At 56.8% G+C, this 69,745-nt stretch overlaps 1 protein-coding gene and 1 long non-coding RNA gene across 11 annotated transcripts; one reads left to right on the top strand and one right to left on the bottom strand.

Moving 5' to 3' along the window:
* Positions 1-12,568: 12,568 nt before the first annotated feature.
* Positions 12,569-67,877, bottom strand: BIN1 (bridging integrator 1). Of its 10 annotated transcripts, XM_042954117.1 has the most exons (19): positions 67,635-67,877; positions 40,556-40,636; positions 34,463-34,517; positions 34,135-34,229; positions 33,663-33,758; positions 32,466-32,573; positions 31,512-31,604; positions 27,097-27,182; positions 26,825-26,900; positions 25,408-25,490; positions 22,146-22,290; positions 20,679-20,807; positions 17,732-17,839; positions 17,206-17,229; positions 16,135-16,242; positions 15,123-15,212; positions 14,759-14,869; positions 14,355-14,456; positions 12,569-12,805 (listed from the first exon to the last, which is right to left on the bottom strand). In XM_042954117.1, exons 1-19 carry the CDS (start codon positions 67,716-67,718, stop codon positions 12,698-12,700), a joined length of 1,782 nt encoding a protein of 593 aa, XP_042810051.1. In that variant the 5' UTR covers positions 67,719-67,877; the 3' UTR covers positions 12,569-12,697. The 10 variants fall into 10 exon arrangements, with proteins under 10 accessions (XP_042810051.1, XP_042810052.1, XP_042810042.1 ...); XM_042954118.1 differs by lacking the exon at positions 31,512-31,604; XM_042954108.1 differs by lacking the exons at positions 16,135-16,242; positions 17,206-17,229; positions 17,732-17,839.
* Positions 67,878-67,968: 91 nt separating this feature from the next.
* LOC122227951 lies at positions 67,969-69,403 on the top strand. The gene is made up of 2 exons (XR_006206294.1): positions 67,969-68,150; positions 69,190-69,403. It is a non-coding gene; the product is annotated as an uncharacterized LOC122227951 (long non-coding RNA).
* Positions 69,404-69,745: the final 342 nt, after the last annotated feature.

The following is a 69,745-nucleotide window of genomic DNA, read 5'->3' as shown; positions in this document are numbered from 1 at the left end:
CCCTTTATCAGATATGTCATTTGTAAATATCTCCTCCCATTCCATAGGTTGCCTTTTAGTTTTGTTGATTGTTTCCTTCACTGTGCAGAAGCTTTCTATTTTGATGCAATCCCAATAGTTAATTTTTGGTTTTATTTCTCTTGTCTCAGGAACATACCTAGAAAAGAAGTTGCTGTGGCTGATGTTAAAGAGGTTACTGCCTATGTCCTCCTCTAGGACTTTTACGGTTTCAGGTCTGACATTTAGGTCTTTCATCCATTTTGAGTTTACTTTTGTGGATGGTGTAAGAAAATGGTCCAGTTTTATTCTTTTGCATGTTGCTGTCCAGTTTTCCCAACACGTTTTTTGAAAAGACTGTCTTTTTCCCATTGGATATTCTTTACTGCTTTTTCAAAGATTAATTGGCCATATAAATGTGGGTTTGTTTCTGGGTTTTCTTTTCTGTTTTATGGATCTATGTGTCTATTCTTGTGCCAGTTCCATACTGTTTTGATGACTACAGCTTTGTAACATAACTTGAAGTCCAGAATTTTGATGCCTCTGGCTTTGCTTTGCTTTTTCTTTTTGCCTACCGCTTTGCCTTGGCAGGGCACCTGGGTGGCTCAGTCAGTTAAGGATCGGACTCTTGATCTCAGCTCAGATGTTGATCTCAGGTTGTGACTTCAAGTCCCTCATTGGATTCTGTGCTGAGTGTGGAGTCTTCCTAAAAAATATATATGTATATTGCTTTGTCTTTGGTGGTTGCATACAAATTTTAGGATTGTTTTATCTAGCTCTGTGAAAAATGCTGTTTGTGTTTTGATACGGATTGCGTTGAATGTGTAGATTGCTTTGGGTAGTGTTGACATTTTAACAATCTTTGTTCTTCTAGTCCATGAGAATGGAATGTCTTTCCATTTGTTTGTGTCATCTTCAGTTTCTTTCATCAGTGTTTTATTGTTTTCAGAGTATAAGTCTTTTACTCTTTGATTAGGTTTATTCCTAGGTATCTTATTATTTTTGGTGAATTTGTAAATGGTATTGTTTTCTTAATTTCTCTTTCTGTTACTTCATTATTACTGTATAGAACAGATTTCTCTACATTGATTTTGTATCCTGCAACTTTACTGAATTTATCAGTTCGGGCAGTTTTTCAGTGGATTCTTTCAGGTTTCCTACAGACAGTAACGTGTAATCTGCAATAGTGAAAGTTTCACTTCTACCTTACCAATTTGGATGCCTTTTTTTTCTTTTTGTTGTCTGAATACTGTGGCTAAGCCTTCCAGTACTATGTGAAATATAAGTGGTAAGAATGAACATCCTCGTCTTGTTCCTGACCTTCAGGGAAAAGCTCTCAGTTTTTCCCCATTGAGAATGCTGTTTTCAGTGTGTTTGTCATATATGGGTTTCATTATGTGGAGGTATGTTCTCTCTTGACCTACCCTGTTGAGGGCTTTTATCATGAATGGATGTTGTACTTGGTCAAATGATTTTTCTGCATCTACTGAGAGAATCATACGGTTCTTATCCTTTATTTTATTAATGTAATGTATCACATTGATTGATTTGTAAATATTGAACGACCCTGGCACCCCACAGTTTTCTATTAATACTAAACAGATGAGCAAGGATTCTTTCTGGGTGCCCATGGTACTCTTTTAATCAAGCACCCAAATATTCCCTGACAACTCTTTTGGTTCCTCCTTCTTAAGACCAAATCCTAAATACAGAAACAGTAAAACAAAACTTTCAGATATCTTCAGTGAAAACGTTCTTTGAAACGTCCCAGAAATCCCCTGGAAACTCACAAAGATTTGTTCCTTCATCTTATGAGATGAGGACAAGAGATGCTAAGTAATTATGTTTGTTTAATGGGTTCCATATTCCCGTATCAGAGCTGCATTGGAAGGGTTATCACATCAGAAGAGACCCTCAGCCTTCCCTAGGTTAAGTTTGTCTCCGTAAATGTCATCAGCATGAATATTCCAGATGTCGCCTGCTTTACAGGAAGGCCCTGAAGCCTTGCCAGTGCCCTTGCTGTCCATCATGTCTTTTATTCTCAGGGAAACACTCATCAGAACTCTTGTGAAATAGTTACTTCCAATATAGTATTTTACTCTCTTCTGTCTTTGTGTTACTGGCTACTGTACAAAATTAACCACAGTTTTTCCACCAGTTGCTCTTAGTTTCTCTGCTGTTTGTCTGGGAGCTCTGCTATCCTCCGCAGGCTGTGTCCAGCACAGAAGGCAGCCTGAGGTCGTCATGAAGGGACTGTACCAGTGGCTCCGACTGCCGACACCTGATGAGTCACCTCTGGGACAGGCTGCTCAGCTGACCTTGCCTGCACAAACTTCAGCCCACACGAACAGATGGATCAGGAGTTCTAGGACTTGGTTCAGAGCAGAAGCTTTCAGCAGGGTGCCTGGGTGGCTCAGCTGGTTAAGCGTCCAACTTCAGCTCAGGTCATGATCTTGCCTCAAGTCGTGATCTCACAGTTGGTGAGTTCGAGCCCCCACACTGGGCTCTCTGCTGTCGGCTCAGAGCCCCAGCTTTGGGTCCTCTATCCCCACCCTCTCTCGGCCCCTCCCACTCTCTCTCTCTCTCAAAAGTAAAAAATAAACATTTGAAAAAAAAAGAAGCTTTCTGAAAGCCAACAGCAAACAAGAATTATTTTTTATTGAATGAGGCTATTTTACTGTGATTATTTTTTGGAGCATTGTTGATGTTGCTTTAGTTATCTTCATTTACAGATCTGTCAGGAAGCCCTTTCTCTTCCTTCTTAGCCTACAATTTAATAGACTTTGCTTTTGTATATTGAAAAGAAACATTTTTTTCCCCTAGAAATGGCCAAAGTCCCTGGGTGCCTTTTCTCCCATGTACCTCCCTCCTCAGAAGCTGCTATTCATCTGAATTGAATATATATTCTCCCCATGTATTTTTAAACACTTTGTTATGTATAGATATCCATCAGTGATATATAGTGCAGTTTTCAAGCTTTTAATCTTCATAAAATCGGGAGCAGATTGTACCTCTCCATCTGCAGCTTTCTCTTTTGGGGAAAAGGTGATGAACACTGATTTTTGACATGTGTCCATGTTGATATATACACTCCTGCTCATTCATTTCCCCCTCGCATGACTATAGTTTATCCATTTCCTGTTGGTGGACATTTAGGCCCCTGCCATTGTTGGTCAGTGCCAGTGGTGCTCACTAGACATTTTGTACAGGTCTCATGACCTGCTTACTGAGTAGAAGCACCTCCCATGGAAAACGGACACTGTGTTTAGCTGTTAAAACAGCTCACAGCTGAGCATGAAAAGAAACATTTTCCTCTGATTCCCACTGACAGCCCCCTTCCCCCCAGAATTCAGAAGCTCTTACTTCATTCTTTCAACTTTTCATGGAAGTGTAGTTAATGTCATACGTTCAATGAGAAACTGTCCTCCTTTTTACCAAAGTATAATTGGATTGTGCATTTGGGATGCCATACCTGGGGATAACTCTCATTTATCCAGGTACAATGAGCCATTTTACGTACAGAATCAATGCCACAAGGCCCTCCTGGGAGAGCGTGGCAGGGCCAGCCTCACAGGTGGGAAATAAGGTGGTTTCCTGCAGGCCAGGAGCATTCCCCAGTCTCAGGAACTTTGAACAGAGAGGAAATCATCCAATTATGTGATGTCAATGGTTCCTTGAGCTCCATTTCCTGGGAAATAATAGAAGCTTCTAGATATCAAGGCTGAGAATGAAACTTCTAGACACACAGGAATTCCAGGGCCTTTGCCGTCGCACAATGTTGTACAGCTCCCTGGATTTGAAAGCCCAGTCAAGGAGGCCTGTAACTTAATGAACATTTTTACTGCACCTGTGTAAATAATCAGGCCAAGCCTGATGAGACCCATTGTTTTAGGATCAAGAATAATTTTCTGAGATTATTATGACCCTGGGGGAGAAGGAGGAAGACTTTTTTAAAAATATGAAACACTTTAAATAGGCAAAAGAATTACTGTGTGTCTCTTCACTGGAAATCTGGGCATGACCTAGTGGGCCTTGGGGTTGTCTGACTCTATGGGGCGCACAGCGTTGAGTGTCTGGGGCTGGGCTGTTTTGCAGCTCTGTAGAGATAGAGTTTGTTAATGCAGGCTGACTGAGATGCACATAATGCAGTTGTGCGGGAGAAACTATAAATCTCTGTAAATCCAGTTCTCATGTAAACTGCCTGTAGCAGGTCACTGGCTCCTCATTAGTTAAATAAAATGTGTTGTGTTTCTATTTGCTTAAGACATGTATATATAAATGCATGGTTTTACTTTTTAAAATTATTCTGTAATGCTTCTTTATTCTAAGTTTATTTATTTTGAGAAAGAGAGAGAGAACATGAGCTGGGGAGGGGCAGAGAGACAGAAAGAATTCCAAGCAGGCTCCATGCCACCAGCACAGAGTCCAATGCGGGGCTAGAACTCATGAACTGCGAGATCATGTCCTGAGTCGAAATCAAGAGTCAGACGCTCAACCGACTGAGCCACCCAGGCACCCCTGCAAAGCTTCTTAATTCCCACTACCTCTATGTGAACTAAGTGTTGTCACCACTATTTGATAGGAAACAGAGACCCAAGGTGGGGTCACACCATCAAGCCTATATGCCTCCAGTGCCAGAACCCAGTTCTCAAGCACCCTCACGCCTGCTTGCAGGGGCCTGGATATAACCCACACATCAGCCTTTTTAGTGCCTTGAGCCCTTGTTCCCTCTGGAATCACCCTTCCCTGTGTTCCTGAGTCAAACAGCTCACTGTCCTTTCCCTTTGTATTTTGAAAATTTCAGTTCCTGCCCCACCATCTCCTAGGGCTTCCTCCTCAAGGCAGAGGGCTGGGGGGATGTGGCTTTTTTCCCAAGCACTGCTCTGTCCCCACTCTGCTCCCAGCACGACCTCCGTCCCCGGCAGCTCCCCTCTCTGCCCTGGGTCAGCTTCTGCATGCAACTGGGTCCTGTTCCTTGGTTTCCTCAAAGCAACATTGACACACTAAAGGTGTAGGATCAAAAGGTGGGGTTTTCAACCCAGCACAGAATTAGAAGCAAGTTAAATTGAATGTTAAGAAGTCTCCACTGTCTCACGAACACCAGGTGTTTGCCACCGAAGATATTTCTTGCCCTTGGTCCTTCCTCAGGCCTGGCTCACTGCCACTTCCTCAGGCTCCTGTCTTCTTCCAGACTCTTCCTTTCCCTCCACCCTTCCCCTTGCGGGGTCCTCACCTCCCTCATCTCCCACAGGCACAAGTAAAATCCCTTTATCATGAAGAACAACTCACCTTTTGGCTTCTGCTACTCAGGCCATGTGTGAGAGTGTAGAGGAATCATGTTTCAGAACTAAATACGATCTTAAGCTTCCCCCCCCCCCAACAAATGACCTTTTGACTCTGTTAGAGGAATTTTTTTGTTTCTTGCTAGCCCAATCCATTTCAGCTTCAAACTCTAGGCAACTTTTCTAATAGAAATTGTTTTCTTCCTATGACACAAAAAAACGAATTCCCCGTCAGAAGGTGATAATCTGTCAGCATGGAATGCATCCAAACAGTGTTGCCGCTAGCCTGAAGATGCTTCCCAGAGAGGAAATTCTAGAATGTGCTGAGCAACTGCAGTCTTTTGTTCAAAAAAGGACACATACACACAGCATACTATTTTGGAAGATCATATTCATTTGCATGAATTGATGGCTCAAGAAATTACCGACACTCATCTTGCCTGTGGTCTCTCGGAAAATTTTTTGAGCAAAAAAGAGAAAGATTCACGGCTCACAGGACAGTGGGGCAGGGGGACGGGTGTCAAAGTGGGGAAACCAACATTTCAAAAGAGAATATCTGAGCAAGTGTGAGTCTGTAGTGGTGTGCCTCAGGGCTCTGCAGGGGGTGGCTCTGTGGAGTTCAGCGATTTTGTTACACCTGATCTTGTCATCAACCTCCTTACTGACATACGGAGAACCTGGGTTCAAGGCCTCTAACCAAACTGCTGGAGGTCCCACAGAGGGCTCTGAGCAGAGTCAGGACGGGTTTCCTTGTCCATCCTGGGTGCCGGGCTTTACCCACATTAGGACACAGGCTGAGCCAGAAGTCGGCTGTGGCAGACTCAGAGCCCACAGAGGGCTGATAAGACTATCATTGGGTCAAATGAACCAGGTGAAAGGCAGCCAGGAGAAGCACCACTCTGCCCTCAAGTATTTAAAAACCCCACTCCAGGGCACCTGGGTGGCTCAGGCAGTTAAACATCAGACTTCAGCCCAAGTCATGATCTCATGGTTCCATGGTTCATGAGTTTGAGTCCCACGTCAGCCTGTCAGCACAGAGCCTGCTTCAGATCCTCTGTCCCCCTCTCTCTGGGCCCCTTCCTTGCTTGTTCTCTCTCTAAATAAATAAATAAATAAATAAACTTAAAAAAAAAACTAACGATTAAAAATTTTTTAAATAAAAACTACACTCCAAAACAGGCAAAAATGAAATAGGTCACTGGATTGGGGTGATGGGATTGGCACTCACCTGTTCTCATTTTTAGTAGATGATGCCCTGTGGCTTCTGCAATACTCTGGTGGCCATGGGGCAGGGTCCAAGCAGAGAGCATGGTGGAGCACCACACTCTGAGCACCTGGAGCCAAGGGCCACAGAGGGCTCCTGCAGGTAGGGGGAGGGAGCAGCAGCTAAGCTCAGCCCACTACATGCAGCATGACAAATGCCGGGACAGACAGACTCATGAGGGTGATCCCGGAGGAAATGGCTGACCTCCGGGGCTGGACACCCAGGTCTAAAGGGGAGTGGGTTTCAGAAGGAGAGGAGAAGGCCTGTCTCCGAGGGCACTGGGCCACAGCATGGCAGCCAAAAGTGGGACGGTGGGAAGAGGCCATGTGGCTCAGCCATGTCAAGGCAGGGAATAGTGGAAGACAGAGTGGAGAGATGGTCAGGGGCCAGATCCTGAAGGGTCTGGGTGAGGGACCTGGACTTGTGTGGGAAAACACAGAGCCATGTGGTCAGGAGTGAGTCTCTGAAAAATTGTCCTGGCAGCCATGGTGTGCTCCTGGGATGGGCCAGAGGGAGAGGCTGAGGTGGCAGTGAGACCACCAGAACAGTGTCACATTAGTGCAGGAAGAGGTGACAAGCCTCGACCAGGAGGAAGGGGAGATGGACAGAGAGAAACTGGTTTCAAAACTCTTTAAGAGACCAGTCAGAGGACCCGGTGACAGACACAGGAGCATGGCACTGTCAGGAACACTTCAAGTAACAAAAACCCCCCACAAATGTGAGGGGCTTGTTTGTTTCACACTCAAAGTCGGAAGATGGAAGGTGGGTTGGAATGAGCACAGCCCTGGGATGCCATCCCTCCACCTGGAAATCCTCAGCGAGTGGTTCTTTGTCCTCAGGCATGTGGCCTCTGGGTCACAAGATGGCTGCTGTACCTCCAGCCTTCGTTCTAGGCAGGGAAGGAAGCAAGGACCTTTGTCTTGAGGAAGTTTTGGCTTTTTATTTGGGAAGGGATGTCCTTCTTTATCTTATTGGCCAGGACTGTATCATAAGGCCCCCACCTATAGCTGCAAGGAAGGCCCAGTGACCTTAGTGGAGTTCTTCAGTAACCTGAAAACAAATCTGTTTGGTTAGAGAAGAGAAACAGTTGAGTATTGGCTGAGTACCCAGCAGTGTCTGCCCCAGGGGGATGTGGGATGCAGGAGATGTCTAGGGAGTACCCCAGGTTTGACAAGCCTGGCTTAGAGGCACATACACAGGTGCCCATGCACATCCAGAGAAGATGGGCAATAGATGCACCTACCCAAAGCTTGAGTGAGCACACTCATCTGAAGCCATAGATTTGGAGTCGCTGGCTCCTAATGAGGATGACCATAGAGAAGTTCCAGGCCATTTGTGACTCCACCCTATAGAAACTACCCACCCTCCAGAACTGCCAAAGTAAGAATGGCAGTGTTGCACGAGGCTTCCAGAGGAAAGAATCCCTATTTCCTTAGTTCTGGGTGGTTCTGTGTATGAGCCCTGGCCTACCCTCAGCTTCTCATCTCCCTGGGAAGGGAGCTGTGCCTCCTTCCTGGTGGCCATCTGCAGTTCACACAGAGCAAGCTACCTCGGAGACGTGAGATGAACACTGGGGGTTGACAGGCTGTGGGGCCAGGGATGGTCCGCCCTGGGACTCCAACAAAGCCTTTCCTTTAGCAAGACTCGATGTCCCTCTTTGCGGTGACCTTGGCTGACTGGGAGAGAGGATCGTCTCCCCATCTCCTGCCTCAGCCGGGGTCCTCATCTGTAATCAGGGGCTGTCAGGAAGGCATTCCTTGCTTGTTAATTATCCTTTTTAATTACGCTGAGAAGCACCTTTCCTCAGCGATTTGCTCTTCCGCAGCCAGAGCGGGGCCTGGGATGCCACTGGTGGCAGCCTGCCGTGTCCACCAGGCCCACGGCAGCCCCTCCTGGGAGCCCCGGCCAGGTAGGTTGTCTTGACTGCCTTCCCCTGTCCAGCCTCACAGACCGTAAGTGGCTGCTGAAGAAGGAGCTTCTCTTTAAAATTTTTTAAAATGTTTTTATTTATTTTTGAGACAGAGACAGAGCATGAGCGAGGGAGGGGCAGAGAGAGAGGGAGACACAGAATCCAAAGCAGGCTCCAGGCTCCGAGCTGTCAGCACAGAGCCCAAAGAGGGGCTCAAACCCACGAACTTTGAGATCATGACCTGAGCTGAAGTCAGAAGCCCAACCGACTGAGTCACCCAGGCACCCCAGGAGCTTTTCTTACAGGAGAGCATTTCTCAGCTCCTCAGCAGTCCCGCCTGGAAACCTCTTCCTCCCTCCTGACATTGGTGATCAGTCCCCCACCCCAGCCCCACCCCTGCCGGGGCCCTCTACCTGCCTCCTCTACACACGTTCCCCCCCCCCCCAACCCCCGCCTATACCCTAGTGCTCTCATCTCTTCCCTGGTCCCAGTCTCCACCTCAGTGCCCCTCAGTCTTGACCTCTCTCCTGAGCTCCGGGCCCCCCAGTGAGAGCCTGAACCCCCACACGCCTCTGCAACCACCCCCCTCCTCTTGCCCAGACTTGCCTCCTCTTCTACTTGCTTCTCCCTACCTGAGAAGAGCCTCCCTCGCATCAGCTCCTGGGGACACCCATCACCTTGACAGGCTCAGGGGAGACTCCTCCTCCCATGTGCCTCCAGGGCGCTAGCTGCTTTTTGTCTCCAGAGCCTTGAACTCACAACCATGACAGCCCCTGCTGTGGTCCTACCTGTTCTTGCCTGCTTCCCCCCCCCACCCCACCCCCACTCCCCAACTGCTGCGAACTGTGAGTGCATCAGGGTGGGAATAACACCTGAATCTTCTCTGTAATCTCAGTGACTGTGTGGGAACTGGCTGAGTGAATGAATGAATGAATGAGCAAGTGAATGAATGTTCAGGAGACTGGATCTGTACACTTCTCTCCTGTATAGATACAACCACATATGCTGAAGAATGTTGCACACTGTCTACACCATCTCCCATGGTGGGACAAGTTCTGGGCTGGGGGTGAGATGACTTCCTCCTGGATCATGGAAGAACATCCCCACATGGATTATGTTCCCTGGTCACACCTGACCCTTTTGAGGTCAGCCCTAGTTAGGCTGCATGGAGTGAGTAAAGTAAGGGTCTCCCAAGTCTCTCTCTCTCTCTCTCTCACACACACACACACACACACACTCACACTTACAAACACACACATGTAGCCTCTATCCATTCACATTCCCTGATCTCGTGGCCTTTTCTGGAAGACACCATGCAGTGCACATTCACTGGTTTGGGCTCTTACAACCCATCCCCCTTCTCCTTGGAAGCCACGCCCCAAATTTGCATTCAGGTGTCCACCCTCCTCCACTCAGCCCAGTCCCACCTCCCACCTGTAATTTTGAGGCCAATTAGAGGCCTGCCCCCAGCCACAGAAACTGGTTCAGCACTGGGGACCCAGGCCAATGAGACAAAGGAGATTTGCTGAGGGGCTCCCGGGAAGGAAGACTCATGCCTCTCTACGGAAGTCTCTTCTGCACACTGCAGTGCACAGACATCACACCCGGAACTCTTGGGGAACCTGTCCAAAGATAAGCCAGCGCCCAGGGAACAGGGGACCCCAAAGCTTCGTGGAGGGCTGAGCTGTAGCCTGGGTACCCACCTACTTTGGATGCTAAGAACGCCCGGCCGAGGCTTTGTGAGCAAATGAACCCAATGTTCTGTCACAGTGTCCCAGTTCAGACCTGGTGTTTGGGACTGAGTGACACTAGGAGAGCGAATACTTAAATTCCCAGAGGCAGAACCAAGGGTGTCAGGGGGAGTGGACCAAGAAAAGCAATGCCAGTGTGGTTACCAAACCCAACCAAGAATGAGAAGCAAGAGACCAGCCAGAGCTGGCCAGTATCTGAGTCACTGGGAAGGGCTTGGGAGCTGGCAGAAGGGAGACGAATACAGAAGGGTTTCCCTGAGATGGGCCAGGGCCTTCTGAGACAGCCTGGTGACTGTGTGTGCACAGTCTGTGGCCTTGGGCATAGAAAGGGAGGGACCATTAGCACCGACAAGGTGTGCGCTGCTCGGCTCTGAATTTCCAATTTCTCTCAGGTGGACATAAACCTGGTAGCGTCCCAGCTCCCACTTAGCCCCACTCAGTCTTCAGGCCAACTGCCCACCCACTTGGACAGGCGCACTGCACCCAGGCTCCCGGCCTCTGGGAGCTCTCTCTGCAGGTTCAGTTTCCTCCCACTGCCCGCAGGGAGCTCCCTGCAGACCCCACCCCTGTGATACAGAGGAGGGCTTTTCCTGACAAATTTAGCCCAGGTGCAGGGGGCAGGACCCCCTTGAGGGTCAGGGGGTGTTGCTTAAAGCTACCATTTGAGACATCCATGAATCTCATGTTGTGAAAAACCTAAGACAAACGCTTTCTCCTGCATAATGTTTCCGTGTTTCATCATGAAATAAAAATGAAGATTCTCGTGGCACACCCCCAGGCCCCAGGGACCACACCCCAGGTTCTCAAGCACAGTGGAGCTGACCAAGTCTGGTCTTCAGGCCCGGCTCCACTAGCAATTGCTGTCAATGTGGAAGGGACGAACAAATGAAAAGGTAAAGCTTTTGAAGCGGGGGTAACTGACAGGAAATGAGCTCTGTGCCTCCCTGTGCTCATAGAAACTATGGTTGGCAGGGCCCACACTGCGAACCACAGACAGGGCAGGGCCACAGCAGCGACGATGCCACCAACTGAAGCACAGCTCAAGGGTGTTACCCAAAAATAAATCTAAGACTCTGACGTTCGTCTCCTTCACTGGCTTTTTACCACCATACAGATTTCTGCAGAGACAAGTCCCTTGCACCTGGAGGTCCAGCTGGTCCCTAGGCCCATGAGCACAGCTCCGGTGGCTGCTGGGAGGGACCCAGGCCACCACAGGCATGTGTCACAGGCTTCTCAGCAGCCCAAGTCTACTGAGGAGCTGAAGAACTGGGCTGCATGCAATGGGGACCTTCCTATTGGAAAGGGAAGCAGGTGGCACGAAGGAGCAGTTGGGTGGGCTGACTTGTCTTTACTGCCACCAGGCTCAGACCTTCCCATGCACCCGGCGCCAAATGTTCGGGTTCAGAACCTAGTCCCGCTGCTGATCAGCAAGCAACTGAACCTCCCTGGGCCTCAGTTTCCTCATCTGGGAAATGGAGTCTCTGGCACCTGACCTCCAAGTTCTCACATGTATTAAATTAATAAATAAGGCGGCAGGCAACTGAGTCTTCAAGCCCCTGATCTCCTGTATCCCAACCAACCACCACTAAAAACGCTAGGGGGCAGGGGCTGAAGGGCTCCGCAGGGTCCAGACCCAGAAGAGCTCTAAAGGAAGTGTTGTCGGGCACACCATAGCTGCTGGGGGCACAGCCAGAATGCAGCCTCCGGCCCAGCAGCACCTGCCCTGGCAGCAGGTTAAGGGGGGGTGGACTGTCCCAGTAGAAAAAGCCACCGATAATCACGGTTCCACTGCACTGCAGACAGAAACGGAGGGAGAACAAATACAACAAACACACATTTTCTGAGGGTTTTTGTTCAGTTTGTTTCATTTCGTTTTGAACACTAAGGTTTATTTTCAAACAGCACACAGACGGTCTGCGGGGCAGGGCCAGGCCAGCCTGATGTCTGGGCCCCCAGGTCTCTGGAGAGACCCGACCCCACCCACAGCAGCTGCCAGGAGAAAGAGGACACTTGCCCAGACTGCTTGGCCCGAAGCTTCAGGCAAGCGAGGCGGCTCAGCGGCCCCCAGGCCCCGGCCCTGCGGCCAGGCACACATGCGGGCGCGGTGGGAGGTGGGGGCGGCCAGGTACTCAACTAGGGGACACGGCAGCTTCAAGAACACTGGTGATGCCACTGGAATCGCCGAAACCAGACTCTTTGGAACACAACCTAATCCCTGGGAGAACACCTCTTGGCTTAGGTCTCTCTCTCGATTTCCCTTCGCTTTTCAAAAGTTCAAAAACAAAATCAGGAAAAAAAAAAAAGAGAGAGAGAAAGAAAGAAAGAGAAAAAGAAAGAAAGAAAGAAAGAAAGAAAGAAAGAAAGAAAGAAAGAGAAAGAAAGAAAGAAAGAAAGAAAGAAAGAAAGAAAGAAAGAAAGAAAGAAAGAAAGACACACACATTTTTCGGGAAAAGGTGTTCTCCACATGCCCAGACAGCTGCAGCAGCTGCTGCCCTCACTGAACCCGCTCGGTGAAGTTCTCGGGGAAGACGCCCCGACATTTCTCCAGCTCTAGGTGCTGGTTCCAGTCACTCTCCTTCACGCCCATGAGCCAGCCTTCATCCTGAGAGCAAAACAGGGCACCCAGGTCACGCAGGGATGGGGACGGAGGGCACTCAAACCCTACAGGACATGGGGCTCACTTAAGATCTGCTGGGAGGATGTCCCCTCCTCTGCCTGATCGTTTCCTCTAGCCTGTCACACCCAAACTGAAAGAATGCCTCCTCCAGGCAGCATTCCTTGCTATCCCAGACCCAAACCTGCCCAAGCCAGGAGACATCCGCCCTTCAGCATGTGGATTTAACTGTCATTGGGTGAGTTCTCCTCTCTCTTCAAAGGCAACCTAACTGCTGTGCTGGTCTGAATGTGTCTAAAATCTCTCAATCCCAGGCCAAGGAGTTTCTCACTGTCTGGTGCTCACAGAGCACATTGGCTGTCCTTCCAGACTTCTACAAACAATACCAGAAGTTTCTGGTGAGCACTGACCAGTTAAACGCACCTCAAGTGACCCAAGGCCACCCCATCAAGCCCTCAGACTCAAACCTGGCCTTTGTTTTCATATTGACCCCTCACAGGGACCATCTACCCAAGTTCTGGCAGTGTTCCCAGCCCCAGACCCCGATCCCTAGGTCCGCAGGGGCCATACACCTCTGGCCGTGGCAGATGCCATCACTGACCTTGCTCTGCCTGGGACCTCCCTAGGCCTTTGTTACGTCATTACCTGCCTGTCACAGAGCCTATGTATGTCCTTTTTGAGCCTCGTCCACCCACCCACATGACCCCCACTGTGGGTTGGGGGCCAGGACTCCACTTAAAATCCTGCCTAGCCCAGGGCTGGCCCCCAGAAGACCAGTGGAGACCCAAGGGTTGAAGGAAGCTGTTAGATTTAGTACTGGGCCCAGGAAACCCTCGGCACTCAAACCTCCCGGCCCGAACCAGCAGCCTGTCAGAATTTAGAGGGCAGTCCCCGCTCTGCACCAGCCCCAGTCTCGGCTGGAGCTCACTGTGACATTAACTAACCAGGAGAAGCCACAGCAGGGGGAGGGTCTGGGAGTTATCTGGCCTGGGAAACAGCTGGGGACACAGTTGAGGGTGTTCAAGGGGGCCTGCTGGAACCCACACACTGTGCCTGTGGGCAGAGGGCAAGGCCAGCCTGGAGGAGGCGGCCCAATGTGACGCTGCAGAGTGGGCACCTCGCCAGCTCACTGCCGGGCAGGAGGGCTCACAGAGGGGTGGCCAGGGATCCTGTCCCAGGAGAGAGGAGGCCGTGGAGGACAGAGGCAGGGGAAGGAGGAGGGGAGAAAGAAAGCCACTTGGATGCAAAAAACTGAGAGAAAGGCAGAGCCCAGGAAGAAGGAGAGCTGACCAAGGAAACAGAGAAAGGAGATCGGGGTAGGGGATGTGATGGCCCAGGAAAGGGGCCAAAGGGAAGGGAGAGAGTGGGGGAGGTGAAGGGAGGGGAAAACGAGTCAGGGGAGAAGGGCACAGAGACAGAGAGAAGGAGCTAACAGGAGGAAGGAAGAGCAGCTGGCGCTGTGCCTGCAGGTCTGTAGCTGGCAGGTCTCTGCTGCCCCCTGCTGGCCACTCCCGCCTCAGCCAGCCAGGGCCCTCACCTGCTCCTCAGGGTTCTGGAAGGGGATCACCAGTACCACATCACCAGCTTTGAGCTGCAGCTCATCCGTGTCGGTGGCCACGTAGTCGTGCTGGGCCTGTACCTGCAGAGGTTGGGGAAGAGCTCAACACCCCTTCCCGCAGACCCCTTTGGTCCCCCCCTGCAACCTAGCACAGTGCACCAGGCCTTGTGGGGGCTTCAGCGTGCTGACAGGAGATCCTAAAAGCTCAAGACGCCACCCCGCCCACTGGGTAGCAGCGGGAGTGGGGGCAGGGGAACTCTGGGCAAACCCACATAGCCTCCCAGCTCAGGGTCTTCATCTGTAAAAGGGGGTGACCACACCGCCAGGGCACCGTCGGCTCAGATGGCAGCAGAGGCTGTGGAGTCAAGCTGGCCTGGGCGTACCTTGAACATGAACCCCGGGGGCAGATCCAAGCGTCCTGCCCCACCGCTGCCCTCCACGGTGCCATTCACGGTCGCTGAGAAGGTCTCTACCACCACGGCAGGGAGAGAGCTCTGAGGGGAGGAAGCACAGTCAGCGTGGTAAGGGAGTGGGTCCCAGAGGGCAGGGGCCACAGGGGCAAGGGAAGGGGAGGGTCTCTGTGACTGATGCCAGACTGGTCTGCCTCCGGGTTCCTCAACGGGAACTATGACCTGGACCAGCACAGAGCAAGGAGCACAGGGAACACACAGGGCTAGGGAGCCACAAGCGGGAGGGCGGGCAGACAGCAGGAAAGAAAAGACAGGGTCTTGGTCCCTGTCGTCTTACGGAGGCTGCTTCACTTGCTGCTGTCTCCCCGGGCTCCTGGGCTCCAGCCGCAGGTCGGGTCCCACCCGCCACCTCGGAGGCCTCTGCTGGCTGCAACACAAATGCCGGCATGGGGTCAGACACGGGACGGACGCTGTGACCAGGACAAGGAAAGGGCCATGGACAGCAGCAGTGTCTAGAGCTGGGCAGTACAGGGAGCTCCTGGAGGAGAGGCTGGGTGCCTGTCACGGGAAGCTGCTGGAGAAGGTGCTGGCAGCACAGAGATGCCAAGTGACGTGCCACACGGGCCCCTGGATGCCACCCCGACCTTCCCTCACAGGTCCTGTCCTCTAAGCCCAAGGCCTGGCCAGGCCTCAGCTTCTTCCCACCTGCCTGGCCTGCTGGCTGAGCCATGAGACCCCCACACTTGGGGACAGCAACAAGTGCCTGTCCCTGGCCAAACAACTCAGGGCAGGCTGGAGCAGCCTTTGCCCAGCCCTGGACACCTGTTCCCCAAGGAGGGGGGCAGCACAGTGATGGGCACCATGGGGGGAGGGGCCTGGCCAAGGCAGAGTGGACACTGTCCAGCCTCAGTCAGGCTGACCTGGGCCAACACTCACACTCGGCCACTTCCGAGCTCTGGGCACAATCAATCACTCAAGCTTTCTAGCCCCCACTTCCTCATCTGTAAAAGGAGGAAATGTCTAGGTTAGGGTGAAAGTTAAATGAGAAAATTCTGGAAAGTACCTGCCACAAACAGAGAGATGCTCTGAACGCTCCTCCCTCCCACTGCAGGAGGCCTAAGCTGGGAGGCTGGGGTGGGGCTGGCAAGGGGGAGAGGGGCCAATCTGGCCTAAATCACAGCGAGCAGGAGTGGTAAGCCCCATCCTAGGGGCCTCCTGGTTCACCGCCTTGACCTCACCCTCAGGCCCACAGTGGCCTCGTCCATCCTGTGCCTCCTCCTCCAGGCTCTTCCTCACTGCTACACCCCCAGGGACTGGGGACAACTGGGAGCTGGCAGATGGGCACTTACTTGGGCAGGCCCCGGCTCGGCCGTCTGGCTGGGCCAGGCCACAGCAAAGGTGCCCTCGGCAGCACTGGGCTCCCCGGAAGGCAGGCTGCCAGCTGGACTCTCTGTGGGCTAGTGATGGGCCACCAGGGAGAGCAGGGCGGGAGGGGTGGAAGACCAGGGAGGAGGGGGTGTTGGGCAAGGGCACAAGACAAGAGAAGAGAGTCATGAGCGGCCCAGCGTTGGCAGAGGGGAGACTGGGTGCCTGTGGCGGGCAGCCTGGCCCATCAAGGGACACACGTGGACCCTCTGAAGGGAAAACCACTCCCACCTCCTTGCTCCTACTCCTGACAAAGGGATGAGCAGGCGCAAACGAGCCACACGCGGCTCAGCACCCACCAAAGGCCCCTCGCTAAAATGGCTGCCCGTGCCAGGCTTTCCTCTGGCCTCCTCCACAGCAAGGCTATTCGGAGCCTTCAAGCTCCTGGGAGAAGTGCTCCCAGCACTCGCACACAGCGGCTCCTGCTCCTTCAGAAGCTGCATAGTGGTAGTGCGGCCCCACGCCCTCCCTGAGCCTCGTGCCTGAGCCCCCAGGTGATGAGGACAACTGCCCAGCAGGCCTGCTCGCATAAGGGCACCTGGCCTCACCCTGCTTCTCCTGTCCCTCGAGCCACCCTCCTCCTGTCCTCTATCCCAACATCTCCCCGATGCCGCTGCCCTGTAGGATCCCCACAGACACAAACCTTCTCAAGGATGAAGACCCTCCACCCCAAGGCCGCCCTGCCTCGCAGGCCGCAGCCCAGCAGGAAGACACCACATCCATCCTACGGGGCCACTCACAGACCCCACGACTGAGCCAAACCACAGAGGACCTTCTCTGGCTAAACCGAAGAGCCCCTTCCCCGCAGGGCCTGGCAGAAGGGAAGCAGTGGGACACCTGGAGACAGGCAGTGACGGCCAGCTCCTGCGCACACGAGCACCAGCCCGGGCGTGCGTGTGTGTGCACCTGTGACCAGGCCAGGTGCAGGACCAGGCAGGGTGGGCCAGGGAGAAGCAGCTCCCCCTGGGGGTGGGCACAGAGCAAACACAGCTTACCTCCCAGAGGTCCCATGGAATTGACTAGGCGCAGCAGAAGGGGAGAAGGACAGAGTTAGTGCAAAGGTTAGTGACAGGGGGCAGACGAGCAGTCCCCAGGGACCCCCACCCCAAGGCCCTGGAGCCCAACGGGCTCAGGGCAGCACGGAGCCAGGCTCCAGGGTCTCCAGGGGGCCAAGTCCTGGACACCTGCCAGGGAGTGCCCAGACACAGAGCCACTGCGAGGAGAGGGGCAGGAGGCTGACCGAGGCTGCAAGTTACCAAGTGAGTGTTCAGCTGACCTTCCTCCCGAGGGCCCTCTCCCTGACACGTGTCTGCTCTTCCCCTCCTCTTGCGCAGGGCCAGGGGGCGGTAGGGGGCCAGGGCACCAGGGGAAGGGCAGTGAGTGGGAGGAAAGCCTGTTGACCCCAGGACCCTAAAGGCCTGGTGGCTTAGATGGGCACCCATGGCCAGACATGAGCCCACGGCCCGGCGCCCCAGAGACCCGCATGTCCGCAGGTGGTGGTGGTGGTGGGCTCAGACCAACCTGACCAGAGGGTGTGGGCGCCTTCACAGGGCTCGCCACAGGCGGGAGGGGGTCAAAGTCCAGGTCCAGCAGACTGGCCTGCTCCGAGAAAGGCCCCGGGGCCTCAAACTTGGCAGCAGTGGCAGAGGAGGAAGGCAGTTAGTGACAGGCTGGGAGCACTCCACGGGGAGCTCACGGCAGGCACACATGCTCACGTCTGCCTCACACGTGGGAGCACTGCCCCCACCACGACCCTGGCACAGGCTCCACGCACACAAGGACCGCACCCGCCACCCCCCTCAGACATCAGCAGCAGGCCCACTGGGGTAGCCACCCGCCAGCCCAGCCCAGCCAGAGGTCTGTCTTGTCCTGCAGACCGTGGTGGGCTCCCGGTGCATGCTCCTCTCTGCTCCCCACACCCACAGGTTCTCCCAGCCTCACCCTTGCCCCCCCAGAAGCAGCACAGTCCACCGCCCTCCCTAGGACAGGCCCCCCTCGCTGCCCCACACAGCTCACCTGTGGTGACACCCACCCACCCGCCAGCTCCACAGAGTGAGGACAGGGCTGAGCCAACACACACCGCCTGGGAGCCAAATCTTAGGTGTGGGTTCCCCGACACTGGGGGCACCTGTACTCAAACCGCAGGTCCCACCCCCAGAGACTCCCATTCAGCGGGCCTGAGTGCAGCCCAGGAATGTGCTGGTAACAGGCATGGCCCCAGGAGACTGTCCACGTCCACCTAAAGCCTTGCGTCTAGAAGGACCCAAGACCTGGGTCCTGGGGAAATGGGCTCCCCAGACGGGACTTCACAGCGGAGCTGCGGCCTGTCAGCAGAGACCTGAGACTCTCAGTTCTGAGAACACTAGGTGCCAGCTGTCCCACAGCTCAGGGGACAAGGCACAGACCTCGGAGAGCCCGGGCTGAGTGGTCTCACTTCCTGGACACGGGGCCCCAAGTCCCAAGCCCCTGCCCCAAGCCCACCCCCAACTAGTGACTTTCCCTGGGTTGATCCCTGTCTAATGAGGCTGGGGTTGGGGCCACTGCTCTGTCCCCATGACCCTGCCCTCTCTAAGTGAGTGAGTGCTCAAGACACCGTGGGTGCATGGCCTGTAGGTGCCCCACCACCCCTGCCAGCTGGTAGCAGTGTTTCTCTCCCCCAAGTAGCCCCACCACCAGCTCCTTCTCAGAGGTCACTCAAGCCCAGACAGCTGCCCTTTTGTGCTCCAAGGGGACAGGGGCACCAAAGGGCAGACCACATCCTCCCTCCCTGCCTCCCAGCGAGCCAGCTACCCACCATGCAGGACCACAACTGTCCTCCGGTGCAAGGATGCAGGCTATTCACCTCAGCCCTGCCCAGCAGCCCTGTGAGCACAGCATCACAGACAGCCCATCCCAGCCCCCAGCAACAGCACCCACGGTGTAGGCTTCCCACCCCCGGGCAGAGACCTGGGTCCCTGGAGTGGGCAGAGGGGGTAGCAAGGAGGCATGCGGTGAGCACAGAGAGGCCAACACACTCGGTGAGGGCGGTGTGGCTGCCGGGCAGGCCCACGGGGTCCTCGCCTGCTGAACGGGGGCAAGAACCCCCTCCTAATAGCTCAGGTGAAAACCCAACAAGGTCGTGTCAATGAGGGGCTGGCACCATCCCCTACTGAGCGTTTCTTAGCGCTCTGTGTGACCCCGTGTCCCTCATGTGCACCTCTAGGGCGGAGGCCTACTCAGGCTGGTGAGTGCTCCAGCAGCGAGCTGTCCCGGAGGTCATGCCACCCGGTGTCCTCCCCTCTCAGGGGCCCCTGAACCGGCCTTGGTCACCTTCTAGACAGGGGCTCCCAGGCCTGCAGGGCCCGAGCCAGCAAATTGCCCACCTGCCCACCCAGCCGCCCCATACCGGAAGTTCCTATTTCTAACTCAGAGAACTCTGTCCCGGCTTGAAGCCCACTCAGCCTTAGGCCACTCTTAGCAGAGACCACCATCCTCAGTTCCCAACCGCCTCTCCTTCCACACTCACCCTCTGCCCTGCACCGCCTCTCCCCACCCCCCAACCCCAGGCCTCTGAGCTTGTGCAAAGGAGCAGGCAGGAGGCAGCAACCAGAGGCCCTGGGCAGAGTAGTTCTAGGGCAGCCCTCCAGCACGGGCCAGCCACAGCCTGGGATCAGCAAGCCTGCACCACAGGCGAGGCCGTAGTGGGAAGGGCCCTGGCTTCGAGGCCTGGAGGGCAGGCTTGGAGGGCTGAGCACACAGTGGCCTCTGCGAACCCATCTGACCTTGTACAGCCCACGTCCGTGCCTCCGCAGTAACCTTCCTGCTCAGCCCTCCTTCTGTCCACTTATGGATGAGCATTACATGCCTTCTCAGGACACTTCCGAGCAGCAGCCCTGCTCCGTGGCCCAAGCACTGTCCCACTCCTAAGGCCAGTCGGCATGTCTGGGAGCTACAGTCTATGTGCCTTGGTCAGACTTTCCAGGGCCTTCCCAACTGTGTTCCCCCCTGCCTCCTCTCACTGCCCCGCTGCTGCACTCTGCACACACTGAACTCTGACCTCCTGAGCCCATGTCCTACCCCTCCTGACATACACACACACTGTTGACTCTGGCTAAAGCAATGTGTCTACTTGCAGCCACCTGGCAAATGTCACCTGCTCCAGGAGGCCCTTCCTGGACTGGCCGGGATCCTCCCTGCTGATGCCTCTTCACCCATCGCACCAGTGGAAGCATGAGGCCACTACCAAGCTGACCGGCTGCCCGAGGACCACCCGCCTGTGTCCCTGCATCTAGCCACAGTCCATGCTCAGAAATGGATGGGGGAGGATGAATGGAGGGGTGGATGAATGAGCAAGGGGGAGGCTCTGGGCCAACCTCTCAGGCCAGATTCTGGCTCTTGAGGCAGAGGCACAGGGCGTGGGATGAAGGAAGAAGGCCATGCATGTCCCGAGAGAATAAGAGAGAGCTGGGCCGCGGTGGCCGCGGCTGACCTGGGAGGGGGTGGTCACGCTGATCTCAGGGACAAACGTGTCATCAAACAGGCTGAGGATCTGCTCCTGCTTGACCTCCTTGGACGGGGTGTGTTTGGGAGGTGGAGGGACTGGTGGCCCTTTCCGGAGCTGTGGGTCGGCAGCAGGTGAGGGGCCGCACAGCGAGGCACAGCAGAGCGTGGGGGTGGGGGAGGGGGGACAGACAGAGACAAAGCCACGGTTAGTCACACCCCAGGCCCTGGCCCCACCCAGGTAACTGAGGAAGACAAGAAGAGTCACGGCTGCCTGAGGCGCAGGACCACAGCGCCACCCCTAGAGGGAGACTGAAGCAGGAGGTCCAGAAATGCTGTGCAGAGACAGAGTGGATGACAGAGAAGGGGACAGGAGGGGGAGGAAGTGAAAGGAGAGAGACAGGGAGGGAACAGAAAAGAAGAGGAGAAAGAAGGGAGAGCCCGGGGGCAGGGCGGCGGGGGAGGGGCTGCAGTTCTGGGCTGTCACCCACCTGGGTGAGACACTGAGAAGAGAAGCTGTCGCTGAGAAATAGCTATGACCTGGGCTCTCTGCCCTTCCAGGACCCTCTCTGCATCTCCTGCGGGAGGGGCCCAGGCTCTCTTGTCTGTCACCCGTGGAGGCCAGCATGGAGCAGGAGCCAGGGCCCAGCAGAGGGCCAGGCAGGATGGCCACACACCTGCCCATGGAGGGCCTCCAGCAAGTCAGGAACCATGCCCCGCCCCCCAGCCTTGGTTTCCTCACTTGTTGAGATGGGGTGGGCATCTGCCTCACAGGGTGGCTGTGACGGTTTAATGAATGAAAATGTGGGAAGTGGTGGCATAGTGCTGGGCCCAGAGCAAGTACTATTCAAGTGTGGGCTCTTGTCACACTCTTCACATCTAATCAGCTGTGGGGAGGGTCATGGCCAACCACCAAGAGGGCTGCTGCCAGGAGCTGACAGCTGGGAAAGCCTATCAGTTCAGACGGGGCCGCAGGCCAGCTCCTGGGGACATGGCAGAAAGCTGGAGGAACCCGGTGGGGGTAGGAGTGGGGGCCAAGCTTCTTGGGGGAGGCTTCTGGAAGCCCAGGGCCTGTGCCCCTTGGCTACCTCATGCTCCCCTCCCCGAGCCCTTTCCCTCGCTGACCCTGTGGAGGTCCTGCATGGCATCATGCCAAGAGAGAAGATGAGGAGGACAGAAAGCAACGGCCTCTGCAGATCTGGATGCCCTGGGGCTGAGGGCCCCAAGCCCCTTGTGGGGGGTGGGGGAAGGAAGATGAGGAGGTCAGCAGCCCCAAGGGTCAGGGAGAGAGGGAAGGAGAGGGTGCTGGGGGGGAGCAGAGGGAGACACACAGTCACAGGCGTTCCCAGGAGAAGGCAGGGCCGCTGAGGGGAGCCCAGGCCGGTGTTGGGGAGAGGACTGGGAAGGAGAGAGAAGCAGGAAGAAGAGGGAGCAGGGGAGGGGGCACGGTGCCTACCTGAGACGGGGACTTGGGGAGGGCGGCCCCTGCTGCTGCTGAGCTAGGCGGCTCAGGCTCGTGGTTGACTCTGATCTCCGGGGCGGCCGGGGAGCCATCTGGAGGAGGCGAAGGGCTCTTGTCCCCTTTTGCAGGGGCGTTGTCACTGTGGAGGCGAGACGGGGGAGAAAGCTCAATGGAAGGAAGTCACTGCGTACAAAAGGGAATGTGCAAATGCACAGGTGTGCCTGTGATGGGATGTGTGCACGGATCCGTGTGGAAATGCATGTGCATGCGCGTATGAGCATGTGTCTGTTAACATGTGAATTGGAGAGCGTGTATGTGTGTGTGTTCACATAAATTCACCGTGAAAATGCAATGTCCACATGTGTATGAGTGTGTCCCCGTGCTTACAGGTGAGAAGTTCGTGTACGCGTGATTCAGAATGGGTGGAAACGAAGGGTGTGGGTACAGGGCCTGCCTTGGAGACAGTGACGGCCCGGGAGGAACTCCAAGCTGGAGGTCTTCGGTCCTCAGGGAAGCCACCCACAGGCCACCGCTGGGCTCCACCAGGGAGCCGAGCTCCACAGCACGAGAAAGCCAAACATCCTAGAGGCGAATGAGTCTCATCCCACACGTCCTGCAGCGGCCCCTGTGCCTAGCTGGGCCCCCCTCCTCAGCCAGCCCCCAAAGGCCTCAGCCGGCCTCCCCGCCAGTCCACCCACTCACACCGGGACACTGACCACTGCCCGACTCACAGGGCCCATGCTCCCACCCACACCGCGGTCACCATCCACACCTTTGCGCCTACAGGCCCTTTGGGGCAGAGGGCCACAGAGTGGCATCCGGGGGTGAGAGGCTGCAGTCTCTCACATGAGCACCACTTGGGGGCAAGGGGGCAGAAAATGAAAATGTACGTTTGTTCTTGCATAAGGAAACCATGGGACGGTACCGATAAAGACTAGCTACCGGCCGCAGATGGCTGTTGAAGGTTATATTTACATTAAGTGAAACCAGAAGTTCAACTGCTCAGTCACACTGGCCACATTTCAAGTGCTCACCAGCCTCCCGGGGCAAGTGTTGGACAGGGCAGTTCTAGAAGGATCCAAAGAAGCTACTGACCACACAGCCTGGGGGATGGGGTGGGGCTGGGGGGTGGTGTTGAGATGATGGGACAGGCGTGTGAGAGACATCGTGGTCCCTTCTCATCTCTACTGAATTTGTGTTTCGTGGGAATGTATTTGCCTCCTTAAAGCATACATATAAACATAGTATACACACACACACACACACACACACACAGATTTTAAAACCCACCACTGTGCTACAAGACCCCCTTCCCCTTCCCCTCTCGCCGAGGCTCCTTTCTGGCTACATTCCTCCCGTCTGGGGATGCATGTTCCCATCTGGAACCTCCTGGTCTGGGCCACAGCCAGGTGGACGTGCTGTGGCACACAGAGGAACCCACTCAACCGAGTTCAGGCTGTCTGCCCTCCTCATTCCCACCGGATAGCCCCTGAGCCCTCCGACCCCACGACACACACACACAGGCCACAGCATAGCCCTGCCACCCCGCCGGCTCCCTCCCACAACAGCCCTGCCCGCAGCACCAAACAGGGGACACAGGTTAGGGGTTAGTGGCACCCTCGGAGCAGGATGCTAGGCGCATGCACAGGGGTCGGCCGGCCAGGTGCCGGCCCCAGACACCCCCACAATGCAGCACTCGGTGCCGGTACCTGTTCTTCTTTCTGAGCAGCCGGGAGAGCAGTTTAGTTTTCTTTCTGTGGGAACGGACGGGACGCAGAGGCCTTCATTTTGGGGAAACGCCCAATTTGAGGTTGGCCTGCTCCCTTTCCTCATCAGCAACCCCTCTGCTCAGAGGGGTGCCAAGGGGCAAAGCCTCCCCTAAAGCTCAAAGGCCATGAAGAGGTCCTGACCCTGCCCTAACCCTAACCCCCATCGCCCAGTCCCAGGAACCCCACTGACCTGGGCATGCAGCCAGGCGCCTTGGAACAGAGCTGACAAAGTGAGAGGGTGCAGCCCCAAACCAGGGCTGACCAGCTGAGGGAGACTGCTGGCCACCCACCCTGCCTGTGGTTCAGCACACAGGGTCTCTGGGGGCCCACAGTGCCTGGAGGGGGGTGCAGCTGGCCGCTGGGAGGCCTCTGAAAGGAAGCAACCAGGCTGCAAAATGGGCCACCTTGCAGTGAAGGAGGTTCATAGAGCTCCACTCCCCCCATCCCCTCCATTCCCCTCCCCATCCGCTCACACCAGCCTTCTCCCACAGGAAGCCTGGGTCCAGCCGCTGCACTGCCCAGGTGGCCTCCATTCACCACCCTCCCATCTTACCTGTAGGCCCAGCACAGGGAGAGACCCTTCCTCCCTGCAGGGACCTGGCCTTGATTCCCCACTCCTACCCTGCCCCCTGCTCACCCCTTGGCCTCAGGGCCCCCTGTGGGCTCCTTTCTCTCAGTCACACACATTCTGGTTCATTTTCAGGGAGAAGAAGAACAACATTCCCTGAATAACTCCTTAGTCCTCCGTGGCCCCCCAGTTGCCCCAAGACGCAGATAAACGTTCCCCGTTTCACAGAGAGGAAGCTGAGGTCCATCCATACCCTGTGGGCTGTGCTGTCACAGGTGCAAGCCAAAACGGAAGGGAAATCCCAGACCGGCTATCATTTCCCTTGACCCGCAGCCAGAGGGCAAGGCACTTCCCTCCTCCCTCACGGTTTCCCCTCAGGAAGCAGGAATCTCCTCGCAGCTGGAGGGGACCCTGAGAGGCCAGACCAGGCCAAGGACAGGAACAAGGATGATTTTGTGCGTGCGCAGGATGCCACCATCCAGGGACTTGGGCTTTCCCAGGAGCAAGGAAAGGAAAAGGTGGCACTATGCCCCTGCTGGGGGAGGAAGGCTCCCCTTCCAGGTGGCTCCACATCAGCACGGAAGCTTGGAGTCCCTGGGCCCCACCTCCAAGGCTTTGCAGGCACCCTGGCTGCTGGGCTCCACAGGAAGGGAAGCCAGGCCCAGGCCCAGGCTCAGGTGTCAGGTGACGCTCAGACTGTCCAGGAGTGCTCCTTCTCTGATGCCACACACCAGAGGAATGTGGGGTACCCTAACCTGTCCCCCTGAGCAGAGAGGCCAAACCCCCAGGGCGGGGCAGACACAGCCCTGCCCTGGTCTTTCAGGAATGAGCAAGCTCTGCCCCAGGACCCTGCCCCAGACCACACCTCCCTCCACCCCACCCTCAGCCAGACGGCCAGACAGTGCTGGGCTACACGCACCTGGGCTGGGCCTTGACTGTGAACGTGTTGCTCCCGTGCTGCTTCTCCAGGCTAACCAGCACATCGTTGAGGTTCTGGTTGAGCTGCAAGGGGACAGCAAGCAGGTGGGGAGAGCCTCTGGGGCCACCAAACACCTCTGTCTCCCCAGTAACATCCCTGCTCCTCCCCATACCTAACCCCTTCTTGCTCCCCGTCCCTTACCAGGAGTAGGGAGCTGGGAATTGCACACCAAACCCAGAAAAACGAAGGGGAAGAATGAAGGGAGTGGGCTACATTACTAATCGTTACTGCTTCTGAGGACCATCCTCTCTCTTCTTTCTACTTGTAGAAATTTCCTAAAATGCCTCATGCAGCTTGTACGGTTTTTAAATGTTTTTAAATTGTTTTTGCAAACTAACTGTTGATTCTAATTGTTAAGGTCATTGTGCCAAGATGTTTTCAGGCCACCCTACAACTGCCAAAGATTTCACTAAAACCACAGACAGGATAGAAGAGGTTTATCCCATGTACACAGTGATTCTCACTGTTGAAAAAAATTTCCCTCTTTCGCTTTGGCTACTAGGAAGCTCAGAACTGAATTTTCCTCCTACTTTACATAAATGTTTTCTTCCCCCAAACACCTCTTCCCTTTTTAAACTTTTCATAAGTTGTCTCAAATGTTTAAAGGCAGGAAGGAAAAGAATGGGAAGACCTAAAAGGCAGGAAATCATAGTCAGGGTGGTGGCTCAGGAAGAGGCCCCAAGCTGCTGCTTCTCCTCCTGCCCTGGGCCTGGACTCCACCACCATCACTTGGTTCCTTTGGGCCCAAGAGACAGAGTCAGCGACCCCTCGAGTGCACAGAGGGAGGGGCTGCCAACACTGGGTCTCTCCAACTCTGCTGTGTAGTTTAACTGCCAGTTAAAATGAAAATAATACAACATAGGAATTCAAGCTAATCAGACCCCTTCTTACCCCGGATTCTGGCAGATAAAGCAGATGCATTTCAATGTCTTAAGAAACATGAGAAAAAAATTGAGAAATTCTAGGAACTTACTGACTATTTGCCTACGAATGGGGAAAGGGCCAGCATTCTCAGAGCTCCCTGAGCCAGTGTCGCCTGAGAACACACTGAAACCTCAGGAGGGGCTGGTTCCATCCAGGCAGGGAGGATAGGACGGGGCGAGGAGGGCGCAGGGGCCAGGCATGTGGGCCCTGCTCACAGCCTCCCCAGCACTCCCACTGGGCCTGGACGCTCTAGAGCGGGGAGCTCCTGGAGGCCAGGACCAGGCGGCTCTCCCCAAGGCCCAGAGGCAGCACTGTGGTCACTAGTGTGCACCAAGCCCCAGCAGGAAAAGAGGGAGCTTGGCCGGCCCCGTCCTTGCCTCTGACCCTGGCCCTTGGCAGCAGAGCGTGGCCCAAAGGGGTCACCGGGACCTACCTTACTCATCTCCTTGTGGAAGTTCTCCTCCAGGCCCGCAATGCTCTGGAACGTGTTGACATAGAAGCCTACACGGCTGTGGGAAGGAGGGAGGGAGGGGCAAAGAGAACACACAGGTCAGCGGGCGGCCCAGGAGACACACACCAACACACCTCCACCTTCGCCAGAGACACCAACCGTGGGAGGGCACAGGGCACAGCGGACAGACATCCTCAGGAGGGAAGCCAAGGCTCAGCGCCACCACCTCTGGGGACTCACGCCTGGGGACTCACCTGTTCCACAGGGACGGCAGCTCTTCCTGTAGGTCCACATTCATCTCCTCAAACACCTTCTGGGCTTTGATGAGCTCCTCCTCTGCCTGAGGGGCAAGACCCGTCACTCCCCTCCCCTCCGCCAGGCCTCTGTCCCAGCCAGCTGGGACCAGGCCAGGCCCACCCGCCCCCCAAGACCTGCTTCCCCCAACCCCCCACCCCCGAGATCTGCTCCCCCAACCTCCTACCCACCCGCTCAGATCTGTTCCCCCAACCTCCCACCTCCCAAGACCTGCTCCCCCTAACCTCCCAGCCCCAAGATCTGCTCCCCCTAACCTCCCACCCCCATGGTAAAAGGGACACCCCACCCACCCCCATCCCCGTCAGGCCAAGGTGGGCCAGGAGGGAGAGGAGGAATGAGCAGAGCACAACAAGAAGGCTCCAGACAAGGGGCCCAGAGGCTGGGGCACAGGAAGGTCACAGACCCAGCCCAGCAGGGACCCTGACCACTTACACATGAACCCCTCTCAGACTAAGTGTCAGCCTGCTGCCCAGCTCCCTTGGCCTTGGCCTTGCTGTCCCTGCCTGAGTACCCCTTTCTCAGAGTAGGCTCCTACTCAGCCCCAGCCCCCAGCCTGCATTTCACCTCCCTATAGGAGGTGGTAGCAGCATTTCCTCTGTGACTTGTCCCCACCACACAGAGCCCAGAGGCAGCTGCTCAGGCATCCAAGAAGGACAGGGGAAAGATGGGGGTGAGGGCAGGGCCAGGGGAGGAGGGAGCTAGGTTGCCGGGCAGGGTTCCAGGGCTCACCCCCAAAGCCCTCACCCTGGCAGGCCCAGCGCCCTCCAGACCCGCTGACACCCACCAGGTGGCGCTAAGGCCCCATCCCAGAGCCGAAGGCGGAGACTGGTGAGGGTGGCAGTGAGTCACAGACCCCAGGCAGAGAAGGGGCTCTGCTAGCTCATTGGGAGGACACTGCTGGAAACAGTGACTCAGGGGGGTGACTTGGATTCAGAGTCTGAGTCACATCCCAGGAACGCAGCAGGCCCCTCCCCGGGGGAACACTCCCCGCCAGCAGCCTTACATTCTCAGGCCTCTGGCAAAGGCAGCCACCTGACCAGAGCGACAGACCAGAGCCACAAAGCACACGATTTCCGCAGCCCACCCAGCTGTCCCATCCAGCTCCGGGCCCACTATCCCTGCTGTTCCCTGCCAGCCCAGCCTCGGGGATGGGCGTGGGCTGGAGGAGTGAGGGACCACCCTGCTCCTGATGACAATTATCTTCAGGTTGCTGGAGCTTGCTAGAATAAGCTCCTTGCCTAACTGTTTAAAATCTAACTTAAAAATTAAAGGTGGAATAGGGAAAGAGAGAAAGAAAGAAAGAAAGAAAGAAAGAAAGAAAGGCAAAAGAAAGACAGACAGAAAGACAGAAACACGAAAGAAAGAAAAACAGAAAGAAAGAAAGAATGAAAGAAAGAAAGAAAGAAAGAAAAAGAAAGATAAAAGAAAGACAGAAAGACAAAAGAAAGACAGACCAAAAGACACAGAAAGACAGAAAAACAAAAGACAGAAAAGAGAGAAAGAAAGAAAGAAAGATGAAAGAAACACAGAAAGAAAGACAAAAGAAAGACAAAAAGACAAAAGAAAGAAAGAAAGACGAAAGACAGAAAGAAAGACAGAAAGACAAAAGAAAGAAAAACAGAAAGACAGAAAGAAAGAGAGAGAGGGAGGGAGGGAGAGAGAGAGAGAGAGAAAGAAAGAAAGAAAGAAAGAAAGAAAAAGAAACAGAAAGAAAGACAGAAAAACAAAAGACAGAAAGATGAAAGAAAGACAGAAAGAAAGACAGAAAGAAAGAGACAGAAAGACAGAAAGACAAAAGACAGAAAGATGAAAGAAAAGACAGAAAGAAAGAGACAGAAAAACAAAAGACAGAAAAAGAAAGAAAGAAAGAAAGAAAGAAAGAAAGAAAGAAAGAAAAGAAAGAGAAAAGAAAGAAAGAAAGAAAGAAAGAAAGAAAGAAAGAAAGAAAGAAAAGAAAGAGAAAGAGAGAAAGAAAGGAAGAAAAGAAATGTCTGCCTGAGCATGCACGCCTCCGGCAGCTCTTGGAGAGGACCAGACCCAGCAGGCCCACCCTGCCATACTCCACTGTCGGCCACTCAGGTAGGTACTGTGGGTCTGTAGAACCCACAGAATGAGTTCTGGCACTGTCACATACCCCTCCCACCCAACTGCCACGGGTCTGGCTGAAGACCCACGTTCCCCAGGAGCTCTGGCACAGCTCCCGTACCCCCAGAGACCACCTCTCCATGGCGATTCGGCCACTACCCCACGACACTGGTCCTGACTCCCCAGACGAACAGTGGTGACAATGACACTGAGGATGGCCTAGCAGCTCATTGCTGTAGGCCAAACTCTGTTCGCACACCCAGCAATCCTGTGAAGAACAGGGTGGCTCCGTTTTAGCGTTCCTGGAAGTCAGGGCCTGTGTCTGTCATTCCCTTTGGGTCACATTCTTCATATTCTGGCTGTTTCTGAAGCACTGGAGGGGGCAGGGGGTCGGGCAAGAGCTTTCCGTTGCTGGAGAGATCTTGAAGCCCCGGTGGCTTGGCTACACGCCAACGGACACGTGGAACAGATGGAAACAGGCCCGCTCACCATGCCACGGGGCACTGGGGTCCCGCAGGCAGGTTTTAGGGGACTGTGGCCAGTACGGAGAGCAGCTCAGAACTGGCCCAGGGAATATGTGGCACTGGTCAGCTTAAAGAACACAGCCTCACCAGGTCACACTATCTCCCCAAAGTCAAGTCAGCCAGCAGGGCAGCCCCGGGACCACAGTGCCCCAGCTCACAGCCAGACAGCTGCCCGTGGGAACTCAGAAGACTCCCCAGCTTCCAGCCAGGCGTGAGGCAGGGTGGGGGCAGAAAGAGGATCTGCTCAAATAAAAATTGGGTCCAAATGGGAAAGCCAATTGGGCTGAAAGGCCAAACATCTGCAGTCCAACATCCAAAGATGAGATCATATGCCTTAGCCTCCCTAGTGGCTCCCCTGAGGCGGGGGGATGGGGCCCTCCCAGCAGGATCCCCTATCCACACCACACCCGGGAGTTCAAAAGCAGCCACAGGCACCACCCCAAGCTCCACAGACTCCCAGAGGCAACAAAAATCTTCACCTGGTCTCCTGCCAAACCCATCTCAGGGAAAATTATGCAGAAAGCCTGGGTCTGGGTCAGTGGCCCCAACCCCCTCCAGCCAGGAGTCCTGAACTCTACAGGCAGGGATGGTGCCCCAACCTCTAGCTCCTCCTTCACCTCCTGAGGGCCATCTCCCCCAGACTTTGGAGATCCAGGGTCAAGCCACCCTCAGGGTAGGACTGTCAACAACTCAGTGCCTCCAAAGTCACCCCATAACTCTAGTCTAAAAGAAATCAGGCAGCAGGTCAGATAAGAAATTGGGCCGCGAGCCCATGCTGAGCCCAGAACACTCCACATTACAAGCGTTCAACACGTGCAGGTTGAAGATGATGAAATCAGGAGGTGGCCCAGAAAAAATGGGGCCACTGCCCAAAGAGAAACCCAACCTGCTGGGTCAGGGCTCTGTTGCGCACCCCCACCTCAGGACCACGAAGGGGTGCTGGAGTCCTGCCAGTTTCCCTGGAGAGAAACCATGAGGCCACCTCTCCCAGGGTGTATCTAGCTGTCCCTGGCCACACTGCGCTCACCAGGCACCCAGTCCATCCCAACGGCAGAGGTCTGCGAAGAGCGAAGTGTTACCAGGGTATTAAGATCAGTCAGGAGTTCTGTACAAAGGCCTCCTCCAAGAAGCCCTCCAGAACCACTGTGGTGCACAGTTTGCCCTTCGAGAAACTCCCAAAGAGCCAACCCTCCAGGCCCCAGGTCTCAGATCCCAAACACACTTGCAGAGCCTTCCCAAGGTTTCCCCTCTAGGGGCACCATGAGGGCCCACAGTTCCCAAGGGTCCCTTCGAGCTGGAGATTTCGCCTCTCTGGGCAGGTGTGTCTCCTCAGTAAATTCTGGATAACCTCACAACTTTTACTAGGCTTGAAGGACAACACATGTTCGGACAGGAGCCCTCAGAGAGGGCAAATGGCTCGGAGGCTTTCCTGCATTCCCAGAGGCTAGGATTTCATAGATTCTCAGGACTACCAGAGACCCAGGCATGAAGCAACAGACTGCGGTCCACCCCAGGTTAACCGGAGCCCCAGGCCCCTCTGAGTCGCCCACATTTGACCTCAGGTCTCCTCTGAAGCAGGAGCTCTCCCAGCAGAGGCATTTGAAAACAGCCCTGCCCCCCACCAACCCAGGAAAGAGACTGAGCCCTCCCCCCGCGCCGGGCAGTGCAAGACGGGCGCCCAGCGCCAAGGACAGGACAACAGACCAGAAGGCGCCAGCACGTGCAAGGTTAGAAGCCAGTGTCACCTGATTTCGGAGCAGGTTAGTTTGAGCTACGAGATGAGCCTGCAGTTTGCCTTGGCACCACTGGGGGGCGGCTTTCTCAAGCAGCGAGACAGGCTGGGGTTGGGGAAGGGAGGTCAAGGCGAAGGAGAGTGGAGAAACAGGAGGGAGATGGGGAGAGAGAAACAGAGACACAGATATTAAACACCAAGTCCAAACGTCCCAAACACAGTGACAGACAAGCTGGCCGCCCCTCCAGGGGGCCAGCCCCCCAGCAGGTAAAGGCCCCTCAAGGTCAAGAGAATTAAGGGGAGCCCCAGGCAAGGGGCAGAGAAGGGGGTGCAAAGCAAACTGTGCAAGCAAACTTGCACTCCAACTGCAAAGCAAAATGTGAGAATCGTTAGCAGGGGCAGAGGGGCTCAGCAAGCTTGGTCCTGCTCCAGGGTGGGGGTGGGCTGGGGAGGGGAGGGGGACCCACCCTCGGCCCCTCACTTGTGGACAGTGTGGCCAGCTCAAGCCCTGTGCCCCCAGGCTTGTTCCAGCTGAGATAGGGTCACATCGGATCCCATGACAGAATTCCACTCAGAGCACGCCAGGTCGGGCAGGGCCGTTCCAGTGAAACCCAAGCCAGGCCTGTTCTCATCCTGGAAAGTGGCCTCAGAGTGGGGTGGAGGAACCAAGGGCCAGAGCAAGCACTAGAGGATGGGCAGGAAGTGGGCCCTCACCCAAGTGCCCGCAAGGGCCTTTCACTCGCTGCCGTGGGTCCAGCACCATCCTCCACCCGCCTCTGCTACCTGGGACTAGTCACCTGCTATAAAGCCATCTGCAAGCGAGATTGATGGTTCCTGCCCCTGGGGAGCAGAGACAGTCAACAGTGCAAAGGGGTGCAGGGAGGGCAGCACAGAGGAAGGCCCCTCCAAGGGACGTGGGTACCCAGTCTGAAAACTCTCCCCCGCAGCCCTGCCATCCAGCCCTTACCTTGGCAATTTTGGTTTCATCCTTCTTTTTGGCGGTTTGGAGGGACTCGTAATGGTGCCGGGCGCTGTCATAGTCCACCAATTTCCGCCCTCGCTTGGCAATGCGTGACTGGAGGACAGACGGGGTGGGGGAGCGGTGCTGAACAGGGCCTCACCCATGCTGAGATGCTGACCAGGCTGGGCCCAAAGAAACTGGGGGAAGACGAAGGGCCCAGGGCAGTCGACCCCGGGCTCAAGAAGGGCATCTCATACATGCTTGAAACACGTACTCCAACATTTCTGGTGGCAAAGAGCTCACACCTTCAAGGCAGTCCCTGCCCTCTGGGGTCCTTTCTCATACAGAGGCGAAACCATGTCCTTCAGTATCCACCCATTGTTGTCAGTACCCTCCAGCCAGTACTGTGGGACAAACCTCCACCCTGGCCTGGCCCTCAGCTCCTTAAAGACGCCTCCTGGACCCCAGGCTTCTCTTCTCCCAGGCCACCACCATTAGCCTCCCTTCCATACTCTTCATAAGGCCTCTTCAGGAGCCTGAGCCATCTGCATTGGGCGGCCATGGGGGCCAGCATGGAGCCTGACTCCCCGGGGATCAGGTCTAGCACAGCAGTCAGCATCTGGGCTCAACATCTCTGCTTCCACGTCTGAAGCATCTGGGGCTCATTGGCCTCAGTGGGGACCCTGGCACACTGACAGTTCCCAGTACCTGGGGGCCGGCTCTCGGAACACACACAATAACACATATACACCCAGATAAGAGGGAATACACACAATAATACATACATTCCCTTCTAAGCACACATAGGCTAATGCAGGACACCTATAGGCACACAGGCCCAGGCCTTACATGCCCTCAATACACCTTATACAACCCTATAGTCGTTCCACAGTGACATGGCCACACACGCATACATGCACCACGGGGTCTCTTCCCCTAGTCCGGAGACCCAAAGGTTCAGGGCCCAAAAGCTGTCAGCTCTGAAAGGCCCAGGGCTGGGGGCTGGTGGGCTGGCCTCAGAGGGAGCAGCCCTGGAGGGATGAATTGCTGGGTGAGGGAGATGCCTGCCTTCGGGGCATGGCCACCTCAGTGCCTGAGCGGGGCAGAGGCTGACCCTTCCCCCCACCCCTCTGTCCCCTCTCCCACTCCCCTGCACAGGCTACCAGGCCAGAGCAGGACCGATCTATAGAGAGTGCCTCTCACCTTGATGTCAGGGAACTGACCCAGGTATGTGTCCATGGTCAGCAGTGCCTGGTCCACCAGCTTCTGGTGATAATCCAGCCAGAGGAGGTCATTGTTCTGAAGGACGTAAGAGTCCCTGAGTATACGGCCGGGCGAGCTGGGCCGCACCCAGTCTCCCGCCCTCTCCTCCCAGCGACCTGGGGTCAGATTCAGCCCCATCACTTCGCAGCTCAGAGGCTTCTCAGAAGCTTGGGTTCCTTGGGTGTGGAATGGGTGTACTATAAAATCACTCCTGCCCTGTGGCCTCTCATGGGGCAACTCTAAGGGAATGGATAAGCCCAGGGTCAGGGAGCCAAAGTGATTTGCCCAAGGGCACATGGCATGTGGATGCCTGAAAACCAGAAGGGCTTGTCCCCATGGGCGAGGAACAGGCTGGGAGCTGAGACAAGGAGGGCCTTCCGGGAAGGACTGAGGCCACCTGCCTCACGCTCACCTCAGCTATCTTGTTTGCTTCATCCCTGCCAGGCCAGTCGGGCTCGTACACCTCCTGCAGACATTCGTTCAGTTTCTTGGAGGCCTCGTGCATGGCTGTGGGGCAGAAGGGCCATGCTGCAGCCAGGGCCACGGTCACTCTTGCCCCCACCTCCAAAGGCCCTGGAGGTGTGTGGGTCCCCACTACCAGCCCTTACCCCTCCACCACAAACCCTGCTCCCCTTCCCAGCTCTGCACCCATCAGCAGCACATGGCAAAGGTCCTTCAGTGTCCCATGAAGCCCCCCTCCCCAGGCCGGGTGTGCCCCAAGAGCCCCACCTGCCCCTTACCTTTGACGGAGGCCAGGTAGGTCCGGAGATCCTTCTGCAGTCGAGTGCCCTCGGTCTACAGAGAGAATGACAAGGACAGCATGAGGGCCCGGGGCACACCCCATACCTGTCCCCATCCTTCCTGCACCCCAGCGTGGACAAATGCAGGCTGCTCCTGACAGCTGGCACAGATCAGCTGTCCTCATCAGGGCACCAGCGGGATGAGAGGAGACGAGACATGCGGAACAGCCCCCGAGCACAACCCAGCCTGGAGCACCACTCGGAGCACAGCAGCTATTGCCTCTCTGGCGACAGAATGTACTGGGCCTCCAGCGTTCCTCAGCACCACCCCTGCCTCAGGGGCCCTGACCCCAAAGGATATCTGTCCTGAGCCCGTCAGCACCTGCCTCTTGCAGGCACTCTTCAGAGCCCTGTAAGGAAGGCAGGAAAATGGAGACCTTTCCACCCTGAATAAGACACAGGGGCACGGGCTGAATGGCACACACATACAATGGGGTCGGCAGCCCCCAGGCATGCTCTCACACGACCGGGGACCAGGTGACCAATGAGCACAGAACACAGGAGTGGAACACCCAGCACCTTGTCCTGAAAGCTCAGGCCGGCAGGCTCCCACTGCATCGTGCCAGAGACAGAGGATGGCACTGGAAGGGGTGGGCAGGTGGGCTGCAGAGGTGGAAGGGAATGGCTTAGCCAGGCTTCAGAGAAGTGCAGGGTCACGCCCGGGACTCTCAGGACACTGGCCCAGCCAAGAGGGAGGAGGCAGGAGGTAGGAAAAGGCTGGCCAGGGGACTGGGCCAGGCAGGGAAGACCCTGAGCTGGGGAGGCAGCCCCAGCAGCTTCCTGAGGCAGCAGGACCGGTACAGAGGATGGCCCCTGGGCAAAGCCTCCAGTCCCTCTGGATAATCAATACCACACAAGGCAGGAGCAGGAAAGCGGAGTCCCAGGGGAGAGAGGGGGCCAACAGGCTGAGGCAACAGGTGACGTACGAGACCACCAACAGTGAGATGCTGAAGTGTCCAGAGGCCATGTGTAAAGTGGGAGAGCACACACACAGGCTTTAGAGTTATGAAGGCCCAAGTCAGGCCCTTACTAGACATGAAACCTCAAGCAAGTTACCGAACCTCTCTGAGCCTTGGTCTCCTCATCTGCCAGCTGGGGTGACCGAGCCCCGCCTGGCAGACCACAAGCTCACATGTGCTCAGGGAACAGCGTAAGTGAGCCAGGCCAGGCCCCCAGCTTCAGGAGATGGGCTTTATGCGGACGATGGTGATGCGGGGCAGGGGGGAAGCATGAGGAGGGCAGGGCCTCTGGAGAGCCAAGGGTGGCAGTGCCAGAAGCTGACTTCTGCAGGGAAGGAGCACCGTCCTGGCGCCTCCCTGCCCTCCCTGCTCACGTGTCAGCAACACCCCTGGATCCCCCTGCCCTGGTGGAGGGCGAGATAGACACGGACCCGGCAAGCAGCCACAGCCCCACTCCTGGCCTGCCTGGCGCTTCTGCAGATGACAGGTGGTCTCTACTCCAGCTGAGGGCAAGCAGGGACACAACCAACCTCCTAGGCTCACCCAGGCACCCTCAAACCTCTCCTGTCCCCGCCCCCCAAACAGGCCCTCCCTCCTCACAGCCAGGGCCTCCTCTTCCTCCCGCAGTGTCCCCAGAGCATCACGCACCAGCTGGTTCTTTCCCTGCACCATCTTCGTGGTATCATTTGTCCCCACCTGACCGACGAGGAAGCTGAGTGGTTCAGTGGCTTGCCCGGTGTTCACGGACTGGAAGACCCAGTGAGGACCCCCACAGCCTGGACACTCGGGTCCCACCGCAGCTGCCTACTTATTACAATTAATGCTTCCAGAAAACAGCAGAGGTGTCATGCAGGAAGGGTTTCAGGGCAGTGCATAAGATGTACAGTTAGGGAAGAAAAAAAAACCCTCTCCAAAATTCCTTCAGTCCCCCCAGAGTAGCCTATAGAACCGTGGCCACACCTAATTCTGAGAACTTTAGAGTTTGAGGCTTGTTAATTAGAGATCAAAGGAAGAAATCAGAGATCAAAGGAGGCCAGGCCACAGCATCCAAAGCTCTCTGGAATTCTATCTCGGGCCAGATGTGGACCGTGCGGGACCGGGAATGAAGAAGGGCCATTCCCACTCTTGACGCTTTGGCGGCTGAGGTGAAGATTCAAGTGTGTTCATGATGTGATGCCATTGCATTCATCTGAGCCGGCAGAATCTTCCAGACTCAGCTTCTCTTCCTGCCAAGCTCTGTCATCCCACTCCCCTCCCCAGCATCATACACATCACCCCGAGGAAGGGGTCTCCGTGGGGTGGCTTGCCGTGGTTGCCCGGGCCTCAGGCCGTACCAGGGCTCCTTGTGTTTCCCAAACAAGGCCTCGCTGTGAGCAGGCACACTGGGCACAGATGTGCGAGGGGCCGCCCAGAGCTCTGCCTCGCATGTGCCAGCCGCAGCTGGGCCCCTAAGCCACACTCCCCAGTCAGTCCCCGGGACCAGACACAGCCCTCCCCCAGGCAGGCCAGCGCTCAGGCCAACACAGAACCTGTGTGTTTGCTCCCAAACTGGTTCCCTCACCCCCCCACCCCCCAATAGAGCATCCAAGAAACAACTCTCTGGAGGTTCCCAGGGCTCTAACACCCCTTGCAGAGCAGCTGGGAGAAGAATAAAGCTCAAAAGCACAGTCCCTCCAGCCTGGCTCTGTGGGCTCTGGACTCAGAGGATTCTGGAAGGACACAACTACCCAGTACCAAAACCCAGGGCAGTTGCACAGGGGGTGGCTTGGCCAGCACCCCATATCCCTGCTAGACATCCCTTCAAAGGGTGCTCCCTGCCTTCCCTGACGTCAGCCCCGACCAGTGGTCTGAAGACCTAAGCTCCTATCTTCCCAGGGAGTGCGGGGGGCTCCCACATGGACCCTCTCTGGCTCCGGCTGACTCTTGCTGCTTGCAGTCAGTTTCAGAGGATCATCACTCAATAGCCAGAGATGCCCTCTCTGAGCCAAGCAGGCCCTAAGAACGAGAAGGAATCAGGCCTGTGCCCCCTCAGCGAGAAAAGCAAACAGCAGCAATGAGCCCTGGGGTGCAAGCTACAGGTGGCCCCAGGACAAAGAGCATGGCCCACCCGGAGGACCCAGGATGGCTTCCAGAAAGGCCTGAGCTGGACCTGAGCTGCGGGGAGGTAGTGGAGGAGGTGAATGGGCCCTTTGGGGTTCCCCAGTGCAGGGACAGAGGGCAGAAGGGCTAGACTGGCACTAAGTGGGGCCAGGAAGGGGTCTGATGTGCCCCTGTGAGAGCCGGCGACAGCCAGGTGACCTACACCCTCACCTAGGGCACCCAGAGGGAGGGGTAGATTTGCTGCCTTGAAACCCATATTCCCAGCCATCCTAGTCCCCGACTAGCGCTGGGCCCACTCTGCTTGGTATTCCCAGATAAAGAGCAGGAGAACACTCAGCTTCCAGACTTTCCACACTCAGCCTCCACCCCGCCTTTCCTGGGGTCACTCAAGCCCAGGGCCCCAGTTACCCCCATACACCAATCAAATCCAGAACTGCATGGCTGCCTTAAACCCCAAGAGAGGGTCACCCCAAGCTTCAAATGAGACCTCAAATCCACCCCCTCCTGCTCGGCCCCTGAAAAGCCAGCCACCCTCCCCAATCTGAGGACAGACAGAGCCCCAGCTCAAGTGACCACTCCATGCCCGCCACCCGCACCAGCTATCTTTAACTCTGGCCTCACTGCCTGGTCCCTGAGCCCAAGGATCACTGAGTGACTCCCTGTCCAGAGCTGGGGCCCAGAGAGGGTGACTGTGAGGGACGAAAGTGGAAAGCAATGCTGTGGTCATAGCACTGGGGCCAGACCACAGGGAACCTCAGATCCCAAACCTGTGCTTTTTCTCCTTCCACCAGACAGCCCAGCCTGCTCTGAGGCAGCCCCATCACCCCCTGCCCAGCTCAGGAGCCCTAACCCTTCTCCCCAGCCCAGCCAGCTGTCCTCAGGCCTGGGACTCAGCTCCAGAAGGGGTGCCTGAGAGTGGACAGATCTGGACACCACACCACTGTGTGCCCTTGGAAGAGTCGCTTAACCCCTCTGAGCTTCAAGTACCCATCTGTAAAATGGAAGATATCAGCATCCGCCTCAAGAATGCAAGGTTAGTGTCTGTAAAATACAAGCAGTACCTAGTCTATAGTCAAGAACGCAAGGTTAATATCTAGTGCCTAGTCTATAGTAGGTACTCTAGCAACACTGATTCCCCCAAGGGCTTTCAGAGCATCCCACAACCTGAGGAAGCCAGCTGAGTAGGGGACAGACCCCTGGAGCTTTCAGGTGACAGAATCAGAAGCAAAGACTTCAGGGTTCTTAGCCAAACCTCCATTTTGCAGGTGAGAGAACTGAGGCCCAAGGAGCAGGGGCTCACCCAGGGCCACAGAGGCAGTAGATGGCTCTGTCATGGCACCTACTGGGGCCTTGAAACACTTCCCATTAGCAGCCTGGGGGACAATCAGCCATGAGGGCTCCTATCCCTGCCCTAAGGAACCTTTCAACAGAGCTCCTCTGACAGGCAAGGATAAACTTGGTCCTGGGGACTTTCCAAGCTGCTCTCTGCATCCCCTTCTCCCACCATGCCCCCGGCCCTCTCCCAGCATCCTCCCTGGGACTCTCCCAACATGTCCCCAGCCCTCTCCCAGCCTCCTCCCCAGCCGTCTCCCAGCATCCTCCCTGGGACTCTCCCAGCATGTCCCCAGCCCTCTCCCAGCACGCCCCCGGCCCTCTCCCATCATGCTCCCTGGGACTCTTTTAGCATGCCCCCAACTCTGACCCAGCATGCCTCCAGACCCTCTCCCAACATGTTCCCCAACCTCTCCCAGCTGCCTTCTGACCTTCTCCTTAGCTGCTCTTTAACTCTCCTAATATGCTCCCTGGCCCTCCCCTGTCACCCCAGCCATCTCCCAGCATGGTCCCCAGCCCCCTGCCAGTGAATTGTCAAAGTTCTCCAAAGAGGACCCCCTCCCCCAGGTTGCATTCCAGCTGCAGAGGCATTGGTGGGCACCTTCAGTGCTTTCAGTGGCCTCAGACATGAACAAGGAGGAGGAAGAAGACTGGTCTGGGCCTATTTGGCCCCTTTCCCAGGACAGCTTAGGCCCTAACCCCACCCCCATGCCGATTCTTACTCCTTGTGGCCTCTCCTGGCCTCCACCCCCATCTGTCACTCACTGAGCCTGGCCTGCAGAAGCCATGGGGCCACGGCCCACTTCTCCCTCACTTCCTACTACCTCAGCCCTTCCCCAGGAAGGGAGAGTCACCAAGGTCATCTCATTCCCCACTTCTATGTCCTCAGACACAGCCACAGAAGTGGCTTATTCTAGACTCAGCAGATTCATGTGAGGAAAAAGTTTCAGGGACGTCCCAGTTGAGGCATTCAGGGTCCTTCAGTCAAGAAGATAGAAGAAGTCCTCTCTTGTATCGAACCACTGCCCCCAGGCTGCCAATGTGATTAAGCCCCTTCTGTCACTGGTCTCTGACCTATGCAAAGGGACCTGATAACAGTGCCACTGTAGTCTTTGGGACCAAACAAGTATGGATCTAAATCCACTCCCAAAACAAGATGGCTTTGGACAAATTACTCAGCTTCTCTGAGCCTTTCTGCTTCATCTATAAAAAGGGAACGATGACACCAGATACCTTACAGGGATGTTGGGAGGCACACCGGGCCATGCTTAGCAACTGCTCACACCAGATCCTGTCTGCTCTGCTCCCACAGTACACTCTGCAAATGCCACTCTCCTCCCAAGAAGCTTCTTCAGCTCCCACTTGCCTCAACGTCCAAGGTTTTCTAGAGTGTGGCCAAAACCCCTTACCTGCTCCCACCCGAACGCCACCCCCCTCCCCCAGGCCTCCTTCTTCTTTCCCATGGACTACGCCCAGAACCACTGCTCCCTCCTCCAAGAAGTCCTCTGTAACCTCATCAGCCTGCACGGGCCCCTGCTCCACGCTCTCTTACTCCATAAATTCAGCTCTTGACATTTTCTACCTGGAAGCCACAATTCCATTGTGCACAAGCTCCCTAAGGCCAAAGGCCACCCACACTTACCAGCTGTTTGTTGAAATTCTGGACACACTGTTCAAACTGCTCATCCTTTGTCTCGTCCGCCTTCCCTAGTTTCTGGAGGACCTGCCAAGGCAGACAGAGAAGGGAGTGTTACCATGAGAAAGTGAGTGCGAAACCAAGAATGCCCGATCGCCAATACCACAGACAGCCCCCCCACCCCGACCAGGGTCCTGGAGGCCCACCGCCAGTATCACCCAGCCCAGGGCACTAAGACCATCAGAAGGTCTCGTGGCTGCTGGGATCCCCAAAGGCAACCCTGAGTCCATCAAGTCTTGAGACCTCCCCATCCTCTATCCAGGGCTCGCCCATTAGCCAAGAGGAGCAACTTGGGTCAGGTTTGCTGTAGTGACTGAAACCAGGAGGAGGGGAGCTCCAAAGGCAGCTTGTGGGGTCAGGGCCCCCTCTTTGCTGATCTCACACTGTGACCCTGGGGCTCCGCCCCAACCCTGGCAGCTAAAATGTGAGCTGAGCACAAGAGGGGCCAGGTAAGGGCAGCCCCACTTCTCCCACATAACTCCATTTCCTGGGCCGAGAGTTTGTGAATACCAGAGGGAGGAGCAGAACAGCCCCAGGACAAGGAAGGCAGCAAAGGGTGGCTGGGGGTCAGGCTCTTTGTGTCCCAATCTGACTAGACTTTCAGAAGTGACCTGCCCCAGCTGCCCTGCTCCCTTCTCTACAGCCCAGCAGGCCGTGCCAGGCACACTGCTGGCACCACACACTCACGCTCACACACATGCATTCACACACACACACACACACACACACACACACACACACACACACAGGCTTGCAGCCACCCGCTCTACTCCCAGCTAGACATCTCAGAGGTGGACTCTCCCCGTGGTGAGTCACACTGTGCTTTCTCAGCTGTGTGGGGGGAGCCGAGACGGATGGGTTAGGGCAGAGAGACCCAAGGCCAGAAGAGGGGGAAAGACCTAAAGAGGGAGGAGCAGGAGCCAGAGAGGAAGTATGACGAGAGAGATAGGGAGGTGGAAGCTAGGAGGGGTGAAGACAACAGGGGAGGAGAGGGCCAGGAAAGAGAAGGATGAAAGATGGGTGCCGAAAGGGGAAGCTATAGCAGAGACAAGGTGGGTTTATGGGAAGACAGGGAAGGCAGAGAACCCACCCCCCACCGCCACTTACAGCACCCCCACAGGAAACAGGAGGACCCCGCTGAGACATTCAGCAGAAGCAGTGGCCACAACCCCACAAGAATGAGAAGGAAAGGTGGCAGTGGGTGGGGGTGGCAGGTAGAGGGAGAAAAGGTGGCCTGAACCAAGGGAGGCCCTGTCCCAGAACAGAGTCTGGACCTTCCCAGCCCTGACTGGACCTGGGATGGCCCGTGCTGTCCTGCTGCACCCTGTCCAGCTGGCTCGGGGACCGCGGCAAGGTCTGTTAGCTCTCAGACCCACTCTCCGCATGGAGAACGCTTAGCCATCTCGTCAAGTGCCTGCTATGTACAACAGCCATGGGCATCTCTGCTGGGGCAACAGACATCAATCAGACATGGATCCAGCCAGACAGAGGGAAGCACATGGGACTATGGGAGCCCGGGGTAGGGATCCCACGCAGCCTGCGCAATCAGGGAAGACTTCCTGGGGGAAGTGGCAGCTCAGACGGCCGGGGAGAGCATGCAGCAAAGCGAGGAGACCAGAGAGATGAGGAACATTACCAGGAAATTCAGAATAGCTCAAGGTGACCAGAAGTCACAGAGGATGCTGGGGGAGGACGTGGGCAGTGGGAGGAGCAGAGTGGGCATGAGAGGGCGGCCCACCAACAACTTTGTGCTATAATGGTCACAACACGGTTTATCAGGCCATGGCAGCTGCAGGCTGATATTGAGGTGAGAGGAAAAGAGCAAAACTAAACCCCCGTGAGCAAGAAACTTGGCACTTCCCACCGTCCACGGGCTCCCCCACTCCTCCCTTGGCAGCAATACCCAGCTGGTCCTGGGGAAACAGGGAGGAGCTGTGGAGGCACCTGGCCTGCTCTGCACTGAGCCTGAGTAGGTGACTCACCCCCTATCAGACACCGGCCCCTTGGCCCCACCACCTCCAAAGTCAGAAATGGAACACCAGGTGGGAAAGAACTTCCAGAAGTCAAGAGAGGCCACAAGAGACAGTAAGAGGCTCCCAGGGAACAGGGTCCAGGCCTGGTTGGCCCTCGAGACAGGAAGACTGGGAAGGTGGCCCTGTCCACCCCCCTGTCTCCCTTCTCCCCGAGGAGATGTACTCTGTCAGCAAAAGGTCCCCAGTGCCCATCCTGCCACCAGAGCTCCTGAGGGCTCCAAGCCCCCAGATTTACACAGACACGCACACGCGGCCCCCACTTCCCCAACCGGCAATGCACTCCACCCAGACGGCTCCCCACCAGGGACACCTGCAGGCCTGAGGACGGCCAGCCACAGTGAGCTATGCCAGGCAGTGAGAAGACCGTTTAGAAAAGGCACTTCCTCTCTGAACTTCAAGTGCGTTGTCTGATGGATAAACAGAACACCAGCACCCACCTTAAGGCTCATATCTATAAAACATGTGTCTGTACCTGGCATACTCGAGTAACAACAATCTCCTAAAAGGCCTTCAGAGCAACCTTCACACAATTAGGGGCCAAGCCTAACACCCACCAACCCCCACACTGGGCCCAGACTGATAGCATCCCAAGACACGACACATAATTCAGGCGCACACACACTGAACATACATGCATGCACACACAGTAAACTCCTATCCACACTTCAAAACTTTGCTCATATGATACCTCTGCAAAGCTGCCCCTGCCCTCTCTCTCCCCAACAACACTCTGTACCACTGAAGGCCCGGGATCCACTCTCCTCACTGCTGTGGGATGTGCCCAAGTGTCTGCCTCTGGCTCTCTGTCCCAGCCATGCAAACCGTCTGAGGTCAGAGACAGTGTCCAGCCTTTTACATGTTCCCAGTTCCTGCAAAGGGCTGGGCACAGGGCAGACGCACAATTTGTTCTTGGTGTCTGATGGCTAATCTAAGCCATGACCTTCAACAGAACATCCCATCTCTCAGGTTAAGTATCCTCTTATGCAAAATGGGAGGGTTGCATACAGAAAGTACTCAGCCAGACACACAGACAGAAAGCTGACCGTGAAAGGTCAACATTAGGATGAGGGTTAGGATTGGCACTCACATGACCTGAGGACCGGTCTTGAATAACCCAGGCCCACTCCAGCGGGTCCCAAGCCTGAAGGGGCCGTGTGCAGGGGAGTGACCAGCACGGGAAGGTGGGGTAGGCTCCTGGCTCCACGTGACCTCAGGCTAACTGCTTAACCTGTCCACACCACGAACGGTAACCACAACCTGTCCACACTGTGAACGGTAACCACGGCATGGCTGCAGGGCTGTGTTTCAGGAAAACGCCCAGTGAGTGAATGCTGGCCTTGGCCTCGTTAATCTCCCCCCTGCACCTACCCCATTTTATAGGTGACAGAAGGTCACACAGCCTGGGTTCCCGCTCTCAAGGTGCTGCTGGTGTGGCTACTAGAGGGAAAAGCAAGCCGAGCACTGCCTGCCTCGGAGCAAGGACAAAGACAAAATTCGGTCCGGTAAAAATCCCACAGCTTCCTGCTACCAGCTTCCTTTTTTCCAACCTCTGTAACTGGAACTCCTGCCATGGCTCAGCCACTGGCTTACAGACCTTTATGACCGGCTGCTGGGGAGCCCAGACCACGACCCACCCCCTCCCTGCCACCTGAAGCTGTTCTGCCATGCTGAGATCTGTCCCCGTCCCCAGGGGAGGCCTCAGGGCTGCTCTGTCCAGCCCCCTTCATTAGGGCCTTCATTAGGACACACATGCACACACTCAGCCCCCTTCATCCAGTGCCTTCATTAGGACACACATGCACACACTCAGCCCTCTGCTCACCAGGAGGCAAGCGTGGCCAAGGCCACAGGCCTTAGGGACACAGGTGCTCCCCCCATTCAATACGTGGTTAGTGGGGCCTCCCTGTGCCCAGCTCACACACAGACTACTGAGAGTGGCTGGGGGACTCTGGGCATCTAGAGGGGCCTGGCCCCCAGGGGCCCAGAGAATGCAGGACAATGAAGATGGCCTTATAGGATGAGCAGGAGGTGGGGACAGAGGCAGGATTCCCATGGTCTGTCCAGGGTCATGTAGGGGGAGAGCCCCAGACACACCAGTGTCACACTTACGCACTTGTCACGTGTGTCTCCCTTTGTAATAAACACAGAGGGCCTTTCTCACGATGGGGCAGAAGACAGGTGCACAGACCCTGCCACACCTTGGTGTTAGCCCGGGGGAGGGAGGGAGGGCAGTTCAGCAGCCCGGAAAGCCTCATCAGTGCCACTGTTTCTTCTCAACACATCCTCAGCCCAGCCCGAGAGCAGTGGAGCTGATGTCCTCAGAAGGAACAGTCCAGGGCAGGGTAGAGAGGAGCAGCTGGTGGCAGAAACAAACCTCCTTGTGACAACATCCACACACAGTTCGGCCTCACTGAACCTGTGCTGTGAACCAGGGCCAGCAGCCCCTCCTTGCGCAGGGCAGGAGGCTCACCAGGGCTCAGTGGGGGGAGCTTCGGAAGAGGGAGGGGCCCCTTCCCAGCCTCTCTGCTGTGGCCTTTCTCACAGCCCAGAGCACCCCACTCCCACCGCCCAGTATGGGGAGTCCTGCCAAACCTTCACCTCTCTTCCTGGGGCCTCCTGGGGACAGGCCCATGTGCCTCTACACAGCCATGCTTGCGTGACCACCAAACCCAGAGGAACAGGAAGGTCCCCCCAGGGCCAGTCTTGTTTGAACTAGGAGCAGTTCATCACTGACTGTTCACCGGCACTGAGCAAAGCACTTTACAGACACCAAGTGCTCCCTCCTGTAGGTAAGAGTCTTCACCGCCGTGTGACAAGGTGGCAGGTGAGCGTGGGTAAATCAGGCCCCGTAGCCTAAGGTCTTACAGCCAGGAGCAAGCTCTGAGCTGCTCTGCCACTCCTAACCTCCGAAACTGGAGGAGGGGAACCCAGTAGACCCCACCCAGCACAGGACACTCCAGCCCCACAGATACAGTGTGGATAAGAGGTCTACAGGCACTCACCCACTGGGCTACAGCGGGTGGCCCTGCTTGGAGCCCTGAATCCGGGACAACACCCTATGGGGAGGAGGGGGGGACTCTAACGTCTCCTTCCTCCAGAGAGGGGCTGGCTTCCCCTGCACTGCGGGGACACATGCTCACATCTGAATGGCATGGCAGATGGCAGGAGTAAGTGCTTTCTAGAACCCAAGGCTGAGGAGAAGAGCCAAGTCCAGGGCCCCAGGAGGGAAGCCCAAAGGGAGGCAAGGTCCATGTTCCCAATCAGCCCTGGTCCCCAGCCTCTGGGCCAAGCAGGAAAGCCGGGGGCTCCTCCAGCAGCTACAGCACCCCTTGTCATGGCTACTGCAAAGGCGTCTCACACAGCCAGCTGAGATGGGGACCCACCCACACTTCACCCAGAGCGTCCCCCAAACCCCAACCCCCCCACACACATTCACAACACGAGAGGTAGTGGGGAGACTCATCCAGCTCCCCCAGCAAGAACCCACCACCCAGCTGAGACCCTGTCTCAGCTCCCCCACCATCCAGCTCCCCCAGCAAGAACCCACCACCCAGAGCAAGACTCATCTTGCTCTCCCCAGCAAGAACCCACCACCCAGCTGAGACCCTGTCAGGCCTTCACCTTCCTCATCATCTCCTCTCGGCACCTGCCCGGTCGCTGCCTCTGTCAGGGTCGGCGGAGAAGTGAGCTGCACCAGGGGGGCTGAGCACTGCCACCTCACAGCTTCCTCCCAGGAGAGCTTGCGGTCAGGGGACCACAGCGACAGGATGCGCGTCTTTGCACCTCACACACAGGTTCCCAAACAGGCAGGACAGGCAGACAGACAGACAGATGGGCAGGCAGAAAGAAGGCCAGGTTTTCCCACAGGTCGCTCAGCACACACAACTGGGCTCTGTTCTGAGGGAGACACCTCAAGGGTGGAAAGGCCAGAGCTGCCGCCTCCCCCAGGGTAGACATGCCAATCTGGCATATTCTGCCCACTCTGCCCGTGGGCCTCCGGGTTTCTGGTTCACCGCCCCCCCACCCCCAACACCTTGGGGCTTTCTTTCTGTGATGGGGCCTGGATGCCTCCTTCTCCACCCTCTCTCCCACACACAGTTGGGGTGGGCCAGGCTAGGGAGCTGCACAGCTGGCCTTCCGGTCCCCCGCGCTGATGCTGCGAGCCCTTAGACCCGTGTGATGGGCTCTGACACTAGTGGCCTGAACCTGACCCCATGCTTGTCTCAGACCCTCCAGCAACCCAGGAGCTGGGCAGGACCCCAGCAGCACCCACGAGAGAGCAAGGAAGGAGAGGACAGAGGTAGGCCCCCAAGCCCAGCACTCACTGCCACCTGCATATGCCCTTAAAGCCCACCATTTCTCCAAGGAGCCTAGCTGTCTTCAGGGGGAGGTGTGTTCATTGCTATTGAGTATCCTTCCTCCTGAGTATCTCACTTAATCTTTAGGCCATGTTCTGAGCTGCACACTCATACCCCCAATTTAGAGATAAGAAAAGTAAGGCTGTGACATTAAGTAATTTGGCTGGCCACCCAGGACTCTGTGGCTTTGCTGTGGCTGTAAACAAGCGTGGCTCAGATCTCATCTGCTGTGGCAAATGAACTAGACCTCTGGGCCCATCACTGCGCTCCAGCCAAGGCCACACCACCCATGGGCCTACTCTAGCCAGTGACTGAGTGTGCTGGGGTTGCAGAGACAATTGGCCCCTCCAACAGGTGAGTCTGGCCCAGGGATGCCCCACCAGCCTTGCTGAACCCTTCCCAGCGCTGTGCTGCAGGCTGAGCTCCTTCTTTGGCCTCTTCTTCTAACGTGGCCATAAGGCACTCCCACTTAATGAGAAAGAAGACAGAAGGACAGAGTGCTGAGGTGGCCTGTGGCCTGGCCAAGGCTAGACCCAAGGGCTCCTGACTCCTGGGTCCTTTCCATGGGGTGCCACCCCCGAAGTGTGGCTCTTGACCCTGGGCACAAGGAAATAGCTCCATCTTCTCATGTAGCATCCAGCCCCAGCAAAGTCTGCCCCTCCCTCCAGGGAGCCTCACAAGCTCCCTGATGAGCAGTCAGGTGGCTCTGCTTTCAGAGCAAGCAGCAACACTTCCCCCAGAGGCTGGTGGTCTCCCAGTGACTAGTCTGACATGGTTAGCAGCCTCAGAGCTCCTGCTGTGCCTTAGGGTTAGGCAGGGACCAAGAGGAAAGGGATGGAAGGAGGGGCCTGACCTCTCTTGGAAGGAGTTGGGCCCCACTCCAGCCCAGCTGTGGCCAGCAAGAGGGAGAAGCCACTCAGGTCCCTGCTTGGGAGCAGAGCCCAGGGTCCCAGAAAGCAAGTCCGGAACACGTGGCAGAGTTGCCCTGGCCAGTGAAACTCCTAGGCCCTCCTGCAGAGCCAGGCTGGCCGCACATCAGGCTTTCCCTTACAACTTCCCGGAGGCTCCAAGACTTTTTAAGAAAGATAAATGTGGAAACACTGGCCTTGGGCAAGAGCCAAGAACAGCATTCCATCTCCAGGAGGCAAGAACGCTCCCTGGCACTCAGGCCCCCCACGCAGCTCCCATGTGCACACTCACAGGCTCCCATGCACAGGCGGCAGGTACACCCAGCACCCACACGTTCACCTGCTGATGCTCACCCCCATGTCTGTGCATATACACTCGCACACACTTCCTGATGGGGCTCCCTCCCACGGCCCTTTGGTCGCCCCCCAGCATGGTGGGAAGGCAGCGGGAACCACAAGGAGGCCACAGAGCCAGGCAAGAAGCAGAGCTGAGGTCAGGAGACACTGTGCAAGGAGAACCCAGAATGAGGAAGGGGAAATGGAGAGAAAACCAGAGAAAGGGAAACCGACAGTAGCTGAGGGTGGCAAGATGGGCTCCAGACCAGGAACGGGCCCGGCAGCCCCAGGCAGGTGGGTCTCAGGGACGAGAGGGAGCCTCTAGACTCCAGTTCCCTCTCTCTACCCCCAAACACACACACACACACACACACACACACACACACACACGCACACACACACGTACATGTTGCAGCCCCCAAAAGACAAGCCCGGCCAGGGGCCTGCGTCCCTTCTCTTGGTCTCTCTACACCGCTGTCTTAGGACCTCTATTTCCCCAGGCTGGCTGCAAGGTGGTAGCAGGAGAGACTGGCTCTGAGGACAGGCGTCTCACATCCTGCCTTCCTCCCAGGGGGAAAAAATGCTGTCGGCTCACCTCACATTCTGAAGGGCTCTCCTCCCCAGCCGGGCTTCTGGCAGCCTCCAGCCGAGGGCACCACAACCACCCCTCCTTCTAAGCTCCACAAAGATCACATTGCAAAGCATGACCCCAGGGTTCAGGGTCCAAGGACCCCCCCTTGAGAGAAGCCCACCACCCTAACCCCCGCTTTCAGCTGGGCTCAGATCAGCAGGACATCCTGAGGTGGGGGCTATTGTCCCATTTTATAGATGAAGAAACTGAGGTTCAGAGAGATCCCCCCAAACCTGATGGTTTTCCAAGGCCCAGACTGCACTTGTCATTCTCAAGTGGGAGGCACCCAGATGCCCGGTAGTAACAGGCAGCACGTGCAGGGTTTACTGCAAAAGATTCATCCTGCTGCTGCATACTTGCCGCCTTCCAGAGATGTAACGGAAGCACTTTTGTGACATAACCAACATAGACAGATTGCGTAGCAGAATGCAAAGCTGTTGAGACTTTTGCAAGGAAATACAACACTAGAAAAACGTTTCTAGGTTCCTCCTGGCCAACCTGACGGAGGCTGGGCTGCACCCGCCCACCCCTCCCCCATCCCAGAAAGCTCCTTGCCTCACACACACAGGTCCTGGTGTTTTGGAAGTCACTGGCCCCTGACACCAGGCCACAAAGACTCATCATCCTTTTCTGTGGGTCCCTGGCTGAGGAAGTCAACTGGCCTTGCTTGGGAGACGGTCAGTCTAAAATCATCTCCTTCCTCTTTCAGCAATTTTCCCTTTCCCTTACAAAACACTGGTGAGAGTAAAGAGTGATGTTTGGTTTTCTTTTTTACGTCCTTAACTGGATACATAAAAAACTCGGCCCGCTAACTCTATCGGCCCCACCACACTGCCTTGAGATCTGATTGGTTGGTCAAAAGCCAGAATGCAGAGTCCTGAGGACGCGGTCCATCCTGGGGCTGGAGGCCTAACCCCTGAGACGGCAGGGAGCCTGGAGGGGGTGTCTCCTACTCCTCCACACCCATCTGTCCAGGTGGACCGGAAGGCCCTCACCCCAGGCAGCTGTGGACCAGAATGCCCCTCCCCCTCTCCCTTCTCCCCTCCCCTCCCAGGGGGCCTGAAATTCCAGCCTGTTCAGCAGATAAGCCTGTGGCCAGCGGCCAGGGTAGGGCCACCCAGAGCCCAGAGGAAGCTAGGGTGGGCTGGGTTAGGGAGATGGGAACAGCCCAGAACAGAACACAGGGGAGCAGAGGCAGCAGGAGCCCACGTCCGGAGGGGGAAGAGGTCGTGTAGAGCCCGGAAGGGCCCAGCTGAGCTTGCCAGAGTGGAGGTGGAAACCACAAATCAGCAGCAGTCACTCAGCCAAAGGCATCCAAGAGGCTTACAAGTGTTCTCTGAATCCTGTGAGAAGAGGGAGGTGTTCCACAGGGGAGGAAACTGAGGCTCAAAGCCCGTGATCTCAGGGCTAAGAAAGAAAAGTCAGCCAAGAGGAGGTCTAGGCCAAAAGAAGCACTACAGCCCCAAGGGGCCAGAGGGGCCCAGGCTTGGGATGACTCCCCTCCCCTCAGGGGTCACCCACCAGGCAGAGCCCATCCCTAGTCAACAGCAGAAGGAGGCTTCCACAGTGGGTCGGAGGGCTTCTGGAAGGGCTAGAACCACCCAGACCGAGGCTGGCCACCCCCTTCCACAATCAGAAGCCACCCAACTATCCAGACCTCCCCACACAGCACTCCACCTCACCCAGGCCACATTCCCATGGGAGAAAGGAACTTTTCACCAACTTTTCCAGGACAGCCCAAGCTGCTCCCTCCTCAAAAGGCTCTCACTTGATTTTGACCCTCCCAGACTTTCCACAGTGAGGAGTCCCTACCCCCATGGACTCTGGGACTTGGCCCCCTGGGTTGGGGCTCATCTTGGACACCCTCCCCCAGCCTGCCTGGCTCTGTTCTGCAGGGGGCAAAGCAAGGTCCCTGAGCCAACACTCCAAAGAGGAGGCATGTCTGGTGGTAATACAAGAGTCTCTGGGCAAAAACACAGCAATGCACAGAAAGAGTGAGGCCAGATAAGTGCTGTTCTTAGGAAGCAGCTCAGGGAAGTGACACCTGAGACCTGATGAAGGGGAGAGAACTTGCCAAGCAGAGGGCAAGCAAGTGCAAAGGCCCTGAGGTGGGAAGAGCAAGGCCAGAGCAAGAAACCAAGGCACTGCTTTAAAATCTCTCCGGGGTCACACAGCCAGCCAGAAGGGTGGCTGGGATCCAAACCCCAAGACTGCCTCCAGAGGCCATTGCTCTAACCACTGCACACACAGCCTTAGCAGCCAGGGCCAGACCTCAGGGCCTTAGCTGCAGGCTCCTGGAAGATTCTGGCTTTGACGCTCTCCATGGAATAGGAAGCCCGGGGAGCTGTGATCTGACTCACAGAGCAGGAAGCCCATTTCAAAGGTGTCTGCAGTGACCCAGGTAGAGCCAAAGCTGGTTTGGCAAGGGCAGGAAATGGTGAGAAGTGGCCGAATGTGGGGTGACTAAGAGAAGTGAAGAAGACTCCAGGGCTTGAATGACAAGAGGGAAGGAGCTGTCATCACTAGAGATGGTGAGTCTGAGATGCCCAGAGATGTCAAGGAGGGAGGTGGGGACACAACAGCCAGGAAGCCCAGGGCAGCCAGGGCAGACCCCGCATCAGGCTTCTGCACTCATTCCCTGCCCACCTCCCTGCTCCGTCACTCCTACTCCGGAGGGCCAGCTCAGAATATCTGTCTGGTCTGGACAGCTGCCAAGGGGAGGGAGAGAGGGAGGAGCATCTTCGGCTAAGGACCTCTTCCATGGGGAGAGGACTCAGGGCAGAAGGTTCAGGGAGCAGGCCCAGGCTGTGCAACCCTACGCAGGGAGTACACCTTTCTGAGCCCTGAGCCCCATCAGTAAAATGGAGCCAAGACCTCTCCCTCATGGGAGGATTAAGGATGCGGTGTGCTTGAGTAGGTGACTTCCTTTCTGTCCCCTTCCCCTCATCTTAACCTGGAACTCCTCACACCCAGGCCAGAAAGTTCAGGCGGCCTCTCCCACCTCGGCCCCACCCCGCCCTCCCACCCTCAGACCACACGTGACTTTCTCGGTGCCTGCCGCCCAGCGCACCTGTTCCCCATGACTCACGCAGGCTTATGCACGACACTCCTGGTGGACAGCAAATACCAATCCACCCCACCTCCCCCAGCAGCACCCTCCGCCCCCCAGCTCTGCTAGGATCCTGCAAGCCACCTCCTTACCCTGGCCCCCTCTGGTGGTAAGAAGGCAAAATGGTAAAGGCCCCAAGGAAACCGAACAGCACTAAGAGTACTGGCCTCTTGTGACCAGCGGCAGCCCCCATGAGCAGCCCTGATGCACCTTGACTTTGCTGGCCCCGAGCCTGGGATGCAGTCCACCCCAGGAAGAGGTCCAGAGAAGGCTCACAGCCAGGGCATGTGAGTGACACAGGGCTGCCTGCTGGCCTCCTGTCATTCTGGGTGGGGCCTGCAGACGACAGGAACGACCCCACCCTTGGCCCAGCACCCCACACCACCTGTTCAGAGATGTCAGCACAACCACCCCCAGAGCCACCACCCCGCCCCACCTGTCCCCTTCATGCAAGTGTGGGTGCTATTCTCAGCCCCAGGCTCTAGGACACTGGCCATCAACAGAAGGGGTGGAATCTGTCCCTCCAGTGCACGGCCTCCCACAAACCCCTCATCAGCTGCTTGCTTAGCTCGGTGGGGGAACAGCCTGTGCAAAAAAAGCCCACAGCTCAGCACAGCACGAAGCCAGGGCCGGGGGAAGGGAGGATGAAGTCCCTGCCAGCACCCACCTGCATCAGGGCCAAGCAAAGGCCAGCCCTGGGGCCCCCAAATCTCCATCAGGAAACCCTACTTCCTTACTGATACCAGCCCATGCTGCTACTTCACATCACCTCCTCCAGGCAGCCTTCCCTGACTCCACCTCCGCCACAGAGGCTCAGTTGCCCCACTGGATGTCCTTAGCCCTTTACTTACATCTATTCCTATCAGAGAAGTTCAACCTAAGTACGCAAACAGGTCATTCATTTATTTCACCAGTTGGAATGCTCTGTGTCCACATCTGTGAAACTGTAACTATTGAATAGTACCTACCGGCGCCTGGGGGGCTCAGTTGGTTGAGTGTCCGACTTCAGCTCAGGTCATGATCTCATGGTTCATGAGTTCAAGCCCCCTATCAGTCTCTCTGCTGTGAGCACAGAGCCTGCTTTGGATCCTCTGCCCCCTCTCTCCCTGCACCTCCCCCGCTCATCCCCTCTCTCTCTCTCTCTCTCTCTCACACTCAAAAATAAATACTTAAAAAATAAATAAATAGCACCTAAAGGAGACAAGATAGTGGTATTTTTTTCAAACACATTATTGCTACTATTTTGGCTATTGTTGTTATTTTTGTTATTCAAGGGAGTGGATGCCTGGAATCACCTTTAAATAGCTCCCACCCAGTCCAGCCACCAAAGTGCTGACAAGCACCCCTGGCCCAGTAGTCAGGGGAAGGGGGGGCCCTAACCCCAGCCCCTGTGCTGACTACCAGGCCCTCATCTGCCCGGAAGCTCCCCTGCCACAGCCCTGAACTGTCCACAAGTCCCTGGTACCCATGAGGGCACCACACGGACCCCCAACTTCACAGTTGGGAATCAAGGGGTGGGGACTGGCTAGTTCATGGTTCCCCAGAGGAGCAAGTCTAGTTCGGCTGCATTCCACCAGTGGAGGCAGGAGGAGAAGTGGGAATGGACTAGAGGGGAGGGAGGGGCTGACCACCAGGTAATCCGGTCAAGGGTGAATCCTGGGGTGGGGGAAGAAAGTGGGACCACCGACAGACCAGGGGTGCCAAATGGCCGCCCCTGCACCTGGCAGGCGGAATGAATGTTCAGGGGCCAGGGCAGGCTTTTCTAGGCTTCCTTCTCTGTTTTTTTTTTTTTTGTTTATTTATTTATTTTGAGAGTGAGAATGTGTGTGTACACATAGGGGAGGGGCAGAGAGAGGGGGAGAGAGAGAATCCCAAGCGAGCTCCGTGCACGAACAGCAGAATCATGACCTGGGCCAAAATCAAGAGTCAGACACTCACCCGACTGAGCCATCCAGGCGCCCCTTCAGGTTTCCTTCTGACAACCTTGCACCTGCTTTTCTGTGCTTCTGTGGGGGAGGGGAGGCTAGAGAGATAGGGTGGGCAAGGGGCATACCGAAGGAGAAGGTGCTATCTTCCCCAGCCCCAGCAGACGCAGTGGGCAGGAACAGGGGCCTAGAGCCTCACTGGCTCAGTGGGCAGCTCAGGGGGATCATTCAGGGGCCGCCAGAGGCCTGGACAGGTTGTCACGCTCCAGGTCTCGGTGTCCCACCTCTATAGTCAAAGGAGGGAGGTGAGGACCAGGTGACCATGAGACGCCCATCCATTTCGGCTTCCCAGGGCTTGTTCAGACCATCAGCACAGGAGTCCCTGTCTCACCGAGTACGGAGGGACCCTAGGGATCTGACCCACATCCCTTCACTCAACACATCCGGGCTCCCAGTCAAGTCTCCAAGAAGGCTGAGGCAGTGAGGACAGGGAGGGGTGGCAGAGACCCCCAGAAATCATAGCAAACATCAGCACACCCTCTATGCCTGCTGGGTTCATGCCTACTGCCCCTTCCTCCCCCTGGGGCCCTCTTTGCCAGGAGAAACACAATTCAACACCAAGGGGAAGTTGAACAGTGAGGCAGAGTTACCAATTCTCAAAAAAAAAAGAAAAAAAATCACAGGAGGGGCGCCTGGGTGGCTCAGTCGGTTAAGCTTCCGACTTCGGCTCAGGTCATGATCTCACGGTCCGTGAGTTCAAGCCCCGCGTCAGGCTCTGTGCTGACAGCTCAGAGCCTGGAGCCTGCTTCCGATTCTGTGTCTCCTCTCTCTCTGACCCTCCCCCGTTCATGCTCTGTCTCTCTCTGTCTCAAAAATAAATAAACATTAAAAAATTAAAAAAAAAAAAAATCACAGGAATGTGCCAAAGGAGGCAACTTTGCGTACTGACGGGGAAGGTTGTCCAGAGAGGGGCAAGTTGGACGGACGCCCAACCCCAGATTCTGAAGGTCGGTCCCTGACCATCCCCTGCTACAGCTCTGGACACTTGTACATCTTCTAAAAGCTGGAAGGGATTCTGTTGCCTACAAGAAGAAGGAGTCAGGGTGGGAGGGATGAAAGTCACCTGGCCCCCATGAGGCCCTCTCCAAGCAATGCTTCCTTCCATCCTCCCCGGAGCCCTTGGACCCACCATCTGGATTCCAAGCTGGGCTTGGACTCCTGCACTACTGGTGGGCCAAGCATGCCCTGGACTCAGCCAGGATGGCCCAACAGGACACACACAGAGTGCCAAGGCACAGTCAAACACCCCACACCCACCTAAGGTGCCTCAGCCACCCCCGCCCCAGTGTAGAGCTGAGCCTGTGAGCTGGCACGCCAACTTCCAGTACCCTTGGTGTGAAATGGAGATACTATTCTCCATTTAATCCTCACAAATAGGAAAACTGAGGCTCTGGGGGGTAACTTGCCCAAAGTCTAGGGCTTGAGAGGAGGACAGCTAGAATTTGAACCCAAGCCTGCCACCTTGACACACTAGAGAAGGTGCTTTGCAAAACCTTTCCCGTTGCTTCTGCACTGGAGCCTTACACTCCAACTCATTTAGCATTAAGTGTCTACTAGGTGCAGATGCCAGGATCACACACTCACCACGGGACCAGCCTTCACCCTCCAAGACTCTGGGTGAAACAGGGAAGATGGTTACCACATTCTATGAAGGAGCAAACCATACCGGAAGGGGTTAAGTGCCTGGCCCAAGGCCCAGGTAAGGGGAAGGAGAGGCACCTGGGTGGCTCAGTGGGTTGAGCTTTCAGCTCAGGTCATGATCTCATGGTTCGTGAGTTCAAGCCCCATGTCAGGCTCTGTGCAGTGAGGAGCCTGCCTGGGATTCTCTCTCTTTCTCTCTGCCCCTCCCCGGCTTGTGCTACATAAGTAGATAAATTATTTTTCTTAAAAAAGCGGGGGAGGGAGAGCACAAGCTAGAATCCCAGGTCTCGGGGTGTGCTGAGAGCACGTGGCTGTGCAGAGGCCTCTCTCCCCACCGCGTGGCTCGGGGGTAGCACTGCACCAGCTGGAGAACATGGTGGCAGCCTCCCCAGGTGTCCTGGGGTGCATAGCGGACAGGGTGACCTGTGAGTGCAGTGGCACCAGTGGGGGTGCAGCCGCCGAGTCCCGTCCTGCTGCTGCCCATGGGTTTCCCACAGTGCTGACTCAGCCCTCCTGCCCCGCCCTCCAGGTAGTTTCTGCAGTGCGCTAGGCCAGCAGTGCCAGGACCAGACACGAGGAGGAAGCCCCCACTGGTCCACCAGAGCAGGCCTCCCTCAAATCCACAGCCTGGGCCCCGGGCCCCCCTTTGGTTGTGGCCTCCTCCAGACCCACAGTCCACCCAGCCAGGAGGGGGAGGCAGTCAACTTGGGGAGGGCAGTGACATTCTAGCTGAGCCAAGCCCACTGCCAGGACAGACTGTTAGACTGAATCCTTGAGAGGTGGAGAGAGGATACAAATAAATAAACCCCTGGCTTGGTTTACTATTTCAGAAAAACAACAGTATTTGGGTCCTGTCCCAGGTTCAGCAAATGCATCCAATGAATTGTGGATTTTGTTTCTCATTTTAGATCACGACTCACTCAGCTCACACTTGCAGCAATTAGCTCATCCTCAAGTCTCCCCTGCCCCAGGGTCCCCCAGCTCTTTCTTCATGGGAGGTGGGAGCGATGGTGCCTGTGCTCAGGTCCCCCTCTACCTTTGGGCTCCCCAGGGAGTGCGGATCAGACCCGCTCTCTCCAAACCTGACCCTCTGAGGTCCCTTGGTTTCTGGGGACAGCCACACTCCCACCTCTTGTAAAGTTGGTTGGCGAATGCCAGGCAATGAGGAAACCCCCCAACTCAAGGAAGGGCTAGTTCTGCAGCTTTACCTTCTCCTCTGGTGTGCCAGCCTCCTGGGGCGACCAGGGGCCGCCTTCCCCACCACACACACACACACACACACACACACGCACGCGCGTGCACCCCATGCCTAGACATGCACCTGTGCACTTCAGCAGTCTCTCCCTAGCCCTGGATTTAGGGAGGGGGGTGGCAGCACCTGGGAAAGACCAACCTGGGGCCAAGTCTGATGAACGGAAGGGAGGAAATCCCAGGGTTTCCCTGAGCATCAGTGTTCTCACCTGCCAAATGGAACCATAATCCAGTCCTGCCTACCTCACAGGTCAGCAAGACAATGCATAAAATGAAAATTGGCGGGTATGAGTGTTCTTCATAAATCACAAAATTCCACAGAGACAGGAAGACTGTGCTCCCTCCTAAACTCTCTAGAGCCAGCTGGAGCCAGCAGGGACACAGCTCTGCCACTAGCACTTACAGGAGTCCCCGGGTCCACCTTGTCTCATGGAGAGGAGAGTCTCATGCTTCCCAACTCCCAGATGGGCACACTGAGGCTTGGAGGCCGAGCTAGGGTTCAGCCCAGGTCTCTCAAGCCTGGAGTCTTCTGTTGCACATCAGGCTCCTCGAATGAACGAATGATGGGTGACCCCTCACCTCTGACCCCAGCTTTGTGCCCCTCACCCGGTCCCTGAAAGCACAGCCCACCTGAACCAGTTGCCTCCCCCCACCACCACCTCCTTCAATCGGGCTCTGGCTCGGGGGCTCTGACTTCCCTCCTCCAGGAGGTGATACCACCACCTCCCAAATTAGCTTTTTCAACCAATACAGGAAAAAAAAGGGGGAAAAAAGTACACCATAGTTCAATGTCAAGAATCCTGTCATAAGCAAAACAGCTCAAAACACCAAAGCCAGAATGGTCCATACGTGTGGGTTCTCAGGTGCTTCCCCAAGATGCTCCCTGGGAAAAAACCCATGTGTCAGCTCCCACCAGGGACCAGGCATTGATTGCATTCACTTCCTCCTGGACCCTCTACACAAGCCCGTGGGGCAGGAACTCTTGTTCCCATTTACAGAGGAGGAAACGGAGCTGCAGAGAGGCCCAGGCCCGCAGAGTAGGTGAGCGGTCACTGGGGCCACACTCCATCCTCTCTTTTAGGGTCTGTCTTCCTCCCCGCACACACCTCTTAACCCCAGTTCAATCTCTGCCCTTGCTCCACTGCCAGTGCCCGGGGCCCCAGGTTAGCACCTGCATCACCCCCACCTGTATCTGACCCCCAAGATAGTTATCATGTCCTGGCAGAGTGATGATGCCCCCTCAGAGCAGAGAAATAGGGGCTCTATAGTGGATGGGGGTAGGGAGTGGGGGGCCCCTTGAGGGGTTTCTTCCAGCCCAGATTGCCTGTGCCAGGTCTGTCCCTGGTGCCCAATGGTGGGCCCAGTCTTGTCCAGGGCTCAGGCATGTTGGCCACAGTCCTGGGGAGAGGCTGAGCTGAGCAGAGGGTCCAAAGAAAGTAGCAGCAGCTGTTGGAAAAGCAGCCAGTCTGACAAAGGCTCTCCCGTTACCCAATCCACCTTCCGGCCTCACAGCCTCTGAGAGCCCCTCAAGCCACAGGCCGGAGCAGAAGGCCAACCGCCTCGCCAGCCAGAGCCGCCCCTGGGCCTCCATCCGTACAACAGTACTATTCCTTTGTCCACTCCTCTCCCTGCAGTCTGCGCTGACAGCCAGAGACCCCACCCGCTGGCATGACCCCTCCTCCCTTGAGAACCCCCCTGGTTGGGTTCCCCAACCCAGGAACTAGGGGACCCCCACGTGGCCATCTGACCAGTGGCCTGGCCACGAAGGGCGGAGCCCACAGGGCTGCCTGGAGAGGGTGAATTGATGCCATGATGGCCCCTCCGGGCTGTTAAGCTCTCCAAACCTAGAGGTGTCACTCACCCTCAGTGTCACTTTGGGGACCCAAAACCCAGAAGCAGGGACACATGTGAGGCAGGGAGTATAAGACGTTGTGCGGTTTCCGGCAAGCTTGGGGAACAGACATCACCTGACAGGGTGGACTCCAGGATGGCAGCCCTACCCCAGGCCCCCTTCCCGGGCACACCTGGATCCCAGCCCGGCCAAGCTAGAGGCCATTCCCTCAGGGGATGCAGGACTTACCCTGGGGCTCCTTTTCCTCAGAGCCGGGGGCTCCCTGGGCCCTGGCCTGTGAGACACTGGGTCCTCAGCTAAGCCCAGACTGGACAACAGACCCATGGCTCAGGCAACACGTGAGGAAGAAAGGTAAGCAGGTTGAGGTGCATAGGGGTCTGGGGTCCCTCCCAGCCCTCCGGGGCCTGCTCCCCCCCACCCCCCACCACCTATCCTTTCAGTCTCGGGCCACACCCCCCACCACCACCCTTACTCACACACATTCCAGCCACCCTCAACAGGCTGCCAGAAACATCCTTGCGCACCCCACAACCCACCTCCTCTGCCTTTCAAACCCAGCTCAAGTGCCACCTCCTCTGAGGAGACTTCCTTGATTGCCCCAGGTGGATGAGAAGAGGCTCTCATGTCCAGGGCACCAGTGCCCTTGCCCTCAGTCTCCCCGAGTGCCGTGATGGGCACTGGGAGCCCCTTGAGGGCAGGGCAGGTTCTCTCTCAGCACCCACCGCACCTCAGCATCCTGGCCCTCAGTGGGCAAGCCACAGACAGGGGAAGGACAGCCGGAAAAATAAGCTGAGGGAGCTAGTTCAGTGTGGGTAGAGGCATCTAAAACACGGAGCCAGCAGGGAGGTCCCTACGAAGGTGCCCTGGGAGCCAGGAACAGGGAGCCTTCAGGGGCCCAGAAGGCCTCGGAGCGCTGGCCCAGCACCAGCCACAAGGAGTCCCTCCCTACGGCCCTGTGGCGCTGTGGCTGGCAGCCGCCCACTCACTCCCAGCCTGTGGGGCGCAACCCAGAGACACTGCGGCCCTAGTGCTGCAGAGGCGGAGGCGGCCGCAGCTCACTGCCCTTGGGGGGGACGGGAGGGGGGGGGGCCAGTGCATCGCCTCAGGCTTGGACACAGCAGGGGGTGGGGCACAAATGCCCACCCGCAGGGCACCAAGTGGCTCTCAGTGCCCTGAGGCCATCCGCGCAGCCAGGCTCCAACCCCCCCCCCACCCATGCTGGGCCCCCAATCCCACCCCATCTGTGCTGCAGTGTGGTTGAAGGTGAGTCCAGGAAGCAGAGGGAGAAGGTCCAGCAAAGAGTACAGCGGGGCTGGGGCTGAGGACAGCAGTTCGCCGGCCCTAACAGCGAGGTCGCGGGTTCAGCAAACCACACAGACCCCCAGGTCAGCGATCCCCAGAGCCTGTGTCACCTAAAAGCTTTCTCAGGTTGGAAGAAGACTCTGGCAGGAGGCCCAGGCCACGTCCTCTCTGGCATCTGGCCTAAAGCCAGGCAGGGCTCCCGAGCAGGGCGCCAGCCCACTCCCGGTTTCTGGGCCCAAGCTCTGCAGCCTCTGGCTCAGGTTCGCCCTGCCATGGTCCTGGGCCATTTTACTGGGGGAGACGGTACTGTGATGCCTGGGTCCCTCGGAATGGCCTGCACGGTGCGGGAGGTGCCCCTCCATCTGACTCCAAGCCCTGAGCTCTAACTCTGGCCTTCTCTGCTCTCTGAAGGCCTGAAATCCTGCAGTCCTGGCTTTCCTACGCCACCCACCCTGCACCCTGAACACTCAGGGCATCTCCCAGGCCTTGGCCAGCCCTGCCTGAGGAATCCACGCACCCATGCAGAAGTTATGCACTGAGCATGTGCCATGTGCTGAGCTGGAGGTGCCACAGCTACCATAGGAGGCGGGACTCACCCTCGTGGAGCAGATATTCTAGGGAGCTTGCCTCAGGCTGCCCTGGGCCAGCCTCAAGCCTGCACCCAAGAGACCTGCCTTCCCACCAGAGCAATTGCTTGGGGCTGGGCAGCAAGGTCCCCCTCCCCCCTCCCACCCCCAGGGGTGGGTAGTAGGTCCCAGACTTTCAGATTCCACTCCAGGAAAAGACCAGCATGTGTGTATGGTCAATTGCATGACTATATCCTCCTCTGTAACATTAAAAAACAACTCTATTAACATCATTTCATAAAAGAAACACTGTTACAATAATACAAACAAAAGTAGACAGAATCTCAGAATAGAGAGTGTCTCTTTATACTGAATGAACTGGATACAGCTTTTATATTTGGGAAAACACACACGCTCACATAAATACACACCACATTGCCTCGTTAGTCCTTATTTGCATGCAGAAACTCTTGCTTTGGGCTACATCAGGAAACCTCCGGCAGTTTCCACACCCCAGAGCCCACCACACGTCCCAAAAGAGTGAAGGTCACACCCCAAGTGTACGGCTAGACAGAGGGGACAAGAGCCCCCAAAACTCATTTAATGGGAAAGGAAGAAGGTCTTGGGGATCCAAATCTGTCAGATGATCCACCTGATAGACAAGGCCTTCCTGGTCAGGAGGGGTCAGGAGGGGTCACTAGAGATGCACTTCTCATTTCACATCTCTGCCAGAGACCTGGTAACCCAGATAGTTGACCAGGAGAGCCCGTGGGCAAGTCATACGACTGCTGGGCCTCAGTGTTTTGATCTGCTGAATGGGAATCATAATGACCTCACCTGGTTGCAGTGGAGATGAGAGTTTTCACCAAGCACCTGGCACTCAGCAGGTACACAGTAAACCATGGCTGTTATTATCAAGTTAATATTTGACCAACTCTTCCCTCGGAGCAAGAAGAGGCCTGCCTTTCCCTTTTCAACTGCCCAGCCCTGACCCCTGTCAGCCCTTAGCATGGAGTCCGTTTTGCCTGAAGTGAGTGACCTCTTTGGGAGGTGACAGCCCCTTTGGGGAGGCACCAACACCCCCAGGTGTCAGCCAGTTCCCACGAGGGTGTCCCATCCACAGCACAAGACCAGCTCCTTGTGGGGAGCACAAGGGGAATGGCGAGCCCAGTGCATTTAATCTGCACAGCACCCCGCAAGGCACACACCCCGATACCAAGGGAAGGAACAGACTCCGAGAGGTCAATGAGTCTTGCCCACGGGCAGTAATGCTAGGGAGAGATTCAGACTCAGCTTCCTAAAAAGTCTTACAAGCACCCACCCCCAAGTCTGGGTCATCTTTGGTGCCTCCCTCCTCCTCTTTCAGTGGCCCCTCTGACCCCCTCATTCTACATTCCAAACCCAGAGCCCCTGCCCCACTTCCAAGCTGCCCGGGCCTGTCCTCTGTCAGTGCCCGGCTGAGCAGTTTTAGCATGGGCATCCTTTCCTTTGCACTTTTAGTCCCAAAAAGAAACTCTTCCCAAAGAGTCTTTAGAGAAACACAACATCCAAGGGTGACATCTAACGGAAAGCCTTCCTCCTCCAGGTGCCCTCTTACCTGGAGCCCAGAAGCTTCCAGTCAGCCTCTCCCTGGTCAATCCCTTGCACTGTGTGAGAGCCCATGTTCACATCCACACCTGAGTCCTCAGCAGTGGTAACTAGGGGATGTTCGGGAAATGCTGAGCCCAGTTCTCAGAACCCACTCCACCTGCCAGTACATGTTTGTTTCTTTACCGTCTCCCCAAGCTAGAATGTCAGCTCCCTGAGGGTGGGACTTGGTTTTGCTCAGCCCTGTACCCCCTGTCCCTACAACAGTGCCCAACACATAGTGGGTGCTCAATGTTCCTTCCATGAATTAAAGAACGGATGAGCAACCCCCCTCACTTTACTGATGGCCAAAGTGAAGAAGCCCAGAGAGGGGGAATAACTTACCCAGGGCCACCGAGTTTATCTGTAGGAGAGTTGATATTCACTCCAGAGCTGATTCCCTCCCCTGCCGCCGGCTGCCCCTCTAAACACACACACACACACACACACACACACACACACACACAGGCATGCACACACACGCACACCGCACACCATCATAAGCCCTGATCATCTAAGGGCTCAGCAGGGATTAGCTGTCTGTAGAGGCCTGTAATGGACACTCACAGGGAGAAGGTTGGGAAGCAGGCCTAGGCAGGGACGGCAGGCTCCAGGGTGGCCTCACTGTACTGCCCTGCCCCACAGAGCTGGCATTTAGTGAGCACTTGCTATGTGCTGGGCACCGTCCAAGGCTTTACTCTCCAACACAAATAAGCGCAGAGGAACCATTATTACCACACTTTAGATGAAGGTCCTGCCGCTTGCCCAAGGTCCTATAGGGAAACCAAGGATTGCCTGCCTGCCAAGCCCATGCAGGCTGCCTTTTTGACATGCTCCTGTAGTCTCTTCTCCTGTAGTAAGAAAGAGGCCTAACACTGAGGGGCGGACCCAGGGATTCTAGAAACTCATGGAAAAAGAACAATGCAAGGCCTGGCCTTAGGTTCCGGCAGGATGGAGGGACAGAAACATTCTCTTCACATCGTGAAAGTCACACAGCTTGTAAGGGACAAGCTGAATCCAAACTGCCTGGTCCAGGGAAAGGGACGTGGTCAGCGAGCTGCTGGCCTCCTGTGCTCACTCTCACCCCATACCTCAGCCCACAAGGACCCTCCCAGAACACCCTCCGTGCCCCACGTAGCCCAGTGAGCACATCCTTGTCTGCAGGCCCCTGGGCAAAACGGCCTTTGCCTCATTCTGAGTCCTGCCATGAGCCAGCAGGGCTCTGCTGAGTGGGGACCCAGCTCACCCCCAGGCCCCAGCCCAGCCAGGACCCCCAGAGCTCAGGGAAGTCTGGAGGCCATGCTTCCAATCTTTCCGTGCCCACGTTCCCTAGCCAAATGTCCTGAGCCCCTATAGACATGCTCCCAGAGATGATGCCTGGTTCAGGAGCCTTCCATCCAGTGGGTGAACCATCTCCATCAATAATTCAGGTTCAGGGACAAGCTGCTCCAAGGGTAGGCGGGTACAAAAGCCTTGTGCAAACTCAGAGGAAAGAGACACAGAGCAGGCAGATAGGGAGAGGCCAAGGAACAGGCGACATGGGGCAGGGTGTGGGCACAGACAAAAGAGAGGGGAGGAAGAGTCCTCAGACACCCAGGGACAGAGCGATGGACACCAAGATGAGGAAAGAGAAATGCAGAATGTGAAGGGAGGGGAGCAATGGGTGGCTGGGGCCTGGGGAAGGGGGGAGGTGAGAGGGGGCTGGGAGGCACCCGGTAGGCCCCACTCCCAGGGCACCTGCTCCTCCCTATGGCATGGCTCTTCTTACGGCTGCCGTGAGGATAAAGACTGGTCATACAGGCCTGGCTCCAGCTGAGGCTAACACAGCCACTTTGTTGGGAGACCTTGACCACCAGGCAAGTGTGGTGCCATCGGGGCCATGTGTCAGGGTCCTATAAATAACTGCCGCACCTTCCACTCTGACTTGCCAGCCCTGGGCCCTGCCCTCTCCCAGCTGGGCCTCCCCATTCCCAGCAGGCTCTAGGCGGCCTAGGGGGACAGAGTGCATACTCCCACCCCCTGCCGGAGCCTCCTTCCTTGTGCTCATCAGCAGCCCCAGCTCTGCCAGCACACAGCCTCCCTCAAGCACACCGCTCTGCTCTGTGAGGACGCCTGAGCAGTAGGCCTCAGGGGCAAGCAGGCCAGGTTCCACCCCCACCCCAGCTGTCCCTTCTCCCCCACCATCCCCTCCCCCAAGGGGCCCAGCCCGCCAACCTCTAATCCTCTGTCATCTGACCCGGGCTCCACCCTACCTTTGGCTCTGTCCAGCCACCCTACTGAGGCCCAAAAATGGACGCAATGGGAAGGTGACCTCATGACACCCCCAGGCCGAGCTCCAGGCACACGGTCTGCACCCCAGCCCTCTGGGGGCAGCCGGCGGCTGGGAGGTGAGCAGTGTCACTGCCAAGCTCAGACCCTGCTGGCCCCTCCGATATACGCTTACGCCATCCTCATGACCAGAGGCCACAGGACCTTACAACAGTAAGCTCCACGGCAGTCAAAGCCAGCACAGCCCACTCCCCATGGCACCCTCGGCGGGGCCCAGGGCCAGGCACACAGCACATGCCCAAGGCAGAATTTGCTGAACGAGGAGCACACAGCACAAGTCAGCCCACCCACAAGCCTGCATCAGGACTCCCAGGCCAAGCCCTCAAATGCCCTTGTTTGTTCATACATAGTGACTGTACCTCCGCCAGGGCCAGGTGAACATTTGGGTGCACACGCAGGTCTGCTCTCCCCTCAGGGACAGCACCCAGACCAGCGACCCAGGGATGGGGGAGGGTGAGATGGGTAACGCCAAGCCAAGACCCATGCAGAGACCCACTAGGCTGGGGGCACAGGAGAGCTGGCTCCGTAGGCACCAGAGGGCAAGCAAGGAAACTTGAGCACACTGTCACCCTCGGAGTCCTGCTGGATGTTTGGGCTGGGAGTGGATGTGGGGAAATCGGGAAAGAAGAAAAGGAGAGATGGGGCCCTTGAACCTATGCGGATACAATCTAGGCCCTCCACCCCAGCTACTGCTTGTCCCTGACCAGGAGATGCCCTCCTAGGGCAACCGGACAGCTGGAACTGTCCCCATCATTCACTGATATGGCAGAGTCCAGGTGGGGGAAGGGCGGGGGGGGGGGGGGTGCCTGTGAGACCACTGACACTGTGAATTAGACATGGTCCTGAAGACCACCAGCAGATGACACACTCTGAACCACAGGAGGGCAAAGGGGAGATGCATCAGGCTTCTGGGAAGGGGGTACCTCGGCAGGGCCCACAAGGGAGGGGACTGAAGGAAGGCTACTCTCTGGCTTCCGATGGGGGGAGGGTCTCCTCACCAGTGCCTGAGAGCCAGAACACAGGCAGCACTCAACAACTCTGGTCGCTTAGAGCCCAGGCTTGGGCAGTGCCAGCCCTTGGCCAAGGCCAGCACCCATGGCTGACCAGCTGTCAGCCAACTGCCCATGCCACAAAACAGGAGCCGAAGAGGGAGGGGTGGCAGCTCAGTGGGGTCAGTAATGACATACTGCCACTTACAAGGAGGGGACACAGGTCATGCCTGCTGTCCCTGAAGTTACTGAAAGACACTGCTGCAGAGACAAGGCAAACCAGGACAAAGGGGACACCAAAAGAGCCAAGGGGAGCTAGGGAGGAATAGGACGTCAGTGGAGTGGGGGCGGGGACCTGGTCTCAGCTAACCTTCTGCTTCCCATTCATCTTTCCCAGCCCCTCAGCAGCAGGAAGTAGGCTTAGCCCAGAGCTGCCGGCTCCAGGCACCTAGATGGATTACCCAGTCTAGGGCGAGAGAGGGGGGAGGGGGAGGAAGCAAGGGCAGAAGCATCTGCCCCTCCACCCCCACCGACGCTCATAGAAGCCTTCCCAGCTTCCCCCCCCCCCCCCCCCCCCCCCCCGCCCCACACACACACCAGCTATCTGCGGTGCTCTAATCCCTCCCCCCGCCCGGGGCCCGGAGGGGGGGTGGTACAGCTGCTGGGGCCAGGCCAGATCTGGAGACTGGCTGAGGGCCCTAACCTCCACACACACCCACCTATCTCCTTAGCCTGGGACCTTAAGGATGAGCGACGGGACTTAGGGAGGCGCCCGGGAAGCTCTAGCCGCCGTCCCCCCCCCCCACCCCCCCCCCTTCCCGGCCCCAATCACGTGGCCGCATCCTTAGGGAGCCCCGCAGGTCTTAGCTGCAAAAGTCATTGTTTATAAACAGCCACAGCCAGGCAGGGGAAGGCCGACCGGTCCCCAGATTCCTTCTCTCGGCTGAGCGTCGGGCGGGAGAGAGGGCTGACTCCGCTGGGGGGCACTGGGGGACCACCCCGGCTGGACCACGGATTCTACAATCCTAGATTTCAGAGTCCGAGGCGGCAGGGGAAGTGGCGTCAGCAGCTGGCGTGATCCAATTCAATGAACCAGAGGTGGCTTGGGAGGGAAAAGTGAGCGCGCGCGGACCCCTGCCCCCGGGTCCCGCACGTCCGGCACGGTCAGGGAGCCGCGGGAAGCCCCAGCTCCGTCCCCCCTCGCCTGCTGCCCGCTGCCCTGGGCGCCGAGGGGTCGGGTTTCCTGAGGCGCCCTCCACGCCCCCCGGCTTAGCCCCAGCTCCTTCGAGACAGCTCCCCACCCAGGTGGTGGGCTCCCAAAACCGGAGCCACCACCCCCTCCCCAGCCGCCGGAAACGCCAAGCCGGGGCTGGAGCGGGAGCACCTCCCCGAGGGGCGCGCAGCGCCGTGCTCCCTGAGGGCCGGGCGGGAGCGGCCAGGCCGCGGGCACCTCTCGGCAAAGGAAACTCGATCCCTCCTGCGGCCGGCGGGGACAGAAGGTGGAGAGGCGGGCGGGGAGGAGGGAACGGAGGGCGTAGGAAGCGCCCAGAGGCCTGGAGAGCGAGTGCTCCAGCACCCGCGGGCCTCGGGGCAGCCTCGGGATTCCCGGAGCACGGCGGCCCTGGGGGACGGGTAACAGGCTCCCTCCTTCCCCCTGGAGCCGGCCCCGCCCGCGTGGCTCGCGTGGGGCTGAGGGGCTAGGGGCGCCACCCAGCCTCCCAGCCTCCCGGCCCTCGGTCTCCAACGTTGGGTTTACTGGACCTCGCGCCCCGAGAAGAGCGTGGGCCGCCTCTTCTCTGCAGACAGGCGGAGGAGATACAAAGCGGGTTGGGGGGGGGGGAAACGAGGGCGGGGGGGGGGGGGGGTTGAGGGGACAGCTGCGCCCTCTCCTGCCCCTGCCGGGGGTGGGGAGACAAGACGCGGACCGGAGGGGGCGCCCAGACCGCTGGGGGCTGCAGCCCGTGGATCCCCGAAGACTCCCAGCAGCGGTCGTCCGGAGGTGACAGGGCCTGATCCCGGGTGAGGACCAGCCCCTGGGGGTGAGGGGTTAGGGGGAGGGAGGGGACAGGTGGCCCGGACCGCGCGGAAGCCGGGGATCTGGCTCCCTCACCTTCTCCTGCGCGCGCGTGAGCTTCTTCTGCACGTTGCTGGCGATCTTCCCTGCGGTCACCCCCTTGCTGCCCATCTCGGCCATCGTGGCTCAGGCCTCGCCAGGCGGCGGGCGCCGATCTCCCAGCCCCCAGCCCCCGGCCGCGCGTCCGGCCCCGGCTCCGGCTCCACGCCGCTCTCTCGACAGCCGAGCCGACTGACGGAGGCGGAGCGTTAGCCCGGCGAGCGAGCGAGCGACGCGGGGACCCGGGGAGGGACGGACCGAGGGAGGGGCGGGGAGGAGGGGCCGGGCCTCGGGCGGCGGTCAGCGCCCCCCGCCCGCCCCCTGCGGACCAGACTCTGCCTTTTAAAGGGCCTCCGCGGGCGCCGGAAACCTCGGCAGACCCGGAGCGAGGGGAGGTGCGCGAGGGCGCCCGGTGCTGCGGCGAGCGGGTCTCCCGGGGCACTCCGAAGACACTGCCCCGGGGCGGAGACGAAGACGCCGTCCTCCCGGGACAAGAGACCAGCCTGAGAAAGGGTGCGTTCCAAAACCAGAGGTTAAGGGCGGCGATCGGGGCGCGTCCCCGGGATCGGGGAGCCCCGGCCTGGAGCGCGCGGCGGGAACCCGCTCTCCAGCTCTGGGTTTGGCTCTGGCCTCGCGCAGGACGCTCGGCCTCGTCCTGGCCTATAGACTCACCAGTTTTCACCTGGGTTCTGGGGGGGGGCCCTCTAGGACATCTTCACATCTCTGTCCTTGGCACCTAGTCCCATGCCTACAAAGCGCGCTGTTTTCCCATTTGCCAATAATTATTACTGTAATAACAACTGACCATTAACTGAGCACTTACTGTGTGCCTGGCACTCGGCTGTCTCCTGAACAGGCGGTATAGCTTCCAGTCTCCACAACAGCCCTATGAGGTAGGTGCTGTTATCTTTCCCATTTGACAAATGGGTGCAGAGAGGCCTGGAACCAAATCTCTGGTTCTGCCTTCCAGGCTCTCTACCACTATATACTACTGGGCTGCCTTCTCTTCTGTGAGGTGGGGAGGGGGATGATTAATGATCGTTATTCAAAGAGAAGATAAGGTTATTGCTAACTAGCTTTGCCAACAAATCAACGACACTTGTTCGAGATTTATAAATATGTGTTGAATCTACAGATCCCACTCACACCCCTTCCCCAAATTATGTCAGAGGCTATAAAGGATGCCACAGCCCTATGCTGCCCTGGAGGCCAGGGCACCGCCCTGCAAGGTTTCTCAGGCACCGAAGGCTGAGCTGAGTGGAGAGAGGAGTCCTGGATGCCCTGTTGAGGCGGGTGGACAGGTGCCAGGGCAGAGGTCCCTGGGAGGCTCCCAGAAGCAGGAAAGGCTTTGGAGACCATACACCTAGCCCCGCCCCCATATAAATGGAGAAACTGAGGCCCAGGAATAAAAGGTTTTCACTTCCCTCTGCATGGAAGGCCTCCTGTACTCTGGCCACTCCTCCTCCTTCTTCTTCCCATTACTGCTCAGTGCCCATAAGGGATGATCTTAACCAGTCCTCCCTCCTGGCTTATTACCACTCCTATTTTGCAGAAAGACAGACTGGGGATTGCAGCAACTGAAGATCACAAGAGAGAAGCAGATATCCAAACCCTGGTCTTCCTGCACTAAAGCCCTCAGCTGATACACCGAACTGCGTCCCAGAAAAAGCACCAAGCACTGCACAAATGGAAAGCATTTTGTCAAAATTATGATTATAAACTCATGCCCGATTCATGAGTTACAAAAACAAAACGTAAACAGCACAGCCTGAGTTGTTAAAGCGACTTTTTTCTAAAAGCTCAACGTGCTTTCACTTCATGGTCTCTCTTCTCCTAATTTTATGATTGTCGTTTTTCTAACCGTTCTCTAAGAGCGCTGTCTCCCAACACTCCTCGGAGGAAAGGAGGAAATAAGCAGAAGTCAAACCATATTACAATCAGTTCCCAGGGAACAGTGGGAGATTGTGCTTCGCTGGGCTTTGGTGTTGCAAAATATCACTTGACAAAAAAATTGGAAGCAACTTAGATGGTTATCAGCAGGATGGAGTCAGCTAGGGGATCATTCTAAACAACCATCCAGAGATGTAGCAACATGAAAATAATGCTTA

This window comes from Panthera leo, chromosome C1 (genome assembly GCF_018350215.1).
Source record: "Panthera leo isolate Ple1 chromosome C1, P.leo_Ple1_pat1.1, whole genome shotgun sequence".
NCBI classification, from domain to species: Eukaryota; Metazoa; Chordata; class Mammalia; order Carnivora; family Felidae; genus Panthera; species Panthera leo.
Note: the sequence above shows the minus strand (reverse complement) of the source record. Positions and strands in the feature narration are given on the sequence as shown.

Bases quoted from the DNA above. Each gene is read 5' to 3' on its own strand.
- BIN1 (XM_042954117.1), bottom strand. From the start codon at position 67,718: ATGGCCGAGATGGGCAGCAAGGGGGTGACCGCAGGGAAGATCGCCAGC. The intron at 26,901-27,096 runs GTGAGTCCCCAG...TCCTTCCCACAG, and splicing joins CTGCCGTCCCTGTGGAACAG to CCGTGTAGGCTTCTATGTCA. The intron at 17,230-17,731 runs GTTGGTCTGAGC...TGCTGCGCCTAG, and splicing joins CGCCCACACCCTCTGGTCAG to TCAATTCCATGGGACCTCTG.